Source organism: Magnolia sinica, chromosome 5, assembly GCF_029962835.1.
Source record: "Magnolia sinica isolate HGM2019 chromosome 5, MsV1, whole genome shotgun sequence".
Classification (NCBI taxonomy): Eukaryota; Viridiplantae; Streptophyta; class Magnoliopsida; order Magnoliales; family Magnoliaceae; genus Magnolia; species Magnolia sinica.
This window is the reverse complement of record NC_080577.1, coordinates 73,425,628-73,497,716: the sequence shown is the minus strand read 5'-3', so window position 1 is coordinate 73,497,716 and position 72,089 is coordinate 73,425,628. Positions and strand designations below refer to the sequence as shown.

At 39.6% G+C, this 72,089-nt stretch overlaps 1 protein-coding gene and 1 long non-coding RNA gene across 2 annotated transcripts; one reads left to right on the top strand and one right to left on the bottom strand.

The window, feature by feature from the left end:
- The first annotated feature begins 15,318 nt into the window (after positions 1 to 15,318).
- On the top strand, positions 15,319 to 34,797 carry LOC131247348 (uncharacterized). Its single transcript, XR_009171658.1, has 3 exons — positions 15,319 to 15,457; positions 33,976 to 34,476; positions 34,667 to 34,797. It is a non-coding gene; the product is annotated as an uncharacterized LOC131247348 (long non-coding RNA).
- A 2,953-nt stretch (positions 34,798 to 37,750) lies between these two features.
- On the bottom strand, positions 37,751 to 47,205 carry LOC131246152 (cytochrome P450 724B1). Its single transcript, XM_058246055.1, has 9 exons — positions 46,806 to 47,205; positions 46,276 to 46,600; positions 46,035 to 46,187; positions 45,636 to 45,875; positions 45,097 to 45,183; positions 44,924 to 45,002; positions 44,024 to 44,130; positions 39,120 to 39,238; positions 37,751 to 38,068 (listed from the first exon to the last, which is right to left on the bottom strand). Exons 1-9 carry the CDS (start codon positions 47,006 to 47,008, stop codon positions 37,975 to 37,977), a joined length of 1,407 nt encoding a protein of 468 aa, XP_058102038.1. The 5' UTR covers positions 47,009 to 47,205; the 3' UTR covers positions 37,751 to 37,974.
- Positions 47,206 to 72,089: the final 24,884 nt, after the last annotated feature.

The window sequence follows — 72,089 nt, the reverse complement described above, 5'->3', positions numbered from 1 at the left end:
CCCTGCTCTGGCACCACAGGAGGAGAGCGATCACTCGAATCCTGTGCCCCACTCTCTTCCTCGTCTTGCTCTGCTTCTTCCTCAGACTCCGCACCACCTTCAGCATAACTCTCATCATCACTCTCAGACCCGGCCTCACCCTCAGAGGCAAGCCGCCCATCACCAACCTCCATCCGCTTAAGGGTCCTCAAGTTGAGATGACGAACAGGGACCGGTTTCTCAGCTCCAAGCCTATAGCCAAACTCATGTGCAATCTTGCAAATGAGGCGGCCAAAGGGAAGAGACTCGGTCCGTCTACTCGAACGAGCGATGAGAATAATCTGACGCAAGACGTACGTCGGCACACACAACTTCACATCCTGCCCCACCTGATATAGAAAATCTACCATCAGGAGCGTACACTCGCTGCGGTTGCTCCACCTCGGATACACATTGAACGTAAAGATGTGGTGAAGCAAACGGAAGTCGTTCGTCATGAAAGAAGCCAGAAGACTCCTATTCGGCGGCCATTCAACCAGACGACGACCACACAAGAATCGGGTGCGACGATCCTTCTCGCGCACACTGTCTACATTCTTCTCGCTGGCATGCACTTCCCCAAGTGGCACCTTCAAGAGTCGGGATATCAAAGCAACATTGACAATTCCAACTCGACCGCTACCACAGGAAATCTTGAACTGAGAGGATCCAGTGAAGGCTCCAGAATGTTGGCATAGAAGGCCCGAACAGTGCTAGCATTCGCGCGATACTCGCCTTCGAACAAGGGACCCCAACCAGCCCCTTCTAGGCGCTCCAACAAAAGGAACTCTCCAAAGAGCCGCGGATCAACATGAGCCTCAAAAAGGACTCTACACCCCTCATAGACTCCATGCGACAATTCCGCCAACAAGGTCCTACTGACAGGAGCTCGAGGATCGAGGTCCCGCTTCGTCTGGAACTCGCGCGTGGCGGACGTGCTAGCGGCGGCACCTCTCGGCCTCCGTGCACGGGTTGGGCGGCTCGGCCCGCTTCATCCACGGGCGCTCTCTTCTTCCCCATCAAGGAAAGAAGGGAAGAAATGGAAAAGATGGCCCCACAATCTCAAAGAGGGCCATGAGAAATGAGAGAAAGAGAGAAATAGGAAGATGGTGAAGCTTCCACACAACTATGAGCCAAAAAGGGAATGAAAGGGCTCAAATGAGAGGAAAGATGGAGAAATCAGCAATGGAATGGAAGATTTGAGAATGGGGTGATGGGTTTGCACGAAAATGGAAGGAAGATGAAGATTTGGGAGAGATTTGAGAGAGTTTGGAGAGGTTGTTGAAGAAAAGGAGAGCTTGGAAGAGGGTTTTGTGAAGGAAATAGATGAAAGGAAGGGTTTTAAAATGGAAACCGTGGAGGGGTGGGCCACACAAGCCTCATGGACGATCGGCCCGCGTCGGCCCGGCCCGCCGGCGACCGGCGATCCCTCGCCGAACCGGCGATGGCATCGCCGGTCTCTGGACATATCGGCGATGCCTCGCCGATTTGGCGAGGTCCTCCTGGTCCTCCTTGGTCCAAATGATGTGGTTCCCCCCCTGGGTCCCACAGAAAATGCCCCGATTGGCCCCTTGTGTAATTTGAAGCTTATCGGGTCATTTTGACAGAAATCTGATACAAACAGCGATTTCTGGAAGGTTTAAAACTGAATAATGGGAGGGTAGACCATCTACACTCATTAATAGAGGGTCTAGAACAGGTTTCGGGTCGCTGTGTGTGATCAGGTAAGGGTACAGACTCGATCTCGGAAGCGATGATAGACCCGCACCCAATTACACTATAGTGGTGACAACGTGCGGTGTGTGACCATAACCCAGGTCCGGTTTAATCCAGATCATGCTTTGATACCAACTTGTAACGCCCTGAAATTCGGGGGTCGAGCATAACTCAGCTCCCGAGTTCCAAAACATCACTTATGCAACATAATTAATGAATGATGTATGTTGACTGTATTAGCACATAAACACGGGATAGATTAAGCCAAAACGCAGATATGATTCAGGGGTAAGTGAATAAAGCAAGCGGAAGACTTATAGTAAAATATGTGTACAAGTGTAAGTCCCTGAATTACATATACAACCAGATCGTGTAAAAGTGTTATTTATCAAAATTTATAAGTACAAGTTACATCATTTCAGTTCCCAAAAATAGTAATCCCATAGATCCCGCGCAATACACCGAGGCTCGCTAGAACCCGTCTCGAAAACCGCATATAGGAGAAGGCGCCTCGTCGTCATCCAGCCTCCGCTCTGCCTCGGACGTCACATCCACATCTCGCAACATCGGGGCCTAAGACAGAGTCCGGTGGGTGTGTAACACCCCCATAAACGTGGGAGTGAGTGATCAACTCGTGGAACAATAAGGCACCGGTTAACATGTTATAGTTCAATCAAACAATAATGATAAAGCAAGACAATTAAATAAATCCTAAGTACTCTTGTTAATGCAAGTATGAATGCAATATGATGCGTGCCCTCACGCGTACACCCTCGCGTCTTCATCTTACGTTACGCATGACATCGCCTCAAAGTGCGCCACATCTACAAAGCACATGCAAATGCGGTGCATGGATATGATTACCAAGTTGTTATTAGTCCAATTCATACACCAGGATTGGGAAGCTAAGATACCTTCCTCATATCATCATCCAAAAAGTGATCCATACTAGGGTCGTCAATCCTAGACATCTCATACGATCATATAGTTGAGGTCGTAGCAAAGGGCTCGTCCACCAATCAATGCACGCCTTTCATGCCCTTACTACCACAGATCGGCTCGTCACCTCCTTGTGGTATCCGGTATGCTCGAGGTCACTACAAAGGGCTCGTCACCAATCAATGTAGGCCGACAAAGACGAATATAGTGTCCCATACCACCATAATCGGCTCACGAGTTTAGTTGCTCATCGGTCACTACGGGAGGCTCGTCACCCCAGCGTAGGCCGACGGCTCGACCACGGTGTCCCATACCACCATGTCCGGCTCATGAGTCTTAGCGGATCGGTACCATGGTTATTAGGATTTCACTGGTAAGTTCGGTACCCTAGATTCAAGCAGTAGCGTCCATACATGGTTAACATACATCGGACAATCGGGTTAGTTGACGAACTCGACTAGCACGAGCGCACGTTGAATTGAACGACATAGAGTGCGCAAACACTCCGCGTGGCCAAACCACGCCGCCAACTCTAATACGACTCGGGTTCGTCTAATGCGTCTCACGTGGCGAAAGCAATCTCAACCACGACAAAAGGGTCAATTACCGATTTCTGGACTAAGGCATAGTCCCAAACATCCTACACTACGACATATATTCATATGGAATGTAAAACAATAATGGAACAATAACTCAAATCATGTTACATACACATCTGGAATAATATCAACTTAACATAAATGTAAGCATAGGAATGCTTGAATTTAAATAACTTGGAATGTAAATGCATAAGGAAATCATGCGCATCCATAGGAGTATTGAGAATCACTTCTCAACGCCTGCATTTAGTGTAATCAGTTACACTTAGGTCATTCATGCATTTCTACAAACACTTAGCATACAAGGAATAACATACATGACGTATGTTGGAATACATGCACTTAGACAATTCCCTTACCCAGGAGTTGTCATACATGCATCTAGCATACATACATGACCAATAATCATGGCAAGCACAAGTGCGTATTTTATACGTATACGGTACTTTATAAATACACATAGAATACACAAATCTCAATAAAGCACATGCATATCGAAAGCAATGCAAACATAACATTTGACATGTGAAATCTCATCCATAACAAGAATAAATCACTAATCGGGATTGAAAGCCTTGAAAACCATAACCTATACACTTAAAGTCCGCACCTTAAGCAAAGAAAGAACCGCCGAACTGATTTAGACGAGTTGTCTTCGTCAACGGCGCAAGAATACCCTAAAATAAGGATAGAAATGAGATACAACAACACCAAGTCTAATCTAAGCTCTAACACAGGTTAGGGTTAGGTTAACTTACCCCAAAAGAACTCAGAATCTTCAGAGGAAAGAGTCAAAGCAAAGGTTCAAAGGTGAAGAAGAACAAGGAAGAATCAAGATGATTCACCAACCAATCTCTCTCACTAACTCTCTCTTTTCCACTCTCTCTCCAAGCTAGGGTTAGAGAAAATTCGTATGGAAATGAGAGCTAGGGTTTAAGGACTATATATAGGCCTTAAAATGATGGAAATAACCCGGGTCAAGGTATACTTAGGTTATAACCAAAGTACGCCTTTCTCGATCCAACGAAGCACTTCGGTGGGCCTATAACCACGAAAGGTCGGACTTAAGCTCACCGACCATGGATCTAGGTCAGCTGAGTTTTCGTACCGACCGGCTCTTCGATCGGCCGTGGCGGACCACACTCAATTCAACGGTCACGGAAACTCGATCAGGTCCACAAGCACTAGGATATGCCTGGGCCAACCATCCTGATCAGAGGGTGAAATTGGGTCAGAATCCAACGGTCAGAATGCTTAAAATCGTCGCGCAAGCGACACGACTCAGATTTCATAAAAAGCTTATTAAATTCCAACCGTTCTCACACTCTTCACTCCGAACTCAATCAAATCGACCCAGAACATCAGATCGACTTGATTTTTGAGGTGAAGACCAAGCCCAACTCAGTGACCGCAACAGCCTAAGATCATCGCCATCGGACTTTCGACGCGCGGTCTAGGTCCGATCCAGATCTTCCAAAAATTCCCCAGAACAACTGGATTTAGCGATGGATCCCAGATTTCAGAGTAACGTAGCGCTCACTAATCTGCACGTTTAGAGCCATGCAGATACAATTTAAAGTGATTGATGCGAATTTCACAAGCAATCAAGTAGAGCGCTAATTACCCCAAAAACAACTACTTAAGGAAAGATTAGCACAAAAATTCCAAGGTCGTTACATCCCACCAAGTCCATATGAAGTAGTTCAAGAGGTTTGGCTATGGTTAAGGAGTTCAACTTTTTTATGACTAGTCCTAATTTGCTTACCAATGTGACATGCGCCACAAATTTTTTCTACCTTTTTTAATTTGGGTAAGCCATGAATGTGATCTCTCTTGCTCAATCTATAAAGGTCTCTAAAGTTAACATGTCGAAGACATTTATGCCATAATTCTATTTCGTCTGTTTAGACTATGTAACATGAATAGTTAGTAGAGCATGAGTCATCAATAATGTAGCAATTTTCAGAGGTCCTACGATCATTTAATATCACACTTCCCTTCTCATTTCTAATCTTACATCCGTGATTTGAAAATTTTATATTATGTTTGTTATCACAAATTTGAGATATACTTAAGAGGTTATGTTTTAGACCTTCAACATACAGTACATTCTAAAAGAGAGGAAGATTAGAGAGTTGAACAGTACCTTGGCCTATAATTCCACAGTTGCTACCATCTCCGAAAGTAACTGAACCATCGTTTACTTCTTTCAAGTTGGTGAATATCACTTTATTACCTGTCATATGTCTTGAACATCCACTATCCAGGTACTATTTTGAATAATTACTGGCTTTAAAGGCTGTGTGGGCAACAAGACATGTAACCCTTGAAGCCCATTTTATTATGGTTTCGGTTTAGGAGTTCCATTGGATTTTCTTTGTTTTTGGGAGTTAGAATTTCTCCACTTTCTATTGACTCCGATTCCATTTGAGTTGGATTTTGGAAGCTCTTTGAGTAAGTCCATGATTTTTTCAGCTAAAGGAGATTTATTATATCTTTAATTTCTATAGTTGATGACATTTAAGTTATTTTTAGGAACTTGAAGAGGTTTTGAATTTTTGAAATCATTTCGACCAAAATTTCTCAAATTCTTACCTTTAGAGTTTGAGGATTCTCCTTTTACAAATATAGGAGGTGAATTCTTGATTTTCTGAGAATCATTTTTGATATAGCCCAGACCTGATCTGTCACCATATTTTTTTGGATAAGGTTAATAATTTTTCCAGTTTTAGGTCTCCATGTGCATATCTCAAAGTATCCTTAAAACTCAAAAGGGAAGAAACTTCAAGTTTTATTTTCTCATCTTTATTTCTGAGTTTTTGTAATTCTAAGGTTTTGAAATTTAAGTCTAGGTTTATTTTTTTCAAAACAATCTGAAAGATGAGATTTTTCTAAAACATTGTTTTCAAGTTCTTCTTTTAATTTAACATATTTCTCTTTTTGAATTTTCAGTTTGACAGCAAATTTGTAAATTTCCCTATATAGGGCATTGTAGGCGTCTTGAAGATCATCTTCATTTTCATTTTCAGGGTCACCCTTGAGATTTTCACAATCAGATATGTTACAACTATCTGAGGCGGTGACCCTGGCTATAGTCATAAGGGCTTTTACATCATTTGTATTTTCATATTCTAATTCATTAGACTCAGAAGAACTTTCAAAGCCAGCTGATTCATCTCAAGTAACTATCATGCCCTTTCTTTTTGACTTATCCCTTTTAGGACATTTATTCGCCAAGTGCATGTATTCATAATAGTTGAAACATTGACTATCATTTGTTTTAGATTTCCAAGACTTATATTTTCCTTTTCTTTTGTCAAATGGTTCTTAAAAATCTGATCTTGTCTTATTTTTTAAAATTCTATAAAATTTCTTAGCTAGCAATGCCATATCATCTTCTATATCTTCAAAATCAAAATTAGAACAATTTTCTTTTGAAAAAGATTTAGAAGATTTAAGAGTAATAAACTTGCCTTTAGGAGCCTTAAAATTTAACTCATATGTTTGGAGAAAGCCAACTAACTCTTCAACCTTCATATTATCAGTATTTCTTAATTCCTGAATGACAGTGACCTTAGAGTTGAATCTATTAGGAAGAGATCGTAGTATTTTTGCACAAACCTTGCTTTCTGGGATACCATCTCGTAGACCCCATATGGAATTTACTACATCATTTAGTTTTGTATAGAAGTCCATGAAAGTTTCATTTTCTTCCAAACGAATCTCCTCAAATCTAGTAGTGAGGAGTTGAAATTTTGATTTCTTAACTATAGTAGTTCCTTCATGTGTCATTTCAACAATATCCCCGACTTGTTTAACTATATCGCATGAAATAATTCTTTTGAATTCATCAGGTGATAGAGCACAAGTTATGGCATTTAAGGCCTAAACATTAGCACTGCTTTCACTTTCTAAGATTTAGTCCATATGTAGAATGCAATTTCTCTCATGGACTTGGTTCCATCTTCGGCTACTACCTTAGTCAGAGGAGGTTTTCATTTGGCTACAGTGACTTGCCACACGCTTTCATATAAGGATTTTAGAAAAATTCTCATTCTGGCTTTCCAGTATGCATAGTTAGAGCTATCAAAAGGTGGTGGCTTGGTAATAGATAAGCTATCAAAAATTGACATTATAAAAGCTCTAGATCTTTTAACTCAAGGAATTTAATAATAATAATAAATGAGCAACTTAGATCTGATACCACTAGAAAAAGGTGAGCTTAAGGAATCCTAGAGGGGGGGAGTAAGGAGGGGGGATAGGACTATGCCAAATAAAAAAATTAAAGTGCTGAAATAGTAAATAAATCAAAAAACTCAATCACACTAGTATTGAAAAATTAATTCAAACTAGTTCGTAAGACAACCTACACCTAAACCAATTTTAGGTATGACAACCTTATTTTAAGAACGTTTGTAAGAATCAAGATCTCAAACCAAGCAAAAGAAAATTAAGCTATCTATTACAAACATTCACCACTTTTGCATAAATAAAATTACAAACATTCTCCACAAATGTAAAAAATAAACATTTACCACAACACCAAGAGTTATAGTGGTTCGGTGTGTATAACAACTATTCTTAAACAGCCACACCTACTCCAATCCCAATAATCACTATCTATGTGATATTGGCTTTCACTAAAAATAAGGTTTTCTCAGGGTCACCTTAAAACCTGATACAGTTGTGATTTTAAAGGGCTATCACAAACAAAAAACCCCTCACTGGGATTTTCTGGATATCTTAAGAAAACCAACAAATGAAATTTTCTAGCTATCTCAATAAAACCAATATAAAAGTAAAAATATTTATCTTCTCCTTTGAAGATGTATCAGTCAATGTAGGCATAGAACCGCTTATCTTGTAGTAGATTGTTTAATTTTCAGTCATATAGACAAGGGTTCAAGGTTCTAGATTGATTTTAAATAAATTTAAACCTAAGGCTACTTATTTGAATTCCTTAAGATCTCAAAGAAGAGTATTTACTTTCTTTATAAAATAAAATTCAAAGCATAAGAGATCAAGGAATTAAAACAAATAAGCTATTAAAAATTTATAATATCATGCAATAGCTTGAGTATAATAGGGGCTTCTATTTCTCTTGATGATGGTTTGATGTACTTAAATTATTTTTTCGGATTGAGAAAAAACCTCTATTTATAAGCAAAAAAGTTGTTGTTTCGACTCGTCTAAGAACCGGATTCCATTCCAACAAATTTTTAAATCTGAGCTCGATAAGATAAAATAGAACTTCGGCTGGTCGAAGGCCCTGCTCAACTAGCCGAGAGTGCTAAAAACCTAAACTGATTCAGTTGCTAGACTTCAAGTCGAGCAACCCTTGACTAGTCAAAGGCCTATCTTCAACTAGTCGAGCAGTCTGCTCAACTGGTCAAAGAAGTAACGGAAAAATCCATTTTCTTGCAATTTAAACTAGGACTGGTTGAAAAATCCTTACACTAGTAGAGCCACAGCTTCGACTAATCGAACCTTAGCTTGGACTAGTTTACCTTTAGCTTAAAATAAGCATAGAAATCCATTTAAGTTATGTTTTGAAAGTACCTAGGCCTAAGGTCTTTCTAGGGTTTGTTATACTTGATATGACTGAACTTTTAAAGTAGCTTGAACTTCATGAAACTTGATTTTTTACTTGAATCTTCAATAGAGCTTGTAGTTGAAGATGTAGCTTGATCTTCTATAAGAACATTAGTAGAATTTGAACTCAATCTTCTTGAACTTAGTAGAACTTGAACTTTCCATCTTGATCCACTACTTAACTTAAAGTAGAGTCTTGAACTTTCCATCTTGATCCAAATTAGATGAGCCACTTCATAAGCTGTTTTGTCTAAACGAAATTTGACAAACAAATGTGTGCTTTATATAATATAGCACTTACATATTCCCTCTCTTTTTAAAATCAAAATGATAGAACTAGAGATTAAGGAATTAAATAAAAAAATCTATAGAATAAATTATAAATACTGCTTAATAACTTGATAATAAGTGAGGCTTCTTTCTCTATTAGATAAGGAATTTGATAGGCTTGAATTCTTTTTTTTAATTAAGAAAGAACCTCAATTTATAGGCAAAGAAGTTGTTGCTTCGACTTGTCTAAGCACCGGATTCAATTCCAATAAATTTTTAATTTTGAGCGGGATAAGATCTAACTGATCTTCGACTGGTTGAAGGCTCTGTTCGACTAGTCAAAGGAACCAAAATCTAAATTGAATTAGTTACTGGACTTCGAGTCGAGGAATGCTCGACTAGTCAAAGAGGGTCCTTCCAACTAGTCGAGGAATCCACTCGACTAGTCGAAGATCCAATAGAATTTTTTTTCACTTCGGCTTAAACTAAGACCGGTCGAGAAATTCTTAGACTGGTCGAGCCACAACTTAGGCTGGTCGAAACTCAACCAATTATAAGTATAAAAACTAAATTTAAAATATATTTTGAAGGCACCTATACTTAAAGTCTTTCTAGGGTTTATAATACCTGCATGGACTGAACTTCATTGTCTTGAAGTAGATTAGAGTCTTGAACTTCTTTGAGGAGCTTGATCTTCTACTAAAACATTAGCAGATCTTTTATTTCATGTTGTGTACTTCAACTTGAGCTTGAGCTTAAGCTTGAGCGTGATCTTGATCTTCAACTTAAGTTAGGCTTGAACCTTGATCTTGAACCAATCTTGAAGATCATTTGTTAAGATGTTTTGACGAGACGAAATTTAATGAATAAGGTATAAAATGTGCTTTTAACATTATGACACTTACAGAAGCTATAAACGATGAGATGGATTATATATTGCAAAATAAAACATGGAAAGTTGTGAATCTTCCCATAGGATCAAAACCAATAAGCTGTAAATGGACTTTTAAAAGAAAACTAAGACCAAATGAAACCACTGAAAGGTTTAAGGCAAGATTATGGGCTAAAGGATTTACACAAAAAGAAAGTATTGATTTTTTTTGATACCTATGCTTTAGTAGCAAGGATATCAACTATCTGAGTTTTAATTGCTCTAGCATCCATCTATAAGTTAGAAATCCATTAGATAGATATGAAGACAGCTTTTCTAAATGGTGACCTTGATGAAGAGGTTTATATGGAGCAACCAGAAGGTCTTATAGTTCAAGGATAGGAAAATAAAGTTTGTAAATTGATCAAGTCACTATATGGACTTAAACATGCACCTAAGCAATGGCATGAAAAGTTCGATAAAGTAGTCACCTCATATGGCTTTAAGATTAATGAATATGATAAATGTGTATATTCAAAAATTTTTGATAATAAAGGAGTAATTATTTGTCTATACGTAGATATATGTTAATCTTTGGTACATGTTTAGAAATTATAAATAACACAAAAAAATTCTTATCATCTAGTTTTGATATGAAGGATATGGGTGAAGCTAATGTAATTTTAGGTATCAAGCTATTGAGACATGATGATGGTATAACTCTATCTCAATCACATTATATGAAAAAGATACTTAAAAAGTTTGATCACTATGATAGGAATCTAGTTTCTACTCCTTTTAATTCTAATATCAAGTTAATTAAAAATGAAGGCCATAGTGTATCTTAGTTAAAGTATTCTAAGGTGATTAATAGTCTTATTTATGTTATGATCTCTATTCAACCTGATATTACTTTTACAGTAGGTAAATTTAGTAGGTTTACAAGTAATCTAAGTTTAGATAATATGAATGTTGTTTCTAAAATACTCAGATACTTGAAAAAATTAATTAATTATGGTCTATATTTTTCTGGTTACCCTAGTGTGCTTGAAGGGTATAGTGATGTAAGTTGAATCATTGATTCTGATGAATCTAAGTCTACCAGTGGATGTATTTTTACACTTAGAGGAGCTACCATTTCTTGGAGATCCAAGAAGCAAACTTGCATATCTCATTCTACCATGGAATATGAATTTATAGCTTTGGCGGCTATCAGTAAAGAGGCATAATGGCTAACAAACCTGTTATTAGATATACCATTATTGGTAAGGCCTTTGCCTCTGGTCTCTATCTACTGTGATACGAAGTGATACTCTCAAAAGCATATAACAAGACTTATAATGGAAATCCAGACATATTAGTCTAAGACATAGTTTTATGGGACAATTACTTGGTAATGGTGTTATAACAATACAATATATACGATCTATCCAGAATCTAGTGGACCCGTTTACCAAGGGATTGGCAAGGGATGTTGTCAGTAGAACATCAAAAGGAATGTGACTTAAGCCAATTTCACAGACACCAGATGAGGAAAACCTAACCTGAGTTAATAGGTTCAATGGGCAAAGTACCTTGCAGGAAGTGTCTGAAGTAGCACTGTACGTTTTCTACCTATCTCATTCCTGCATATATGTATAGTACTGGGTAACTGTAATGATTAAAATGAGTATGAGCCTCTACTCTTAATGAGCTCTTTCAAGGGTGATGTTGTTATGGGGGCATTCATAAGGACTCACCTATATGAGCATTGGAAGTAGGGCTGCTTCCTAATGTTCAAAAGTTTTGGCTACTCTCATGAACTCATGAATCCAAGAAAGAGTACAAGGCTGTCAATGTGTTATAATTTTAGAACACATGTCAATTGAAATATGTATGTGACATGTTCAGTTGTGTCATATAAAATACTTAGTTCAAAACTATAGTTATTAATGATTCTGATACAACTTTGATTTGTTTACATTGAGTAAATGTTCAAGTTTATAAGACACCTTCTCCTATGCTCATATTTTCCTTACATACCCTGACCTTTTTATTTTAAAAAATAGTGGGGGATTGTTGGGTTTTTTAAAAATAATTAAAAAAAACTTATAAAAGAGAATTTAGAAAAAGGGTTGTGGCTTTTGGTAATTGTTGGTGACCATTCATTTATGAATGATGGTGCCTCTTAGTAAATAGAGCATCATTTGAATTCAAAATGATGATGAAAAGATGCCATTAATGGTGAAGGGATGTCATTGTTGAAAAGATACCACCATTGTTGAAAAGATACCACCATTGTTGAAAAGACATCATGAAAGAAGACGTCTTTCCATGAAAAGGATCTTAAAGCATCTCTTGTGACTCTATATAAACCCATCTTTGGGTAATTTGAATACAACAATTCCAACAATCTCCTCTTCATCTTCTTCTTCTTTTTCTACTTCTTCTTCTTCTCCATTTTCAGTTTTGAATGGTTTTTAAAAAGTTGTAGTTTTTAGGTGCTAAACCACCAACAAATTTTCAAGCAGTAAATTGCAAACAGTTTTCAGGGGTTAAACTGTAACAACACAGAAGTTAGGGGTGTATGCTGTAAAAGTATGTCGGGATGCGGTTTTTTAGTTTTGCAAGTCGAAGCCCACATTTCTCTGGTTTTGGAGAATATTTTTATTATATCCTAGAGGCGGATTTGTTGTAACCCTCTTGCAAGTTGGTTTAATCACTAGTAGGGTGTGAATATCGCCTTAAAGATAGCGACATCGAACGTGCCTTAAGCCTATCTTTAAGTGATTAGTTTTTTTTATCTTTCCACCTCATCCCTAACAGGATTTACACATTCTCAATGGTATAAAGATAGCGTATTATTCAAATTGGTTTAGGAGAACAACAAATGAATGAGAGCACCAACATCTTAGGCATTCACATCAGCGGATCATTTAGAATCTTCGCCAAAACTTCTGAAAATAAGATTAAACTTATATGTGCTAGTTGTCAAATGGGTAAAGCATGTAGGCTCCCATTTCTTCTTGCATATGGTTTGTGTAAGGAACATTTTACGAAAACTCATTCAGATTTGTGGGGACTAGCCCCCATTTGCTCTGTAGATAATTTTAAATATTCTGTTGTTTTCATAGACGATTGCACATGGTTTACATGGCTATATTCAATGCAAAAGGAATACGATTTCTTAGCATGCTTTCTTCTTTTTTAGAAGTATGTGGAGTGTCAATTTGAAAAGAAAATTCAAATATTTCAATCAGATGGAAGCAGTGAGTACTCATCTTCCATATTTTGTAAAAGCATGGTGATCTTGGCATAAAACATCAAATTTCATACCCACATATACCCCGAGCAAAACGGGTTGATGAACGGAAGCATTGAAATGTTTGAGAACTCGAGTTAACCATGATGATTCATGCAAAAATTCCTAAGGGCCCGTTTGATTTACTAAATTCAGTGTAAATGTCCTATAAATAACCAATTATTATAATTTCACCCTATTTGGAAACTGGCAGGTATTTTTGCTATGAAAAATGGTCCAAAAGGACTAGCTTTTTGTGGGCCCCACCATGATGCATATGACATATCTGTGTTGTCCAGCCATTTTACCAGAACATTTTCAGGCATGAGTCGAAAAATGAGCCAGATCTAACATTCAAGTGGCCCACACCAAAGTAAACAGTGGCTCCAAGAAGTTTTTAATGGTGGGTGTTTGATTCCTTTTTTCTGTGGTGTGGTCCACTTGAACTTTGGATCTGCCTTATTTTTTAGTTTATGCCCAAAATTCAGTTAACATAACGGATGAGTGGTGTGGATAAGCCACATACATCATGGTGGGTGCCACAAAAATTTGGCAACATCCTCGATTTTAGCGTTGAAAAAAGTAGGAGTGAAATCAACCCTCGGAACAATGCGGTAATTACTAAAGGAAATAATTATTACCCACTTGCAATGCATATACGAAGAATTTAGAAAATCAAACCGGCCCTAAGTGTTTTTGGATAAATTGTTTCATTGTTGCAGAGGTTTTTTTTTTTGTTTTTTTTAAATTAATAGGTTACCATCACAAGTGTTGGACATGGACTCTTTTTATTCTTGATTATTTGGAAACAACCTGACTATTCAATGCTTCGCATTCTAGGATGTAGATGTTTTCCTTACCTCCAAAACTATTCAAAGGACAAACTTGACCCAAAATCCTTGTTGTGTGTTTTTTTTGGGCTATAACAAAAAGTACAATGGGGATTGTTGTTTATACCCCCAACTGGCCAAATCTTCACCTCTAGGCATGTTATTTTTAATTAGTTAACACTGCCCTCATCACGTCTCTTTATAAAATGGATGAAGTTCAAAAGGAACTTACCCTCTTTAAAGATATGACCAACTAATCTCCACATGATTTTTTTCCCCAAATCATCTAATATTGTGCCATCTCTTTATATAGGTTCTCCCATTGCACATGAACCCGTGGATCCATATGCGCCGTCATTGTTTGATCCATCATCTCATCATCCAACCCATCCTACTTCTGAGCCTACAATGAATATCTCACCAACCCCTATAAGAGCTCTTGTTGTCCCACAACACTCATAACCAAGCAGTGCGAATTCAGCCCCCCAGGAACCATCCTCACGTGTTATCCTCCCTGCCCACACAACATCACTACCTCACTACCAAAAAAATGAGGAAAGGCTATGGACTATAGGAACATTTTACTATGAATATAAATCGTGGTAAAATTGCTACAGATTTAATCCGTAGCTAAAAGGTTTCACTCCACCTAGAGTTGGATGGTCTCCTACGGCCCTCCATGGGAACCCACCGAAATGTATATATTTATTTAAGCCGTATATCCATTTTTACGGCTAATGTTAGTGCATGAGCCCAGAAAATGAGGCATATCGAATGCTCAAGTCAACCACACCATAGGAAACAGTGGATATCAAGTCCCTAGCATTTACATTTGGTGTGGTCCACTTGGGCCTTTGATCTTCCTCATTTTTTAAATGATGACTTATTATTGTAATTTAGAATGAATGGACATATTAGATAAACTACATACATCACGGTGGGCCCCATGAGCCCAAAATAGGACCGTCCAAGCATTGATGGTCCCAAAATATTTGTGGGGTCAAAGGACCCCGAAAATCCCTCATGCCTACCCATAATTTCATTCTCCCTCTCTCGCTCACCCTTGCCCTCTCTCTCCCTTGCCCTCCCTCGCCCTCTCTCCCTCTCTCAATCTTGCTACCATTCTCACGAGCTGCAACAAGTTCACAACCCTAAAATCTCTCTCTCTCTCTCTCTCTCTCTCTCTCTCTCTCTCTCTCTCTCTCTCCCTCTTCTCCCATCAATCTCTCTTCCTCTCGATCAGACTGCTAGCTACGCTCAATTGTAGCAACCCGGTAACCCATCTTCGCTAACAAGGGGTTTGAATCCATTGAGTGCATTGACGAACGGGGTTAAGATAAGGGTTAGGGTTTTGATTTGAGCACATGATTCTTGAAATAGATGTTAATAAAGTGGAAATCTATTCTATTTTTGGATTAAAATGCCAGCCTTATAGAAAAAATGCATGCTCAAGGTTTTTATTCAAGCCAACATTTATACAGGTATGGTCTTCATAGATCTGGTTAATTCATCTTGAAGGCCACAACATGGATTGGGAATGAACTGAAGGGCTACTCCATTGAACAATCTGAACCATCTAATAAGTATGCTTGCCTCCTATTGCATATTATGTGTTGAGCCTGTTGATCATATTTCCAATTTAAATGTACATTTACAAGAAAGTCGTTGGCTAGCTAGGATTTTTTGATTGAGGATATTTTCAGTCCATTGTAAAGCCCCTTTTATTTATGTTTTCTTTTTTCATGAAGACTGGTTGATTTTCAGGAAGATTTTTCTTTCCTTTGATTTTTTATTACATCGAATGTTTTTTTTTCTATTGGATTTGATTTTTCGGAAGGCATTAATTTTTGTTTGTGGCCTTATGTAGTATGGTTTGTGTCACCAAGAATGAAGGATTTAGATTAAGTTGTTGTTTTAAGAAAGGCATGTATGATTTTATTTTTTTAAATGGAGACTAGTTGATTTTCAGGAAGATTTTTCTTTCCTTTGATTTTTTATTACATCGAATGTTTTTTTTTCTATTGGATTTGATTTTTCGGAAGGCATTAATTTTTTATTTTTTTTGTGGCCTTATGTAGTATGGTTGGTGTCACCAAGAATGAAGGATTTAGATTAAGTTGTTGTTTTAAGAAAGGCATGTACGATTACATGATGCTTGTCAGATATTTGATGAAATGGGCTTGTCAAGTTTTGTTGTTTGGATGATGCTTGTTAGATATTCGATGAAATGCCCAAGAGAAATCTTGTTTGGGTAGAAGCAATTCCATTGTTTGTGTATGAAATAAGTATTCTTTTATTCAGTTGTTCTATATAATTTGTGTAGAAGCAATTCCAAAAAAAAAATAAAAAAATAAAAATAAAACACACAGTGTGATTCCACCTCATTGCAAGTCTCCAAATGCAACCTTAGTGCTTTGTTCAAAGTTTATGAATTTAAATGAATTAGAGATAGGGCTCTAGTGCTTTGACATCTCTACTTTTTAATTTCAGAGATGGTTGTTCTGGAAGTTGATAAGATTGGCGAACTTGAATCAATGGGATTTCCAATGGCTTGCACAACAAGGGTACTCCATTATCCTGGTGGGGCAATTGATAAGAAGAGTCTCTTTTCATCTCTACTTTGCATTTTGTAATAGTAAAGTTGCTTTCATATAAGAATGGACAAAGATATGATGCTTGTGATGAAATTTTCTTTTGTATCTCACTAAGAGGTTCCATTTCTTCTACCCAAATCATTGTTGTTGCTGTTATGAGTTTCTGTTTGATGATTCTCTTGGATGTCTATGAACTTATGCACTGGTAAGGTTTTTAAAAGTTGACCAGGTTTAATTCTAGTACTTATCATCTAATATTTTTATCTCCCTTTGTTAGACATTTTGGTTGTGGGCTGGCTTAGTTTGGTGTTAGTCTTAGGAGTTGCGCTTCACTAATTTAAATATATAATTAAATTCTTGTTATGGCAGCCTATCCATTGTATGCAATGTGTTTGATGCGATCATGCATGCATCTGGAAACTGAATTGTGAAGGAGAAAATGAGATTCTTATTATTTAATTTCAGCTTTCCTATTTCTCTCTAACCATAGACACTTTTCTTAGTATCATGCATATTCATGGTTTTCCATTTCCATTGCTTACAAGATTATGTTGCAACAAGATGGTATAAAGCTCTTGAATTGTGTGGATCCTTTTTTCCTGTAAGGTGCATGAATTTTTGTTGGCCAGATATGTGGAATTAGTTTGATAATGCACTAAACTTTACTCTATCCTTCGGTAGTGCTTGTTTCCTTTGCTTCTATTATAAATTTTGTTTATTCTTTCTATCATTACAGTAATTGTTTCAACGATCTTATTTGGAATGGAGCTTCGATATTAGGAACATTGTGTGATCTAGGTTGTATGAATGAAACTATAATAGTTATCAATTGCATCTGGTTTATCTACTTATTGTCAACCATCATTTTTAGTTGCAAAGTTATAATCAAGATCTATTCCTATTTCTCTACTTTCTAGTTTCAGACATAACTTCTTTCAAAATTCACCATGATAAGTGGCCATTCTCTGGCAAATCCATACTTTGACCCTTTTTCTGGTGGTAGAGGGAGATGGAGAGAGAGAGAGAGATCTTAGAACTTTCAAGTGAGTTTCAATCTTCTTCCTACTTTCAATCTTCTTATTCACTCTCTATATAAATGTTAGCTTTGCCATTTCTGTTTTGTTCTCAAATAAATCTCTAGAATTCTTCAAATCCGTTAAGAAACCCTTATGTGAGGAATTCAAAAAATCTAATTTCTCCTCCAAACAATGGAAAAATGATTTCCATTATTTTCATTTTACATCAATTGATTTCTTAGTTTCAAATTCTCGATCATCTGCAAAAGGAGAATTGGGAATTGGCGGGGAATATAAGGAGTTAGGAGTGCCAGGTCTACCTCACTCAACTTGAAAGGAGGTGATAGCAATAAATGATATTCCAAGATGATTTAGATAAAAATTTACCACTAAGGTCATATTTCCATATCATTAATGTCACGCCCCAAACTCAGAAACCGGGCTTACGAAATTTCCGATCGCCGAATCCGGTGCCGATAGCCTCCATAGTACCCCATTCTCTGCTCCCGGCACCCATATACCAATTTCCGATTATGGGATCCTATAAGGAGGATTTTCAACATGAAATTTTTTTTTTTTTGTAAGATGAAGCATAACCATAAGCATAACCCACAAACAACAACTAACAACATCACCACATATCCGCTATAATAAAAAACTTTGAGTACAATGCATAAAGGGAAATACAATATCGATATCAGAAACTCCAGAAGCTCAGCCGCATGCTCCTGCCTTAGCTCGACTGCGTCCTAGTGTCACCTGCACGCATCTATCATGCATAAGCTTATAGAAAGCTTAGAGGGTGGTGTAAGTGTGTGCGCAAGGTAAGTGTCAACTATGCAATATCATAAATGTGGAAACATGCTGGTAAGTACATGAATGCTATGCGGAAATACAGGCAAGTCCATGAATGCTATCAGCCGTACCAAGGTTATGCGATGTAAGGCCTATATGGCTAATATCATATGCAAGATGCAACTCAAGCATACCAAATCCTCATCTAAATCCATGTAACAATACAACTCATCTATGGAATATCACCTGGGTCTAGTACACTCTACACCAGATTGCCGCCCCAACTAGACATGTAACCATGTAAGTGGAAGAGACCTCATTATCTGCCTGGCCGGTAGTCAGTCAACATCTACTCGGCATATCGATAGCAGACCCATTTATGAGCTGGTCAGACTTAGCCTAGCATTGCCCACTACTCTGGGGCGGGTAAGGCCATACCCCCTTCCAACCAGCCACGACACAGTGGGAGATGGGACCTAATGGTATTCAGTACTCGTGCGGTCATACATCTACTTGGTCTCGACATTGGACCATTCTCTTAGTACCATAAGGATTTAGGGTCTTTCACTCAGGGACATCTATGGCGCCCCAATGCTGGAATCAAGAATTTTTGGTATCTAATCCTGTCATCCATGATATGCATGTGGAGGTCACAACCCTGATATCACTAGGGCATACAGTGATCGTATGACACAAATGCAAGGTGCATGAGTCACACTATCCAATCATGCATTGATCCTGTGCGTGTCGTGCGCTCATGTGGGGCAACTCCGTCTCTCAGGAAGTCTCATAATCAATCTTCCCAATGACATATGATATGATCAATCACTCCTCATACCAAGCACATATATGATGCTCATGGGCATGAATCATAAAGTTATACTAAGTATGATCTATGGTAATGATGTACTCTCCTCATAACAAGCATGGGCCTAGATGGCCTACTCATATCAAGTATGGACCTAAGAATAAGGGATGGGCTTCCTCACCTGCTCCATCCCGTAGTAAACTGGGCTTCCCTAAGGGGCCCGATAAGCACAAGGTGGGCCCTACAATGGACGGTGGAAGCATAATCTAAAATGGGGGCCCAACAGTTTGGGTTAACCTAATAAAGTGAGATGGGTTATACTAATAACAGGGGGGCAACAATTTGGTTTAGCCCACTAAGAGGAGATGAGAATGGACCTAAAATGGGCCATAGGGAGGATTACAATGTGGACATTTAACCATCATTGCTCTTACAATGTGGACATTTAACCACTATTGCTCTCAAGGTGTGACCCATTTGGAACCTACATTATAATGGGGTCCATAGTCTTTATACTAACTAGGAAAATGGATGGGCATCATAAACATCATCACATACATCATGGTGGAATCACACATCACAATTGGGCCTCAATGCATAGGCCCCATATGCATCATGATGAGCCTCATCATAAGGGCCTCATACACACCACAATGGGCCTCACACAAGGGCCTCATGTACATCGCCATGGGCCTTATACAAGGGCCTCACATACATCACATTGGTCTTCATTACATGGGCCTCACATATATCACATTAGGCCTCATCACATGGGCCTCACATTCATCACATTGGGCCTCATCACACGGGCCTCACATACATCATATTGGACCTCATAAAACAGCCCATGATCTTAGGCACAATGGGAGGATGGTATGTGTAACACATACATCATAGTGGGCCTTATGGAGCAGCCTATGATTCAGTAAAATAGATGGTCAACATGTGTAACATATACATAAAGGTGGGCCTCACAGGTCAGCCTTATGGTCTAGAAAAAAATAGATGGACAGTGTACTTACAACAAACACATCAAGGTGGGCCTTATACATCACAAAATGGGCCTTATCACAATGGGCCTGCTGGGTGTTCCAAGGGATGAACCACTGATGGACGACCTGTATAAACTATACATCACAGTGGGTTCCACTGGATGTGGGCCATCCAAAAAAAGGGGCTTGCTGCCAGGTCCCCCGAAAACATCATAATGGGGCCAGAAGATTTTAATGGTGGGTGTTTAATCACTGTTGTCCAGCAGTGATCAGCTTGCTGCTAGATGGTATAGATGAAACACATACTTCACGTGGGCCCCACAGCCGTTGGATGGCGTGGGTGCATCACATACTTCACGGTGGTCCCACGTCCAAGCAATGGACGACGTGGGTTAAAACATACATCAGGGTGCGTCCAACACCGTCCCATGCTGGACAGTGTGGACAGCACATACATCACATTAGGTCCCACCGTCCAAGGTCTGGATGGTGTTGATAAAACACTTACATCATGGCAGGCCCCACCACCTCACGTACAGCACGTGCAGGGTGGGTACCACCGTCCTATGTGTGGACGGTGTGGATATACTACACATCATCTCGGTGGCCCCATGTCTAGGCCCTGGATGGACGACGTGGATATGAAACACATACATTGTGGTAAACTCCACCGTCCCTTGCTAGATGGTGGATAGCATAGATGGAACTCATGCATCAGGTGGGGTCCATGTACACGTGGCCCACTTGATTTGAATCAGGGTGATATTTGTATTTTCTCTTCATCTGGGCTTATCTAGACGGACAGGCAATGGGCCCACCGCTGGATGCTGGGCCAGTGAACGGCCTGGATGAAACACATAATACATGCTGGGGGTCCATGGTTGCTGGATGTGGCAGCAATGGACAACAATGTACACATCACGGTGATGTCCATATGGTGGGCCACACGGCCGTAGGCCGAGCTGATATTTGGGTTTTTGCCATCCAAACAGGCCCGTGAGGCTGCTGGACATCGAGCAACATGGATAGCAAGGACGTCCAGCAAATCTGGATGGCTGGACATCGCACACACATCAGGTGGGCCACACACCATCACAAAGAGAGAGGGAAAGAGAGAGAGAGAGAGAGAGAGAGAGAGAGAGAGAGAGACGTGTGGTGGAGAGGCTTCGCCATTATGAGCCCCTCAATACACACATACATCATACATTCATTAAGATGGGTCTCATGATTGGGTGGGCCCTCCAATCAGAAAATTAAGGTGGGGATGCCATCCCCACCACAAATCAAGGGTCTAGATGACCCATCTAAGGTATGGATTTAGATAAACATCATGATGGGGTCCATGGAGAATGGCCCCATCATGGCCATGCATGCATCAACGGTGGGCCCTTGGCCACACCCAAAGGGTCAAGTAGGATCTCCACCATTGATTGGTGGGTCCTACATGCCCCTAATCAAGAGAATAAAAAATCTATGAAAGAAAATGCAAGAACTACTCCTAAACATGGCACCCACTGCAAATTTCTTCCTCCTTCCACCTTAAGGTTCTAAAGCTCTAAGAGAATGGTTTTAATGGTTGAGATAGGATCTTAAGGGCTGGATTAGGGGGAACTAGAGCTTGAAGTGGCTGGCCATGGAGATGGGTTGGGATGTCCAAGCTTTCTCTAGTAAGGGAAAGATGAGAAATGAGGAAGAAAGGGAGGGAAAGAGAGAGATGTAGGGAGATAATCATTGCTTTGTAAGCTAATTATGGTGGGTGTAAGAAGGCATGGATAGCTTGCCATCATAACATGCAAGAGATGGGCTAGTAATCATAACTTGAAATGATTACAAAGCATGCTTGTAAGAGGCATGGATGATGATGTCATCATCATGATTATTCTAGGGAAATGTACTAACTGGAATGGTCCCACAACGTGCTATCCACGGTCATGATGATGTGCGGGCTACATCTCACACTCTAAGTGTTGGATTAGCTCACGAGACGTGGCATCGGAACCGCTGAGATGGCATGGTCACAATGGCATAGGTCTTAGGTCAAGCCGACTCGGGTTGATAAGATGCAACTCAGAGTCGCTCGCAAATGCAATATACAAGTCGCGGGTCACTGAAATTCAACGGAGAGGATCGCAGGATCCTAAGGAATGGAATAATCACTAGGACACAGGTTTGACAGCTCTCCCCTTCTAATAAAAATTTCATCCTCAAAATTTACTATTACGCAGAACAAGACAAGAAGGAAGAGAAAATATAACATCATCTATAGATATATTAATCGATATAATACAAAGCATGATACCAGCACAATCAATCTACAAAAAGATGGGGATAACGCTCTCTGATCTTAACCTCGGGCTCCCAAGATGCCTAATCAGCTCTATGGTGACCCCATTGCACTTTCACCAAAGGAATGACCTTGGTTCGGAAGACCTGCTCCATCCGATCATGGATGCGAACTGGGTGCTCAATGTAGGAAGCATCCTCATGGACCTCAAGTGGCTGCCAATCAATCACGGGAATTGTGTCTGACCTACACTTCCATAGTATAGAAACATGGAATACATTGTAGATGTCAAACAACTCTGGTGGCAAGGCGAGCCTATAGGCCATGGCGCCAACACGCCCAGTGATCTCAAAAGGTCCAATAGATCTCAAGGCAAGCTTGCCCTTCGCTTTAAATTGAACCATGCCCTTCATGGGTGAGACCATGAGATACACTATCCCTAACTACAATCTCCAAGTGACAACGTAGACGATCAGCAAAACTCTTCTACAACTCTAAGCTATGTGCATCCTTTGCCTGATGATATTGATAACCTCTAATGTCTGCTACATAAGCTCGGGGCCTAAGAGACAGTGCTTTCTAATCTCGGCCCAACAACTGGGAGATATATATAGTCTACCATACAAGGCCTCAAAGGGAGACATACCAATAGTCGCCTGATAGTTGTTATTATATACGAACTCAGTCAAGTGTAAATGCCCATCCTAGCTACCCAAGAAGTCGATCACGCAAACCCGAAGCATATCCTCAAGAATCTAGTTGACCCTTTCGGTTTCCCCATCAGTCTGTGGTTGATACGCAGTGTTGAACTGCGAGGCAGACCCCATCGCCTTTTAAAAGCTCCTCCAAAACTGAGATGTGAACCTCTGGTCTCGATCGAAAACGATCAAGACTGGAACACCATGCAGTCTCACAATCTAATCAATAAACAATATGAGAAGTTGGTCCAAATGCCAGGTCACACGAATCACCAAGAAATATGCCGACTTCATCAGACGATCCACAACAACCCAGATGGCATCATGACCGCACTGAGTCCTCGGCAAGCCCATAATGAAATCTGTGGATATGTGCTCCCACTTCAACATCGGGACTCTCAACGGAAGCAATGGACCTGAGGGTCTTTGATGGTCGGCCTTGACACGGTGGTAGGTGTCACACTCGGCCATAAAACTGGCGATCAGGCGCTTCATCCCCGCCCAAAAATATTGTCGCCTGATATCGCGATACATCTTCATCGAGCCAGGGTGGATTGAAAATCTTGATCAATGTGCCTCAGTCATAAGATCTCTACGCAACTCTAGAATATTCGGGACATATAATCGGCCTCTGAAGCGAAGTCCACCATCAAAACCAATCTACCAGTCTAACTGACTCTTAGATGCCGCCTTTGCTCGATAACTCTGAAGTGACTCATCTGACTGCTGAGCCTCGATCACCCTTGCGACAAGAGAGGGTTGAATCAACATAATCGATAACTGAACAATAGAAGACTACAAGTCAAACTCGAAGTCATACGTTGCAATATTCTCAAGCATCTTCCACTCCTGAATCATCATATGTGCCATCAGGCCTCGTGGCTGATGACTAAGGGCATTTACCACCACGTTCGCCTTGCCCAGGCGGTATTGAAGATCAAAATCATAGTTCTTTAGGAGCTCCATCCAACATCTCTGCTGCATGTTCAACTCGGATTGTGAGAAGAGTTACTTCAAGCTCTTGTGGTCGGAGAAGAGTTCGAACCTGACCCCCATAAAGATAATGTCTCCACACCTTCAGTGCGAAGATGACTACTGTCGGCTTTAAATTATGCGTGGGGTAGTTCAGCTCATGGACCTTGAGCTAGAAAGACGCATAAGCCACTGGATTCCCGTGTTGCATCAAGACAACACTCAAACTGATATGCGAGGCATTGGTAAACAACATAAATCCATCATTCCCAGAGGAAAGAGTGAGGACAGGAGTAGACGTGAGGTGGTCCTTCAACTCCAAAAATACTTGCTCACAAGTGTCACTCCACACAAACTCTACACCCTTTTGGGTCAATCTCGTCAGTGGTGTTATGATACGGGAGAATCCTTTAATAAAGCGTCGATAATATCCCACCAAACTAAGAAAATTGTGGATCTCGAATGCGTTCGTAGGATGGCCCCACTGACGCATTACATCTATCTTCGAGGGGTTCGCTGCGACACCCTCTCTCATCATCACGTGACCGAGGAACTTTATCGTCTCTTGTCAAAACTTCTCTAGCTTCCCATACAGTTGGTGGGCATGGAGGGTCTATAGTGCAATCTCTAGATGCTGCTCATGGTCCTCGCGGGTCCTTGAATATATTAGAATGTCGTCGATGAAGACCACAACAAACTGATTGAGATAACGACGAAAGACCTCATTCATCAATTGCATGAAAACAGTGGGCGCATTGTTCAGTCCGAAGGACATGACCTGTAAGACCCGTATCCTAGTCTGTACTATTCCTTCGACTTACGCGATCCTTCCCGTCGAATTTCGGCAACCTCCAACGTACAATCGATGTTTGCGCGCGACCCTAAGTTGTAACCCATAGAACTAAGTCAGTTTAATCCAAGACTTGTATCATTCTAACCACACCGTGCCGCGGTTCCAACGCTGCGTCTTGTATACCGATCCGATACCCTGGCAAGGGAGATGTGGGCAGGCGTTTATTTCGAAAAAATCACCGCATGTTTACAATCCCAAGAGAATCTCTACAACATGTCCCATCAATCAATTAATCAAAGCTTTCTTTCTACTTAAAGTCAACTCTTTCTCACCTTCTCTCTTACACACCCATACATGTCAAGTACACCATCACCTCACATCCATCACTCCATCACCCATCACTTCTCTTACAACCACCCTCTCTCTCTCTCTCTTCACATTTTCCAAGCACCCAAATGAGCTCATGTCCAACATTTTCAAGGAGAGAAAGTGCATGTGTGTGGCCCACTTTCTCATCCTAGCCATTCAAACCTCATCATCTTTCGTCAAAGTGAAGCACAAGGAGATCGGCGTTCCATCGAATCAAGAAGATCAAACGGTGGGTGTTTATTAGGCTAGATTTTTCATGTTTTGATGATGGGCCAAGTGAGGCCTACCAATTGATGGTATGGATCTCACTTTGAACCCTAGGTGTGGGCGATGGCCCACCTTGATCCTCATAATCATTTTATGATGGGGCCATTCTCCATGGACCCCATCATGATGCTTATTTTCCTTGCATGGATAGGGTCATCTAGACCTTACATTTCGGTGGAGAATGTATCTCCACCGTTGATTTTGATCGGTGGGCCCTTATGTAATGGGACCCACTTAATGTATGTTGTAAATCATAGAAGGGAGGGCCCATAGTGTCGAGGTCCTTCCATCACTCGATCTTTCTCTTCCTCTCTCTCTCTCTTTCCCTTGTCCATGGCCTCATGATGTGTGTATTTTATTCAAGTGTTCCACCTTCGTGGGATCCACTTGATGGACGTGTTGGATCCATCCGCCCAAACCATGTGGGCCCTTGGGTGATGAGAAGACACAAATATCATATTGATTTTTAAGTGAGGCCACGTCCATGTGGGACCCACCTTGAAGAGCATTTAAACCGTCCAGCGTCCAGAGACGCTGGATGTGTTTAGTGTAGTGTGAGTAGGCGGTGGGTGTACTAGCAACATCAGTAAGACAATATATATATATATATATATATATAATAGCTTGGTTAAACTTTTTGGGTGGGCCACTCATATAGGCCCCACCTTTACGTATCAATCCAATCCACACCGTCCATTCCATTCTCCAGCTCATTTTAGGCGTTGAGTCGAAAAATGTAGCTGATTCGATTTTCTAGTGGACCATAACATAGCAAACAGTAGTTTTTACCATTGAAATCCACCTTGATGTTTCTACCCACCAAAACATATTGCATATTGGGCTTGTTTGGTCTGTCTTGAATCCTGGAATCTAATGGTTAGGTTGGATTCACCTGATGCGGGCCCCACCTAGGAAAAACCCCAGGATAACCCATAATAAAAGAAAAAAAGAAAAGGGGAGAGAGGGCAGCAGCAGGTGCTGCTGCCTCTGACCGTCCTCTGGACGCGCAGCACGTCCAACGATGTGCACGGGCAGGGACGTGGTCCCATGTGTGGATCCCACCATGATGTGTGCTGCACATCAACACCGTGCATTTGTCGGGTCCCCTTTGGGACAATGGACCCTCCAAAGATTAGTCGTATACACAACTTAGATGGCCCACACGGCAGGGAACAGTGTGATTGAACGTCTGCCTTTGAAACCCTTTTAGGTATCCTAGAAGTTTTGGATAAGCGTGAAATTTATTTTCCCTCTTCATCTGGGTCCACGTGACCTTATCAATGGATTGGATGGTATATAAACGTTATGGTCGGCCCCACATGGGACCCACAATAATGTATGTGTTTTATTCACACCATCCAGGCGAACGGTGGAACCCACCACGGTGTATGTGTTTTATACACGCCGTCCACCCATTCTATAGGGACGGTGGGTCTCATTGCTATTGACATCAGCAAGGTCTTTGGGACCCATGTGTGATGTATGCATACCACACCGTCCACACCACTGGACGGTGGGACCCCCCTGTGATGTATGTGTTCTCTCCACACCGTCCATTCTTATGGGACCACCATGATGCATGTGTTGCATCCAAGCCGTCCAACCATTTGGCAAGCTCGTTTTAAGGCTTGGGGTTAAAAATAAGACAGATCTAGAATCTCGTGGACCACACTATAGAAACAGTGTTGGATTGAATGTCCACCATTAAAACCTTTGGATTATAAGGTTGGACTAATATGATATTTGCTTTTCCTCTAAATCCATGTCCTTGTGACCTTATGAATGATTGGACGAGAAATAAATGCTATGGTGGGCTTGGGAATTTTAATAGTGGAAGTCATCATCACCATTTATATTTGGGTGTGGTCCATTTAATGTACATATGGGGCCCATTGGTGTGGCCCATTTAATGTACATATGGCCCAGGTGATGTGGCCCATTTTCCATATGAGGGCCCATGGGTTGAGGCCCATTGTGCTGTATTTGGAGCCCATGGGTTAAGGCCCATTGTGATGTATTAGGGTCTGTGGGTTAAGGCCCATTTAATATATTTAAGGCCCGTGGGTCGAGGCCCAATGGGATGTATACAAGGTCTATTGCATTGTGTGATTCCACCATGGGTTATGTAATGACATTTATAGCGAGTCATGCCTTGGGAACAATGTTGGTTTGACGTCCACATTGTAAGAATAATGTTAGTTAAATGTCTATATTATAACTCTCCCTAGGGCCCATTAATAAGCCCATACTTGTTGTGTGCAGGCCATCAAGGCCCATCTTCGTTGTGAGGATAGGTCATCACCATATAAAATGTTTAGTGTAACTCCATGATTCATGCCCATACGCATCATATGTATGCCTGATATGAGGAATGTTTGATCATAACATACGCCATTGGGCAGACTATTTACTGGACTACTTATGAGATGGAGTGGCCACATTATTACGTTGTACACGCATGATTACTGCATGACTGGATAGTATGACTCATGCATCTCGCATATATGTGACTTGATCATTATATGCCTTAGCAACATCAGGGTCGTGGCCTCCACAAGCACATCATAGATGGCTAAATGGGACACTAGAAATACTTGGTTCTAGCACTATGGGCACTTAGGATGTCCTTGGGTGAAAGTCCCAGAATCCTCCGAGGCCAAGAGATGCTCCAATGTCTAGACCGAGTGTAATATGAGCGCCGGTGCCTATACCATGAGGCTGTGTCTCCCACTGTGTCATGGTCGGTTGGAAGGGGGTGTGACCTTATCCGCCTGAGTGAAGGGGCTATAAGCTAGGCTGAGTATGCTCGTAAATGGGTCCACTATCGATGAGCCGAGTAGGTATTAGCAGACTGTTGGCTAGGCAGATAGTGAGGTCTCTTCCACTCGTAGGGTTATGCAGGTAGGGAGGAGGCAGTTAGTGTGGAGTGTAATAGACGCCGATGATTTCCCCAGAGTGCAACCGTACTGATATATGGACTTATTGAGCAGGGATTGCATATCCATTCATTCATTTATTCACTATCCACTTGGGCTGGTGGTGCATAACTATTTGTTATGTGTACCTTCGCATTGCCAGGATTTCGGTTGGGCGCGCGACTAACCTAAGATCAGGAGTTTACCACATTGAGTCTGACTATCCAAATTTAGGTATGGGACTGGTTTGGATAGAAGTCCCTTGTGATGGACCTCATAGCCTGCGAAACTACGTACTATCATCTCGACTTCACATGGTCATTTCATTTGCACCGCATATTATATTGCATCCGCAGTACTTAGCATTTTGGGTTATTATGTTTTTGCACTTATATGGCCTAAATGAGGTTGATGATATTCGTGGCTCATCAGGATTTGCATATTGCATTGCATCCTCAGCATCTGTTATTGTCTTATTATGTTTTGCATCGCATAGCCTTGGTACGGCTGATAGCACTCATGGACTTACTGCATATTTTCGCTTACTCTGATATCGTATAATTCATGATCTTGTCAGTATTTCTGCTTACTCCGAGGATGTATGATTTATGGACTTTATGGTATACTTGGCACTTATCTTGTGCACACACTTTCACCACCCTCTAAGGTTTTGTAAGCTTATGCATGATAGATGTGTACAGGTAATGTTAGGTTGCAGCAGGGTGGAGCTTGGAGCATGTAACTGACTTATGGAGCTTGGATTTGACATATGTATTTTTCTTTCAGCACTGTATTCAAATGATTATATTAGTGGATATGTGATAATGATGTTGCCTTTGTGATTTGGGTAAACTTATGGTTATGCTCCATTACAAAAAAAAAAATCATTCTGAAAATCCTCCTTGTAGGATCCCAGGATCGGAATCTGGCATATGATTGCCGGGAGCCGAGAATGGGGCACTATGGAGGCTATCGGCACTGGATTCGGTGATTGAGAATTTTGTGAGCACGTTTTCCGAGTTTGGAGCGTGACATGACCTGAAACTCAAAATGACCATAGCATGTCCTGAAAGCTGTCTTCGGGATGTCTTCCTCACGGACCCAAATCTAATGGTAACCAGACCGCAGGTCAATCTTCGAAAAGAATTGTGCAAGATCAAATAAATCATCGATCCTCGGGAGCGAATACTTGCTCTTGATCGTGACCCGGTTGAGCTCGCAATAATCCACGCAGAGCCTTAATGAGCTACCCTTCTTCCTGACGAATAGTACCGGCTCTCCCCACGACAAACTGCTTGGACGAATGAAGTTTAGCTCACGCAACTCATCCAACTACTATTGCAGCTCCCGTAACTCCATCGGTGCCATACGATACGGGGCCTTCGAGATAGGTACGGTACTAGGCACAAGATCAATCTGAAACTCAATATGCCAATGAGGCGGCAACCCCAGGATCTCCTGGAATACATTAGGGACATCACAGACAATCGACAACTGATCAATGCTCACTGCTACGGGCTCCTCTACAGCACATGACATCAAACAAGATAGCAGCTCTCCTCCGGACTCAGCTACAAACTGGAACTGTGGCAAGCCGAGTATACAGAATGTGACTATCCTCGCAGAGCAGTACAGAATGGCATGGTACTTGGCGAGCCAATTCATACCCAGGATGACGTCAAACTCTAACATTTGGCAGCACAAAATGGCCAGCGAGCAAGAAGATCTCTCCAACCAACACGGGGCAAGACGAACAGAAGTGGCCTAACACTGCGGTCTTCCCCAAGGGAGTCGACATTGACAATCCCTCGTGGGCAGACTCTATAGCCAATCCAATCGAACGACAGAAGTCCTCGGATATGAAAGAGTGTGAAGCACCAGAATTGAATAGAACTCGAGCTATGGATATAAAGACAGGAAGAATACCCTCAACGACCCCTCTGAAAGACTGTAGGTCCTGCTAAACTGCATAGAATCTAGCCTGAGTTAGCTGGGGAGGTGTCTGTCCCTTCTTAGGTCTATGCTGCTGCTTCTGCTGCCACTACCGCTGTAGGTTGGGGCCTCTGCGGTGGAAGTGGCTGCGGTCGTTGCTGATGCGGTGGAAGCTATTGTGGTGCTCTCGACTGCTGCTACTGCTGAGGGCGAGGACACTTCTTGTCTACGGTGTCCAACCCCACTGCATCCATAACAAGTGCCCATAAATGACTTCTAAGGTGGTGCTGAAGGTGATGCTGGTACTGCTGGTGCTCTGGCGGCTGGGCGGGCTGTACGCCTCTGCTGTGATCGGGACTGCTGCTGTTGGGAGCCACCGGAGGGGGCCCTCCTCTTCCAGTCTCTCATTTGACCCCAATCCCTTTGCGAACTGTCCCACTGAGCCTCATAAACCTGGGCCCTCTGGACTACCTCCTCAAAAGTCTAAAGCATATGGCCAACAACACGACCCCTAAGATCATAACATAAGCCGTTCTCAAAACGGCGGGCCTTCCGCCCCTTATCATCAACCAAATACAGCGTGAACCTCAACACCGCGACAAAATGGGCCTCGTACTTAGCTACGGTCATATCTGCCTGCACCAGAGTCTCGAACTCTAGTGCACGTTGCTGACAAATGTGGTTGGAGAAATACTGTTGGTCAAATCAGAACACGAAATCGTCCCAAGTCCAAACGAAATCGACTCCTACAGCATGGGCGACGGAGGCCCACTAATGCTCGGCCTCACCCTCAAGTATATACACTGCCAATGGGACCCACTACTGGGTCGTACAACTCATGGTCTCGAACATCTTCTCCACTTGGGAGCGCCACCTCTCTGTTGCAAACGGATCGGGCTCTCCCTGGAATCGTGGGGGATCGAGCCGAAGAAAATCTCACAATAGGGGGCTTATGTGCTCCTGATCTGCCTACTCCGGGGTTTCAGCAGGGCACCTGCCCTGCCCATGGAGGGCGGTTGTCACATCCTAGAGCATCTGCTGCAACTAATCAGCACTAACTGACATGGTAGGGGTAGTGCTGGTCTCGGACGGAGGCTTAGGATCTGCAGGAGTCTTGGGCATGGGAACAGGAGGCTCAAGTGGGGGAACGGGAACTGCGAGTGGTGGAATAAGAATCTTAGGCGGAGAATGGAAACCTCAAGCGGTGGAGTGGGGGCCGCTCGGGTCGCTCGGATGCCTCAAGAGCCTCGGGTGCCTCGCCTAGGCGGCATGACCTATAGAAAGGAGCAAGGGGGCCTATCAGCCTTGAGAACTCTTGAGGGCACAGAGAACTAAATCGAATGGTTACGAAATCAGGACCTACTCATCCTAAGTTCATAGCAGATATGTGATGTTGTTCATAGTTATTCCCAAGTTATGCTCTGATATCAACTCCTGTCACGTCCCAGGATCGAAACTTGGTATATGGGTGTAAGGAACTGAGAATGGGGTGCTAGGGAGGCTGTCGGCACCAGATTCGGCAATCGGAAATTTTGTGAGTCCGGTTTCTGAGTCTAGGGCGTGCCAAGTAACCTCTATTTAATCACTCCACTCCTGGGATAGTGACACATTAAACCATTATTTGTAGGAATATCAATTAAATTACAATATCATTAATTTATTGACTTTTTAGATGAAAATTCTAGCTAACTTCTCAGGTCTTCCTCTTCTTCAGAGATGGTGAGAATGCTAACCCCATTATACTTTATAACTATTCATTGTAGGGTGTATGATCTCGATCATCTCCTCCACCACAACATCACTTAGGTCTTCTTGTATATGGTTGGAGATTCAGTTTAGTTTTTTGTTCATTTGAATATCAAAATGTTCGAATTTTGCAAGTGGGTCTTGCTTGGATTGTAATTCTTTCTTCAGAATCTCAAAGAATTTGAATTTTACTAGTTGGCTTGCTTGAATATGGTTGGAAGTTTAGTTGCTTTTTTGTTTATTTGAATCTCAAAAAGTTTGATTTTGCAAGTGGGTTTTCGTATTTTTTTGGATTGCGTTTCTGTTTTTGGAGTTCAAGAAAATTTGGATTTCGCAAGTTGGTCTGCTTGAATGTGGTTGGAGATTTAGTCGTTTCTGTGTTTCTATTCATTTAGATTCATATAGAGTTTGGATTTTGTAGGTGGGTCTGCTTGAATCTGCTAGGAAATTTTAGTTGTTTTGACCCCCTTTTTTTTTGGGTTGTTTGAATTTCAAAATATTCAATTCTTAAAAAATTGAATTTTGCAAGTAGGTCTTTTTGTTCATTGGAGTCTAATTATTTGTTTTCTCATTCAAACCTATGGAAGAGCATAATCTTTCACTATATTTGATTCCTGCATTATTAGTTCATCAACAAGACCTCTTGAAAAGGTAACACTGTCTTTTTGTTATCGTCCAGTTTTTATTTTTCCTTTAATAGGGATTGCCCTGCTTTCTAATTTTATCATAGACTATTAGTTTTTGTGTTGTGCTAGTCCATGAATACTAAAATGAAGAAAATGAGGGCTAAAAATTAGCGAAAATGTACTACACAAACCAAAAGCCCTCATCCTGAAGAGGTGGTTTGATTTTGTTCACTGATAATCCAAGCAAGACTAAGAATGGTTATAATTTCACTACTGATTAGTTTTTGGTTTTTGTAGTTCTTAAAAGACTAGAAATTTGTAGTTTTCTCAGTCTTCCATCACTCTTAGAAATTTGTAGAAAGTTAGCTTTATGATAAATACTGAAAAGTCAGTAATTAATGTTGTTTAGAAGATTATTTCCCCTTGCCTTGCTGATGTGGTTTTTAAACCACAACCCACCCTTGCCTTGCTGATGTGGTTTTTAAACCACAACCCACTCTACCAAATGATGTGTTTGCTTTTCCTCCATTCGTTGCCAAATAAAATATCTTTGGAGGCTTCCTACCTCTTCACGGCACCCAACAATGGAATAATGACATTGTCATTAAGTAAACATGGCACTTAGAAAACACTGGTTTGATGAGAGTAATTCAGCCTCCAGACAAATTAAATATATATATATATATTTTTTATATAGACAAATTCATTACCAAAATGTTCCTAGATCTTTATTTTTATTGAACAATCGCTGCCCCTTTCTTGATATATTTCGATTATTATGAATAAACGTGCCATTAAAAGAAGGAAAAGTTTTCCAAAGAATTGGACCGAAAGTTGGTGGTGAGATATTGCTAAATGATTTCAAATATGTCCCAAATTTTCCTAGAACTATAAAAATTATTCATTTTACTTTCAAATGACCCTAAGTTTTTTATTGACATCAGCCGTCAATAAGATGAATTTGAAAATTGTTGAGTTAATCAGTAATTCTCTAATGTTATTGCTTCTTATATCGTGACATGACTTCTAATGGTGTTTGTTTTTACTTAAAAGGATGTTTCAAAGTGGGAAGAAGATGCAGATGAGTACATCAGGAAAAATCTTCTATCTGATCTTGTATGCGAGTTTGCTTTTTATTGAATGTGCCCTTTTAAATCACCTTTGTTTTGCATTTAACTTCCTTTTATTTCACTACTTTTGATCTTATTAGAGGTCATTTCTCCTTACAGGAAGAAGCTTCCGGATGGAACGAAGATCCCTTTACTGCAAGGAAAGGTGTGATAAGTTTACTTGGCGTTATTTCAATGTCAAAGGTCAGTCTTCCTTAGAAATCATAGTTAACAAAATAATCTTCACTATATAATGAATTTTTAGTTTCATTTCTGGTTTGCAGGGGCCTCCAATTTCTATAGGTTCGGTGAAACGCAAAAAAGGTGATAAAAATAATGGAAAAGAACAACGCATCTTTGTGATGGAGTTGTTAGTGATATCATTTTTATCCAAGTTTCCCATTCCCTTGGATGTTGTTCTGAACCCATCTAGGACTTCAAATGAGTAACTTTGCAAGGAGTTGGTCTCTTAAAAAGGAAATTATCATCTTCATGTACAATCAAACTATTAAGTTTAAAAGTTAAAATATAACCATGGGTTTTGTTATTGGTGGTGTGTGATTATTTGTTCCTCAATGCATAGGCAACAAAACTATCCAAATTTCCTAACATTTTGTATTTGCCTTTTCTTGCAGATTTGCTTGTGTCGGTGATGTTGTTTTGGCTCCTCATGATATGATGAGCGATGTCTTTCTAGAAATGGGGAAGATGTCAAAGTATGGTGGCTGTGAAGGTTTTGCTAGCTTTTCATTTATACTTTGGGAGGGACTTTAAGTCTTGTGAGGTTACTGGGGTCTAAAGCTGGGGTCTTTTCGTCCACTAATTCTCCAAAAAGTGATCCGAACAAATTTCAAGGCATTTTGTAATATCACGAGATTTGTATGGTTAAAATCTCTATTACATATTGTAATGCCGGCATTTTTTTAAATAAAATTTTAATTTTAATTTTGAGTGGGAAAGACATCCACTGATTTCATTATCATTCCTCTTATATCTCTTTATTCAAAACTTTCCTCGTACCTCGTAGTCCTCCAACAAACCCTCTCTCTTAAAAAGAGAGTGTGTAGAGCGAGAATCCTATCAAAACTTAAATAGCCAAATAAAAGAAAAAACCTGTATAAATTTATTTATTATTATTATTTTTTTAAAGGAAAGTGGTAAGGTGGTTTTTAGAATTCGTTTATTTAGGTTACTGTAACTTTTTTTTTTGTTTTCTTTATGCAATAATTAATTTGGCATTGATCTATACATTGGACGAATTGAATCAATCAAACATCCATTATGTTGGTATAATTCATCTATGTGGAATGGTACATTGGTGCACATGCTTTGGGGCTAATGTGCAGAAGGTGAGATTTTTTCATGATGGACAGTGATCGGTATGATCTGTACAGTTTATGGGTATTCTAATGCCCAATTATGTAATATTTTTAAGAATCAGACCAATCTGATACCTTAACTGTATCGATCATAAATCTACTAATATTCCTTAATCTAACGAAATTGAATTAATACTGGAAGAGTAATTCTCTACACAAGTTATAACTTGGCACAAAGATTAATATATTAGTATAATCAATTATCTGAGTTACTGTATTAATGCAATATATATGTTGAATTATTAACTGGACATGAATTGAATGATATACTTATATTACTAGATAGTATGAGGCTATGTCGATTCCAATGTAATAATTGAAATGATCTATATAATATATGATTCACGATTACTTGATATACTTGTGCATCTATCAATTGCATGTACAACACGTGCTTAATTTTTGGGGAAGCTCCTTAGATGTTATACCTAATAGAATTGTTGCCAGAAGCCCACTATACTAGTGGAAGCCTACTCAAGAGTAGATGCGAGCTTTGCCTATGCCTACTAAATGGTAGAACTTGTCAATGCGCATATGTGGGTTGATGGATTTCCAATTCAAGCAAGTGGATGAATTCTCACTTGATGCATTCACGCATTACATAATATTTACATTTTTCTAAAATTATATTGTGTATGATTATTGACATTTTATTATAATTTGATGTGAAGAACCATGTCGGGAATTCTCACTAGGCTTGACCAGCTTACCTTGTATTGATATAAAACTATACAGATGTGATTGAGGGTGAGCCAGTGGCTCAAGAGCAGGAATACATGATCGAGCCAGAAAAGGACTAGCCCTACTTGACAGAGGAATAATTTGCTGCCTTAAATTGATCATGATTATCACTTTAATTATATTTGATGTTCTTAGATTATTAATTATTTCTTTCAAGTTATTGAATAAAATTTATTTCATTTCATAAAACCCCAAATGGAATGGTCCTTAACTATGTTCATAACTGATTATTAGAATGGATGATCGATTTCTTATTTATGAGATGTTACTGAGTATAAATAGAATTTATATTTATGGTAGAACTACTAGCTAAGTGAAATTTTGTAAGCATATCTAATAGTTTAAGCACACTTAGTGTATAAGTCATGATGTGGATCTCGGGTTCGAAGTATACGCCAAGTACCCAAAATCTGGATTGTGACACATATACCCTAAGTGGGTAAGCTAATCGCCATCATCCACACGTCTTATGACCATTCCCATGGCAGCCTAATTTAATTTTATTTTATGGTGGTTTGGTGCATGGGAGAAACCTCAACCCTATATAAGTATGATTAGGCTGAGGTTAGCACTAGCTGGCCTCTACTAGAAATGCCCTAACCAAACACAGGATCTTCAGGTCAGCCTATACCGAAAGAGTTGAATTATCAAAGGTTTGAAATGGTCCGGTGTAAGATTTGTTAAATAGGCTTCATTCATGAAAAGTTTCATCATATAAATGCTTTGGATCATTCTAACATGATTAATCCAACAAATCTCTTTAAACATGAGAGCCAATTACAAGTGTCTCCAAATCATCCATTTCTTCCGTATAATGCTGCCCCACATGATGACTGGATCAGGTGGGCTGGGCTACTAGTATTCGGCCAGACCCAACCCAGTCCTAACAGCTGGCCTAGATTTCGAGCGTGGCCTAGCCTTCGGGCCAAGTTTATGGGCCCGGGCCCTGGCCATACAGGGTCGTTGGGCCCATTGCCAGTCATTCCCTCGATCAGAATCGTTAAATAACCAATTTAAAAAGTATGATTTACTTACTTAAAAGTGATCTACTAGTTGATGGATAAAATGAAAGGATTGCCAATGTTTACAATCACTTCCATTTTTTGAGTGGTCAGGATTTATTATTATTATTATTATTATTTAACTTACATAGGAAGAAGCATTATGAAGACAGAAGGCCCAATTGGCAGACTAATTTCTCTTCACTAGTCTAGATCATCTGCCTTTTACCCAAAACGATAAAGAAAACAAGCATCAAATACCCAGTTGGGAGTTGGGATGGGAATCCCAATCCATTATCAACATAAGCCCTGGGATTGGCATGGGCCTGGTTTTGAAGCGTGATTTAAAAATAGATCAATCATGGGCCTCGTTTTCCTCATCTTCCAGTAAGACCCAGACCCAAGTTCAAGAACCGTCTGTTTATGCTGTTGATGGGCAGGCATGGACCTACAACCAATGGCTGGATTACCAAATGGCCTCGGGTTAGGGCTGACATGGATCTAGCCCATTGCCACCCCTGAGGAGGCTAAAAATTCCAAGACCATATGCTTTAACAAAGAGAAGGATAAAACTAATCACCACAAAGGGAAGCTGGTATGCGAAATATAAGTACTTAATTAGAAACTGAAAGGGGTATGGAACGCATTATTGATACCTCAAATGCATATATATAGGTATCATATTTGCATGACATTTCCTTCTTATTATCGTCTACTCTTCATATTCTACAACTATATATAATAAACTACTTGCATTGAACTCTCTCTCTCTCTCTCTCTCTCTGTAAAACCCACTTGGGTTTTGAACTTTTTCTTCAAATCTCATCTCTCTATAGGCTCTATCACAAGAGGCAAGCCCCTTTTGAATTCCAAGTACGGGTATGCCATTGGTTGGTCTTCTTCCTCTGTTCTCCATCTGTGGCCCAAAAAGAATCCCACGTTAGCATAGAATTAGATAGCCTACCGTTTTAATTTCTACGGGAAGTTATTTAATACACTCTTAATATACTCTGGCTATGTAGGATGCTTGATACACAGGAACCTATAAATGATACATGTGGCATATATTAACTTGAAGCTTAGTCCAAAAAACATATTAGTGGAATAACCCTAACCATTAATTATTGGATATTTGTTTTCGGAAAAAAAAAAAGAAAAGAAAAAGTATTAGATATTTTAACCACCCAATAAATGTCCACCAATCTAATAGTCAGATAATCAGATAGTGTAATTTTTGGTTCATTATTACATCTAAACTTCTACTCCATATTTGGATGGCTTAATTTGAATTCCTTTTATGCCACGTGGAATTTCCAAGTGCCTGCGTATTATCCATTACACTCCGACAGAGTATCAAAGATTTCCTTTCTTTTCATTGCGGGGTTGGGAAGCATTACCACCCATTGAAATGGTACACATCCTCCATGATGCACGTAGGTCCACGGCATAGCACATCCCATGATGTTATGGGTGGGGCAAAAAGGTAAAAGGGCCCCACGAACATCCTTTATCATGGCTAGGCTACCGTGATAGTTCACCAACATTTAAAAGATGGTGTTGACTCCACAATTTTACATTTGGAATGCATATAAAGAAATGAGGACCGTCCAAGTGGTTGGCCTCACCGTGGAAGGAGCAGATCCTGAAATCATATTGATCTGATGATCTTAACCGTCCGATTTTTCAACTGGTCGGAATGGTAACGAACATGTTCGTTTCAGATCTACCATTTGGATGGTTACAACTGTTCGATCACTAAGATATTCTTGGCCATGTTCCATCCACGGTGATCCCCACAATTTAAACGGCCTTGATCATGTGTAAATTTGTGTAACAACTACAAGGTAGATGAAAAAAAAAAACAAAAAACTACAAGGTAGATGATTCACCACCATTTGGAAATGGTTTTCAGTGATCTCTGCAAATCTCTTTCTAACTTATAATGGTGAGTGATGATGAAAAGTTACCTGAAATTAAGTACAAGATGATGCAGGAAGAAAGCAGTCTCTACTTTAGCAAGTTCGGCCCCAGGACATAGGCGTGGTCCACCACCAAAAGGAGCTATTTTTTTGGATGTTGCACGACCCTGACATAGCATCATGGCATTACAAGCACGCACGCAACTTGTGTGTGTATGCGTGTGTTGTATTTACGCATGCCTAAATGAAATTGTACGTGTGAGAAAGCATGCATGGATTTTTTTTTATTTTTTATTTTTTTAAAGACTTTTGAGCCATGTAATACAGTCTGCCTATCTCCAAAATGTATCGAGATGTATCTGTGAATTATGCAATATGCATGTATACTTAATATGTGCACATGTATATCTAAATATTTGTACATACATGCAAACAATACTACGTGATGCTGTCTGTATCTGAAAAGTGATGTAACCAAAAATAAATAAAAAATGAATTCATCTCATTTTAGTTAAGATAAATGCTCTAAGAGAATATATTAACCATTTGATCAATGGTCACTAATATGGACAGTCAAGATTGTTTACACCATAAATATCTATAACAATTGATTAGAGCTCAACATGCATTACTTATGATTCTAAAGAATCACCTCTTGTTAGGCAATTGTAATAATCCCATTCATGGTTGGGAAAAAGGTTGTTATAGAAAATAAGGTCAAATCAATGGTGGATGGATCATAGCACTAAAGTGATTCATGCATGGTGGCCTATAACACGTGGTCAGGACTCGATTGTATTATTGATTGCATGGTAACCATAAAGGATGTTACTTATACAGTTTCATATTAATTGTTTCATTGGGCTGTCTAAGGTTCCAATGTAACTCAACAGTACTCTTCCTAAAGCAAAGGAGCATTTCTCTTTAATTAATTGTAATCATGTAATAGAGAAAGGAAAAAATACAGTCCAACAGCTATATTTACCATATAATAATTATTGGTATCAACCTATTAATTATTAATTACAGTTGCACTTTTAAAATTTTTATAATGCTTAGTTCATACACTTGGTTAAAGATTCAACAATTTACCCCTTCCATTAAAACCTAGTTCTAAGGAGTAAAAGGCTTGGAGGATATGAGAGACAGACAAGGATGAACAATTTCATGCATCAGATGCATTGGCCCATTTCAAGTCTTGATCCCAAACATCAACTTGATCCAAAACTAAAATAATTTAAATAAAGAGACAATGTCTGAAACCTTTAAATTCACATGCTTTAGCCAACCTGAGTCTTAGAACAGCATAATTTTTGGAGAGTAACTTCATCTTGGTGTGAAGACTCATTTGAACGAATTGGATGGTAATATAAACCATGGTCAAGCACGTTCTATCCCATCTCTTCCTTAAGATGTGGCATACCTGAGAACATGTATAGTTCAAATCAATCTAAGGATGGAATCCAGTGGAGGAAATCAACCACTGCAATGCATCCTATCAAAATCAATTGCTTTCCATTCCTGTGGAGGAGAATCTTCTGCCAAAACTGTTTTCCATAAAAGTACAAACACTCGAGCTCGGTGGGCCCACTATGTTGTCTGTCGGAAATCCATGTCCTGTCCATAAGGCGTGCCCCTCAAAGCTGGGCCATGTGGACAAAAGCCAACAGGATTCATAACTCAGGTGTCCCACACCATAGGGAATAATGGATATGGGAGGCCAACCATTGATCGGATTTGACTCATCGGGATGAAAGGAAAATACAAACGAACAGCTAAATCTAAAACTCAGACAATAAGCTTAGTGCCAAGTGTGGGGTTGGGAGATAAAATGATTGCAGCATAAACAAAACAAATTAGGTTTTATTAAAAAGGGCATTATCATCATTTAAATGACTTATTTTCGTTGAATCTTTATCCAAGTGCATAAATTTTTTTATTAAGATATATTTATAATTAGATAAGTAATAGGTGGATAATCATATCATAAATATAAGTCTTTGATTGTAAATTTGCCACTAGAGATCATATTTCTTTTTGGTATGGATTACCATCATGATAGCCAACACTCATACAAAATTACGATCAACTAGAATGTTATGAACTGGTGATTTTTGGTGTCTACCAAAAAGGCCACTAGAAAATGAATAAAGAATTTGGAAAATACCACTGAATTCTCATGGGCTGGCTCCTCTGCAGGTCCTTGTAGAAAAAGCTTACTCTACAAGGGCTGACATGGGTCCACTGTGACGTTTGTCTGCCACAAAAAAGAGTTACCCTAGCAAGAAATTGGATGCTCCAAAAATAAAACCAATTCAGCCCACGTGAATTTGGAGGTCCCACTGGATTTTCATTGTTTGTCATGGGCCTGAGTTTTGGAAAATCCAATTAACATGACAACATGTAGATCATCTGACCCAGAAAATCTGGTTGGTCCGCTTTTCTGATGAGCATCAATGCTAGAAGTAGGTAGAGGGCTTAGAAAACCTTTTTAATGTTTGTTTATCTGTCCCTTCTTTTGTAATGCCAACCTTTTGAGCTGACTATCCTTATTTTTGTGCCATAGTATTGAAAAAAGCCCAAATGACATACAACTTGTATGTTACACCTATGTGCCACAGTGGTACGTGATGTGGTGTAGATGAGGTGCATTATACATAGTGCCATCAATGGACATCCCAACTAGACCTTGCCCTTTAGACCTGGTCTATGTTCAGGTCGAGTTGGGATTGGATTGTGTGCATGCGAACCGGGTTAAAGAAAGTGGGGTCTAGGTAAGGTTTAGTTAGTTTTACTGGTAAAATGTATTTATTTAATATGTATTGATTATTCTAGCAAAGAAATAAAGTTTCTAAAACTGCACACATGTAGGAGAGCAACTTAACACATCATGAACATATTAAAGTGATACATGTGTGTGCCATTTAATGCTTTCAAAAGGTGAGCCCAAGCATAAAAAGGCTTTAATTTGTACTGAACCCAACTCAAGACCTAGATACAAAGACCTCATGGGTACCCCAAACCAACTAGATCCAGGTTTGGGCTTTAAACAATTAGACCTGGACCTGGGAAGACCCGAACCTCACCCATTGACAACCCTAATTGTGTACATGCTAGCGGGGCTTAGAAAAGCTCTATCCAAATATTAAAAAATAATAATAATAATCATAATAAAGTAACAGGGAAAAATATATTCAAAACACTTCACATGCAAGCTATCCCTCTCTCCATTCGTTCATTTCTAATTTCGACAACATTCTTGGAAAATGAAAATTTCAACTTGGAAACAATCACCAGAAATTTCTTTAGGAAAAACTTTGAAGAAAAAGATTGCTAATATGACACAGTATGTATGAGTTTTGCTACAGGCATGCTTAGCCGTAAACAGACCACATAGTAGGTAGACTTGGACTCGGTTGAGTCCGAAATCAGCATTGTAAATAAACATGGGTTGACTCGGCCATGCTGGTCCGACTCAACCAAGCCTCAAACCCTTGACACATGCACATGCAGGCACACGTACAAATGTAAAACACGTGTGTCCTATCCATCAGGTTGAAAATGATTAAGTTTTCAACCTTAAATATAAGACGGTAAAAAGTGAGAGATATTCTTACTTTTCATGTGGATGATAATGTATGAAGCAAATTGAGGGTTATTTATTTATTTATTTATTTTTCTGTGGCCATTTATTTGTTTTGACATGATATGACCCACCTAAGGTGTGAAATGGCCTAAATTTCACGACATAATATGTAACGAATATACCTCACTTGATTGAAAGCTAAGATTTCACACGTGTTGTAGTACGTGATGACACATGCTCCCTACATGTATGGCTCCACACGCGCGTGGAATAACCTTGTAAGAGTGTGTTCATTGTTGCATGTTGTTTTTTTTTTTTTTTTTTTTTGAAGGGTCCATCTCGATGCGATCTGATCCTTCCAGCTGGGTAGTAGAACATTCCCATCCCAGACATTCTTTAGTGGTACGATGAAAATGAGAATAGTCTGCGGGCCAGTTCACAATGTGATCACTAGATCAGGAGACTTTGTTGACAATAACTCACGCCACTTGTATAAGCTATTAAGACAGCATGGTCCACTGCGCCACCCGAGTTCAACTTGCATCCCAGATGACAAACTGTACAATCTTCTCATTAATCTTGTGTGTGTGTATAATCTGCTTGCATCACATCATATAGTGATTCATGCCAGCATATATGCATGTGTGCTTATCTACATAAGTTGTATTTAGGCATATATTAATGCAAACGTAGATGTATTTCATGAATGTCTGGATGTATGCCTCCACACAGAAATAGGCCTACCTATACATTTACTGGTACATAAATGGACATATATTAAGGAGCTGTTCGTTTGCTGGATTTTAGTATTTCGAACTAAGAATTACTAGGTTTTTCGGAGAAAGAAGTTTGGTTCATATTTTTTGTTGGTTTCCACCTGCTTAACGAATTTCACCATCCCATTTTCTTTTTCTTAAAAAAAAAAAAAAACAGCAGCTAAAACCTAGGGAATGAAAATCCTGAAAAATCATAATAGAAATTTCAACTTAATTTACCTTAGTTACCCGCCACCATGCTATTTGTCTAGTGCATTAGTACCATGAATATTAGACAGGGCTGCTCATCAGGTGGTCCATGCTGTTGAAAGTACTTGACAACTAACGGTCTATCTCAACATACAAGTGTAGCCCATCTACTAAGCGAATCAGCCTAATTCTGGAAAAAAAAAAAAAAAAGGTAATCTTCATGGTGGGGCATACCATTTTCATGGTACTGATTTACGCTCATCACTGGGAAAACTTCTAAGTTACCGCCTATTAAGGTAGGGTATTCCGTAGGTGATCCATTTTCATTACAATATATACATATAAACTAGTTATGTGTAACTGCATGTGCATGCATGAAATGAGAAGGAAAGATGAAATACCGCCCATCTCCGAGGACAGAATTCAGAGGCTTCTTCATGAAGAGATGGATCAAGATGGGCTGCGCTGAAGACCGGAAGAACCTTCCATCCAGAGGGGATTAAATACCCTGCATTACCCACAGCTCTCGTTTAATAGCTACATTACATGTACGTCTACATGGATGCCTGATATTGCAATGCAGTAGGCCATCTAATAACAATTCTTTAAAATGAAAAAAATAATTAGATATTATTAAATATTGATTTTCTCCTCTTTTATTTGTTTTTTAAATAAAATAAATAAATAAATAAATAAAGAAAAAAGAGAACATTTGCATACCTTGAAAAAGAGTGCAGATGCAAGACGACACGGTTTTGAGGATGTCATCCCCTCTAGACACCCATTCATTACGGGGTGCGAACCGCACACCAAAGTCTCCTTAAAAGAAGGTTTCTCTTTATAATATTTGTGAGAAAATTGCATTCTTTTATGGTCATTCTTGTCAAGTAGCATGTCATGTTAAGATGAGCCAGAAAAAGCTTTAGGAAGCTTTATCCCATTTATTCCAAACATGAAGAACAACACCCCATGCAAAAATCAAACTAATCATCTCATCATATATCTGGGCCACATGTAGAAAACAATGGTCAGCATCCAATTGGATCCAAAGTAAAAGTGTGGCCCACCTGATGACTGAAGCAGCTTGATTCTCTCAATAAGTGATGTCAGGGTGACCAACCTTCTTGATGGCTTGGATGTTACACACGGATGGCATGTTAGCAAAAATAATAATAATAATAATAATAATAAAAATAAAATAAAAATGAAATAAAAATAAAAATTATTTGCTAGTGTTGTGTTACCAACCTTGAAAAAATTTCTAATACCATAGGTTGCTAAAAAATGAGATGTAGAAATACCTTTGAACTGGACATCTTTGAGAGCCTTTCTGTGAACAAACTTGACAATGTTTCCACATCTTAGAGCTTCATTTATCACCTGCATGGTTTTAAAATCAAATATTATTATTCTTATTTTAATTTTTCTGAGTTGGTATATATAGAAAGGCAGTTGATAACCATTTAGAACCTACATTTTGTGTGTATTCCATTTGCTTGTAATCTTCCCAGTTTAGGTGTTCTCCTTTCTCCTTTCTCTTCCTTATTGCTTGATGCTCTTCCTGTCATTGTTAAAACTGCCATTGCTACTTTTTCCTTTATATTCGGAGCCCTTCTAAGGCTAATCGTCTGTCTACTCTCCTCACATGTGCCAACGTAGCATGAAAGTGTGCAAGAACCAGTCGTTCATCGGGTGGGACCCAACTGACTTGTTTAGTGGACAAAGAATCATGCTGTTTAAATCATCAAGGATCCTCATTTATGTCGTATGTGAACTGCTGGTCCAATTAATTTTCTAACTGACCATTTTATACCTTCAGATATAGAGTAGCTGGTAAATTGATTAGGCTGATTTTTCTGCTTACAACAGTCACATGTTTGGGCCCACAAGATGAATGGTTCAAATCTCATGTGCACATTGGCATGTGTGAAATTCTACTCTTGTGAGTAGCTTTTGCATCTCTCAGTTACCCTCTCTCCAAGAAGTTGAATAGATTTGTGGAAATGGTTGTACCTTTAATTGTCCAAGAGCAGTTGGTGAGCTTCCAAGAAAATAGACAGCTAGAGACATGAGCAAGGAGGTAGTTTCATAACCTCCAAGTAGAAGATCCAACACAAGACTCACATTCTCTTCATCACTCAAACTGCCATTTGACAGAAGTACATCTAGAAAGTCTCCCTTTTCACTTCCCACAACCCCTTTTCTCCTTTCATCTACTATTGCTCTCACAGTGGAAGAAATCCTAGATCTTGCCTGCATAAGGCCAATCAAAACATGAAGTGAGAAATAAAAAGCAACAACTCAACAACAGCTTTGTAAATGAAATAAAACAAGTGAAGAAAATTGTTAAGAAAAGAAACAAAAAGATAGTATTTCCTTCTTTTTTTTTTTTTAAACTACTATGGTCAGTACCTTTACAGCCTTTGCATATGGAGCTCCAGGAATGTATAATGGAAAAGACACCAATCCTTTCATGAAGGTTAGGAAGTCTTCTAATATCATTGCTGTTTGTGGCTCTTCTGGCTTCAAACTTAGTATCTGCTTCACTATAACATTGAATGTGTACTGTAGGGAATGAAGACATACAACTTAGAAGAAGAAGAAGAAGAGCTTGAACTGACATGACATCAGATAATTGAAATATTAATCTCACCTTTCTCGCTTCTTCGCAGAAGATGACTTGCTCCCTGTCTCTCCAAGATTCCATTATTGATATCGCATGCTCTTCGATATCATGGAGATATTCAAACTTCGACTTCCATGTGTTTGTAAGGCTGAGAGCGATGCTCCTGAGCTTTTTATGTGCATCGCCAACCACGACGAGCATTGATAGCTTCCCAAGAACTCCATGAATGGGCTTGGGGTAGCTGCACTGGAACAGCCTCTCTTCGTTTTGAAGGATGAAAGAGTTGAGCTCATGGTCGCAGGAAATGATGGTGGGAGAACCAAAGACATGAGATTTGAAGACCTTTCCATACCTTCCCACAATGAATCGTTTCAATGCAACGGAAAAAGAAAAACGAAAAAGCACATGGAATTTAGTTTAACTATAAAGGAAAATTACTATAGCAAATGCTAGCTGTAACTACATGAAATTCATCACAATTTCAAGCACTGAATATGGATAAGGAAATCATTAGAAGAAGAAGGAAGAATTTTAAAGGATGATTTTTTTATTTTCACCTGGAACAATGGTCTTGTAGGAAACTCCCAAGTGTGTTGGATTTGTGTGGCTTCAGAAAGCCAAGTGTTTCACCCAAGAGAGGCCATCCCATACTCCCGTTGGGAATGTTTCTCCGCTCTTTTTTGGCAAACAAGAAATGTAGAAGAACAGCAGCAAGTGCTGGCCCTAACAAGAGAACCAATAGAAAGGCATCAACACCCATATTAATTTTTATGCTGTTGCTTGTGGCCTTGTACCTTCTCTCAGCTTGTTAAGCCTTTCACTTAATTAACTAGGAGAAGATCATACACTGGCTTTGATGTGTATATACAGCTTTTAACTGACTTGATATTAGGATCCAAGATGAACCAGATGGTTTAAATAGGCTAAAGGTCTTTATGGGTAGGTTGCAAAAAGTCCAAGCAAATGGTCTTTCTACACCTTCATTTGGTTTCCCCTTCTTGTGACCAATTTACTGCATCTTGCCTAGCAATGTCCTTTGAGAAAAAGGGAGGTTGGAAGCTACCCTAGATGGTGGTCCATGATACTCTCTGACATACATGGGACCCATCTCAATGATCTGGACAGTTCATCCAGTGGGCCTCACCTTGTATGGTCACAGATGCAACAATCCCGAAGGTTCCACTTTGTCATGCAAGCAAATGGTTAAAACTTACAAGGCAAGCAGTTCAAATGCTATTCGCAAATGTCCATTAGATGAACAGCTGGATTTCTCTTATCGGTGTGAAGTTTTTGCACGGAAGGCCATCCCAAGATAGGCCCACAGATGAGAGGTCACGATTACGAAAGGTTATAGTGGGCCCAACGTACCCTATACGGTTAGCGGACAGCATTTTGAGTTAACATCGCGGACTACTAAACGGGACTTCATGTCCCTTTCAGCATGAAACATTCCTGTTTTTCCTTTTAGTAAAGTAGGAGCATGTTCCGACTCCGCTTGCGTCGAAAACACAGCACGGACGTTGTTACCGTGTATACGTGGTAAAACTATGTGGGCCCTCTATGATGTATGTGCTTTATCTACGCTTTTCAAAACAGTTTAGGGCATAAGCCAAAAAAACTAAGCAGATCCAAAGCTTAAGTAGACCACACCACAGGAAATAGAGGGGATTGAATGCCCACACCATGAAAACAGCCTGAGTACTACGGAAGTTTTAGATCAAGCTGATATTTGTGTTTTCCCATCATCTTTGCGTGTGTGATCTCATGAATAGGTTGAATGAGGATAAACATAACAGTGACATTGGAATATTTCAACAGTAGGTGTAATTATATATCTCCACTCCTTCCTATGGTGTGGTCCACTTATACTTCGAATCTACCTATTTTTTTGGATTCATTCTCTAAAACGATCTCCAAGATGGATGGATTGCATGGATAAAATACATACATTATGGTGGAGCTTATAATGTTCTTGCCGCGTATAAACAGTATAACCGTTGGTGCTATTTGGGCCCCACCATGATGTATGTGTTTTACCGCTCTCCATCTATTTTTCCAGTTCATTTTATAGTACAAGCCTAAAAATGGGTTTTGGGCCCGACTGTGATGTATGCGTTGAAAACTTATGGGGCACAAAAGTTTTGGATGAAGATGGTATTTTCGTCTTCTCTTCACGGAGGTTTCAACAGGTTGGATGGAAGATAAACATTACAGTAAGCCCCATGAAGTTTTTAATTCAATTACCATTGTTTTCTTGTGGTGTGGTCCACTCAAGGTTTGGATCTGTCTCATTTCTGAGTTCAAACACTAAAATGATATGAAAAACTAGATGAACAGTGCAGATAAAACACATATCGTGGTGGGGCCACAGACCACTGTCCAGTAGCCACCTGGCTACTGACAGCGTCGGTGGGCAATCCTCGTTCTCTTAAAGGTTGGGAGTATACATGGGACGCGGATCAGGTGGTGTTCAGCAGCGGTGTGTCGATGTACTGGGTGCTGTGGGGCCCAACGTGATGTATGTGTTTTATATCTATGCTGTCCATCCATTTTGCCCGTTTCTGTCATTTCAGGACATGAACCTAAAAATGAAGCGCATCTGGAGCTCAAGTGAGCTACCCCACAAAAACGGTACCGATTGAATGCATACCGTTAAAAATATGCTGAGGGCAGAAAAGTTTTGGAAGGGTCTGATATTTGTGTTTTCCCTTCATCCAGGTTAGGTTGACATTATCAACAATTGTTTGATGACAAATAAACATTATGTGGGTCCTGAAAAGGTTTCGACTGTGGGTGTCATTATCCCCCCTCTTTCCTATGGTGTGGTTCACTTGAGCTTTGGGTTCTTTTTTTATGGTAATTAAAGTCCTAAAATAAGCTGGAAAAACAGATGAACGGCATGGATATAAACCAGTTACACTACATTGGGCCCCACAGCACATAGCACATGAACAGACCACTACTAGGGGTGGTGTCGGCACCACCTAATCCGCAGCCGGCAGTATGATAGACCACTATGGTTATAGGTCTAATGAGTTGGCTAAACCCTATGCTCAGATAACCATATCTGTAGTTTTATATAATGCTTTTCAAGGGAGGATTTTTCCAAAAATGAAGTAAACCATGATGGATGATCGATATTCGTTTTAAATATCGATATTACTCATGAAAGATGGTACCAAAATATCTCCTTATTTCTTTATAACGCACCCCATTCCATCTTTCGTGTAAAGTCAAATCCACTATTTCAGAAAGCCATACTATCCGAGAAAGCCAGTGAGAGGGAATTGTCTGCGTCACAAATGGCCGGTGAATGGAGTGTGACGGATTCCTTACAGAAGAAAAACTTGATTTGTAGTATGAAACGAAAAAGTGATACCCTAGAAGGTTAATTTTACTGTCCACACTCATATACTGCATACGAGTCATAGATGTACGGGAGCGGATTAGGTGTTACTCGGGTAACACCTTAGTGGATGTTAACCCTTCCGTGTGGGGTCTACATTGATGAATTTGTTTATATCCACGCCGCCTATCCTTTTTTAAAGCTCATTTTAGGACGTCATCTCAAAAATATATCAGATCCATATCTCCAGTGGAGCACACCACTGGAACAAGTTGCGAGTGACCATTAATTTTTATTTTATTTTTATTTTTTTGCCGGCCACAAAATTTTTGGATCAAGCTGATATTTGTAATTCCCATTCATCGACGTCTGTCTGACTTTATCAAGGGGTTAGATGGAAAATCAACATTAGGCATATCGTGGGTCTTGGAATGTTTTTAATGGTGGGCATTCAATCACCTGTCTATATTTGGCCAGATGTTCAAAATCAGACTAATCGGATGATCCTTTTTCTTTTTCTTTTATTATTATTATTATTATTATTATTATTATTATTATTATTTTGAGTTAGCTTGTTAGTACACCCCATTGTCACACACACTTCACTGTTAGCCACCCCCACTAGGGAATTGATATCACGACCTCAGTGTTGAAACGAGGTATCTTCACTCAGTTTACCACTTGAGCTATGGATCAGGGTGTAACTGATTGGATGATCCTAAGTTCTTATTGGCAGACTTATTTTCATCCCTTTTACAAGTTTTGATCATTGACTATTTCTCGATCTGACCCATCTAAATTGGGGCCTCATTTGGGTCCTACGATTTGAAGGGTCCAGATCGAGACACATCGATGCCGTGTGTTCATCGGCTGCCTACACGATTGTATCTAATAGCTCCTCTGTCTTATATTACCGGTCCATCTATACTTTTAGCAAAAGCAAACACCTACTCTCTTATCTTCCAACAAGGCCTTTTGACCTGGCCCCCATGTCTTATGCTTCCAGATCACTTTTACCAAACGCATGAAGCAAGAAAAGACTAGAGTTCCTCTTAAAAAATGGCCATGGTCGAATAAAGAACAACAGCATGAAAACATCACTTCTAAAATTTGTATGACTTTTCATCACCCCTTAGATAAAGGGGAGAAGGAGATAGGTGAAATTCAAACACACTTCTTATTTATTTATTTGGGTTTGATGGAGATTGCTTTGTAATGGAATTCCAAACAAGCTTGCATTACTCCTACTTGCATTGCATCAGATAGTGACACCATCTTCCCTTATTGCATCATCCACTGAAAGTGAATATGGGATGGTTGTCCCTCCATGTCCTTCCGTAGAACATGTGTGATTGACCCAGGTCGTCCATCTGGTCAACCATGGATAATCGTATATTATCCTAATATCTCTTGGCCCAGAACACAAAAGGGCCAGCAGATCGTGAGCGTTGGAAGTCCACTATAAAAAAGTTTTTTTTTTTTAAATAAAATTTATTTAATAACTTTAGGCATTGCATTGTGGACAGCTTGAGTTACCAATTTATTGAGAAATGATGTACTTATACAAGTATATAAATCTATATGAATGCCATATACAACTTCATGTATAGCTGTGTACATATCTAAATGACCTACCAAGATATTTCCTTACCTACAAAGGACATATACCAAGATTATCAATGCTCTCTCTCTCTCTCTCTCTCTCTCTCTCTCTCTCTCTCTGTGTGTGTGTGTGTGTGTATTCCCCAAAGTAGGCCATCACCAGGATGCTAAATAATCCAAATGCTCCCAAAGCAAAGGGCTCCTATGTACTAAATCTCCGGGGACGGTTCCTCGGCAAATAAAGATTATTCTATAGCAATTATTCACCAGAGTGATAAAGTTATTCACCTCTTTGGAAATTTATTCACCTTAGTGGAAAAATGATACACCAGCCTATGTAGGCCCAATGTGTTGCGTATATACCATCCAATCAACACATAAAACGAGGTTCATCATGATTGTTCGATGACAAAAAATTGAAGCTTATCCAATAATCAGGTGGGTCACACCATTGAAAACAACCTACAACCATCCAAAAACCTCCAAATTCACAAGCTGACTTAGCTGATGGCATGGATCGGCCTAAAGTTTGGGCCGTCCAACTTTCACCTTGCAGTGACACTTATGTATGTGTGAGATATCATATACACACCTTAGGTGAGCCCCACATGAAAAGTGGCGTAGCATACGCTTATTCTTCATCTTTGCAGTTGCAGAGGAACAGGCCTCAAATCTTTATGATAATTAATGTTTTGAATGGATACCAGCTTCATCTGGTCCATTAGAATCATAAGAATCGTATGATCTTCGACAGAACGAACGATATGCAAAGTAGACTTGCATTTTCAGCTTGTACAATATTCCAGGCCATGGTTCAGTGATCCAAACAGTTCATCTCTAGGGCCCACCAAAGATGGACCCTATTCCAAAATTCTCCTTGATAAGACAATTTCCACACCTTTCAATTTGTCACACGAAGATATGTGATTAATAAGAAAAATACAACCACCATCCACATCCAAGCTGTGGCCATTATGAATAGTTAAGGATATTTTTGGGGGCATGGTCCATTATCAATGTGGCCCCCAAAAGGAATGGTTTGGATGACTGAACCAAGGGTCCCCTTTCTACAAACGAAACCCGTATTGTATAAATTGTGTGGCTAAGGATCCCATGATTCCTCTTAGAATCATTATTATCATCAGATCATGCCCGTCCACTCACACGTGAGCAGATACACTGCACGCGACATCCACGCCAATGCATGGACCCATGCATATGAGTGGTTGCATGCAAAAGTACTGCAATCTTTTTTCACAGTAATAATAATGATACCAGCGACAACAACAACACCGGACGCGGTTCCGTGTAGTTAATCCATGTTACACGGAGCCCATGTCACCCAAAGCTTTGTGGGGCCCACGGAAAATGTATTTTCATATTCACTCCGTCCATCGGTTTCCGCTCATCAATTTAGGATATGAACTTAAAAATAAGGTAGGTACAAAAATTAACTGAGCCACGCCATAAGATACAGTGGGCATTGAACGTCCATTGTCCAACTCTTGTAGGGACCAACGAAAGTTTTTAATCAAGATGATATTTGTTTTTTGCCTGCATCATGGTGGGAATAGCCTATGAACGGGTTGGATGGCAGGAAAAGATCACAGTGGGACTCAGGAAGGTTCTGATTGTAGGCGTTTGGTTCACTTGAGTTTTGGATCTAACTCATTTCTTGTGAGGACACCCAGATCCATAGCTCAACTGGCAGACTCAGTGGAGATACCTCGTTTCAACACTTGAGGGCTTGGTATGGATCCCTAGCCGGGGTGGCTAACATGAGCGTGTGTACTGACACGGGCGTGTACAGACATGGGCGTCTACTAACAAGCTAAACCCCATTTCTGGTAAGGGTGGCTCATCCAAGTCTCGAATCTACCTCATTTTTTGGATCACATGCGTAATCACCGGGCAAAATGGATGTACAGAGTCCATGTCACATGGACGTCAAGGTAAGCCCCATTGAGTTTTTGGGTTACACAGGCTCGGTCTAACAAGGTTGCACTTGCTTCCTGCATACACAACAACGATAATAATATGATAACTTTTTAAAATATTGTAAAACTCGAGTATTCGTTAGCAAACTTCACAATCTTCTTTGGCACCATTATTTTGGATATGCCCCACCCCATTGTTGTGCTTCTTTAAAAAAAAAAAGAAGTTACTTTTAAGAAGCATGGTTTAAAGTGGTAGAGGTTTTTACTCTATTATTGATAAGTAATTAGTAAGCTTATATATATATATATATATATATATATATAAAATTTTTATTTACCTGCCTATACCTAAGTCTGATGGAGTCCCTATAATGGACTCCCTTTTTAAATTCATTTTTATTATAATTTCTTATTTTTTTTAAAAAAAAATATTTGCTAGATAAAAATGCTCCTTGACATTCTTCTCCATACTTTCTTTTTTCTAGTACTATTCTTTGACTAACTCTTTTTTCTTTTTTTTTTTACCACCACATTTTGATAATCTCTTGTGCTTTTTAACTACTCTACGGTGATCTTGTGTGCTTTTCAACTACTATTTTTGGCCAAAAATCCCTTCTTCTTTTAGCCTATTATGCTTCGATGGGCTTATTTGGAAAAAAAATGAGAAAAAATTAAATGAAAACAAATATTACAAAAATTCTACTTTAAAAAAATGGGTTATTATTATTATTATTATTTTTTCCAAAAGATTCTATGCAGATATTGTCAATAAATAGATAGAAGGAAACATAAGAAATAGAAAAAACTTCACTTCAAGAAGGTGTTTTTCTTATGTCTACAAAAAAAAAAATTTAAAATTTTATTTTATTTTAAAAAAAAATGGTTTAAATGGGTTTGATTAAGAAGAAACTGATAGAAGGAGATGAGATATATTAAAAACTTCACTTTTAAAATATTGTTTTTTTTTTTTCTCTCTTCGAAAAATTAGGCTTAGATGGGTCTTTTATCAAGAGTTGGACTTGTGTCCCATTTTGAAAGGCCAAATAGTATCCAAATGAGATAATTCTAAACATATTTGAAAGATCTTTGAATTATCTTTTCAATGAGCCTAAGATCGCCTCGATCTAATCAGTAATGAGGGAGTTATGACCATTTTCGTGAGATCGCCCGATGTTGGGAAAACTGTGATCGCGATCACTTACACATAAGCGATGGTGGTTTGTACATGTAAGCGATAGCAGTTTGTAGACGTAAGTGATCGCAATTTGTACACAAATGATAGCCATTTGTACAGGATCACGATTGTGGTTTGTAAACGTAAGCAATAACAATTTGTACATGATCACGATTGCGATTTATACACGTAAGGGATTGCAGTTTGTACACATAAGTGATTGTGGTAACTACTATCGCGTGATGAGGGAGACGATGCTTGAAACCAACAAAAGCAAAGGTAGGGATATCTTGCCAGTAGTCGATTTGGTGAAGGAAGTGGATGAGATAATAAGAATGGTACTCGCAGAAGTTGATTATCTAGTGGGGAAGATAACCCGAGCTGTATATCACAAGCGCCTCTCTCAGTCAAGTCTCCCCCCACCGAAACTCCTAATCATGCAGGCAAGAGAACATCCGTAGGTACAATGGCCCATTGCACTCAACAATAGGAGAGAGAGAATCCAATATAAAAGATGGTAAGTCCACCCTATGTGAATCGGACAAAAAGAGGGGAGTAGTCATTGAGAGCCATTCATAGAACCAAACTTGCCAGGCAATAATGACATCAGGACACATGCTGAAAAAGAGGGATGCAATGAAAGGAAGAGCTAGAAAGAAGAGGGTGAAGAGGTACATGGAGGAAGGAACAATAGTCGAGGAGGATGCGGTTGCATCCCAAGGTGCAGTTTTTAAGGCCAAGGCAACGCTCAATCAAAATTACTATGATGATGCACTTCCAATAGAAATGTAACGCCCTGAATTTCGAGGGTTGAGCAAAGCTCTACTCCCGAGATCCAGCACATCACTTATGCAACATGAATAATGATGTTCAAATTTCGTCCATATTAATGAGTTAAACATGAGTTGTATTATACTAAAAACAACATATCATACTCCAAAGATAATTTAATTAAGTAAACAGAAGTCTGAAACATGTATATGTAAGTATGTAAGTGTTTCACAACCTCCAGAGTATGATGATGTAACCGGGCTGAATATATACCTTTTTTGTTATAAAATATACAAAATGTGGAACTGTAAGATGTCCATGTAAACCAAAGTCCTAGTATTCCTCGCGTATCAGCACGAAGTCTACATAGACCCGCCTGAAAGCTGACAGTAGGAGAACTCTTCCTCCTCGTCTATGAAGTCATACTCCATTGCATAGACTTCATCATCACCTGCATCTAAACGAGAGTCTGGTTGGTGTTTTAAAACACCGTCCCAGAGTGGGAGTGAGTGATCAACTCAGTAGTACTATAAGGCAAAGGTTAACATGTTATCAAGTCAATCAAGTAGTAATAATAAAGCAACATAATAATCACTTCCTAATTATTCTTGTTAATGTAGGAATATTAGAATGCAAGTAATGATGTATGCCCTCGCATCAAAGCTCCCTCAACAAGTGACGCCGACACCAATATCGCATATGACAACATTGCCTCCTGTGCGACTTCCACGCCTTTAAAACACGTCCTAACTAATGTAGTGCAATGCATGATCATGTTAACCCAGTAGTTAATTAAGCTTATTCATACAACAGATTGGGGAAGTCAGGGTACCTCCCTTTATATCATTAGCCCGAACTAAAGGATTCATCTAGGTTTGTTACTCCTAGTCGAGCACATATGATAGGCAAGTTGTAAGGTCATCACTCCTAATGAAAAGCAGTTGATAGGCAAATTCAAAAGTTTATACTCGCGGTCACTGCGGGGTGGTTAATCACCTCGGCGTAGGCCGACAGCTCGAACATGATGTCCCATACCACTATGTCCGGCTCACGAGTCTGAGTTTGCTCACTGGTCACTACGGGGAGGCTCATCACCCCAGCATAGGCCGACAGCTTGAACAGGGTGTCTCATACCACCATGTCCGACTCATGAGTCTTAGCGGATCGTGGTACCGTGGTTAAAGTGGGCCTTTACATTAGTAAGGGGTACCTTAGATTCAAGCAGTAGTGTCCATATATGGTAAACACATAATAGGCCGATCGGTTTGCTAGGCAAGTTTGATTGGTACGGGCACACGTTGACTTAATTGACATGGAGCGCATAAGCACCCGTCGTGGCCTAACCACTGTCGACAATCGTCGTGCGACCCGGATTCATCAAATATACCTAATGTGGCGAGACTAATTCAGCCACTCGAACAGGAACTATTACCGATTGCTTAGGCCATGTTGTAGCGCCAATCCTACTTAAATGCAGTAAGTAAACACATATGAAAATTATTTCAGTATTTAACAAACAATCCAAGTAAACTCTTGTTTTGAGCATTTCATCAAACACATTGCACATGTTGCCAAACACTTGCATTTTTCAATAAATTGCGTAGCGGCAAATAAGATTACATGAAAGGAACTATACATATGAATAAGGTAACTAAGAATTCTATCTTAATACTCTTAATAAATAAAAATCATTAACAATTTCTCATTCAGACAATTCATTAAACACTTAGACTACACTTCATCAAATATATAGACTAGGTTAGTTACAACGTATATTTTAGCAAATCCTTATACAGAGAGGTAAATATGTATATTTCAACGATAAATCCTAGATTAGTGGTCATGGCAAGCATAAATCATGTTTACATGTTCATTCAAACATTTCAACAAACGCATGAAATAAATATTTAGTTCAACATAGTTCATATATGTAAAATATATCGAGATTGGCGTGTGTAAGACAATATCATAGTAATCAAGTCAAACATAAACCATTAGCTGATATTGAAAGCATTGAAAACCATAACCTAAGCGTTTATAGTCTGCACCTTTTGTCAGAATACTCGATTCGGACTCGATTCGAATTCTACGTTCCCGAAAATGGAACGTCGGGGACTTATACAATGAAATAGGTTAACTAGTTTGTTGATTACTCAATTGGGATATCCATGACAAGATTAGGGTTAGAGTTTCTTACCCAAATCTTAGCCGAATCAGAGTGTGTAGCGTAATGGGAAAGTGATTCGGTGTGTGGAGTCGTGGGAGAGAATCACTCCAATGATCTCCCAAAAGCCTTCCACTTTCTTTCCTCTTTTCTCTTCTTTTCTCACTCTCTCCCTTAGGGTTTTAGGAAAATTCGTATATGAGAGGGGTGGGGTGATATAAGGGCTTTATATAGGCCCAGAAGTGATGCAAATGGCCCCAGGGCCACTATATACATGGGTTATACCCTTTGGGTAGCTATTTTTGACAAACAGGGCTCACAGGGAGATCCACTACTCACCTACATCATAGGGTAAGTTCCCTAACAATGGATCTATGCTAGGATGTGTTTTCAGTGCGATCGGATAGGCCGATCGACCGTGGAGGACCCGTGTCAGATCAACGGTCATACTTACTCAATCGGGGCCACAAGTATACAGATATGTGTAGGAAAATTTTCTTTTCCCATGGGTGAAGTTTGGTCAGAAACTGACGGTCCGAAATCTCCAATTTCGTGCGTGAGTGAATGGCCTAATTCACTTAAGTTTCAATACATTTCTAAAGATATTCGCGTTTCTCACACACTTCACTCAGGGCTCAAGTTGTGCGTTTTGGATACTATCTGGGCTCGATTTTCGCGATGGTTGTTAAGCCCAGTAGGACGGACATAACCCTATAGTTTCACGATCATTGGACTCTTGACGTGCGGTCTAGGTCCGATACGAGGTTTCAATGTACTCCCAAGAGCGACAGACTCTTGGGATTTCTCTTAGGTTTTTAAGGGATGTTGAGTCAATGGTATTAATGGTTTTAGGTCTTGCCATTTGTAGAAATGATGGTTCGAGCTAAATCCACCAATTATTTAGTTTAGCACTTAACCAATTTTTGCCTAAATTACGACAAGGTACGGTCCTTAGGTATTTCTGCCTGAGGTGGTACTCGGGTCTTTATACGGATTTTTTCGAGATGTTACAAGAAAACTCAGTGGATGGCCTCAAAGAGCATCACAATAGAAGAGAGTGACAACCTAAAAACAACAGGTCCTCTTGGGTATAGAAGATCAATGATTCTGCCAGTATGTAGACCGGACAGACCCCATACATTCACACACAGTGGAAAACTCATCGTCGAGAGCATCTAAATAAAATGCCATAGCTTCTCCAACTACATTGGGAGACAAGCAAGTACAAAGTCCCAAACCATAAATGCAAATCCGACTCCCATGCCACATGCTAGCCCAAGATTAAAGGGTCAAAATCAAGCCGCAAACCCATCAAGCACGCCACCTCCTTCGAGGAAGGTCCTACCTCTAGATCATTAAAAGAAAAGAGGTTTGATGAGGGGACTCAGTCTAATAAAGAAACTCCCAGTATCCTCCAGTCAATTTGAACCCATGATAGGTGTAGGACCTCACGAAAACAAAAATATTGTAGCTCGTCCAGCTTGAAATTGCGTTGATTTTCTACCACGACACACGAAAGCTTAAAGGAACTTCAAATTGCAGCTAAGTCTTAAAAGGGGGTGAATAGAACCACTTAAAAATATTCATCAATTAAAAATAATTAACTCTTAGGCTTCCAAGCCAAGTAGGTCCAATTGTATAGACTACAAAAGATGCAATATTATAAGCAACTAGTTTATATGGTGAGATGTGAAAATATCAATTGTATGTCCTCTAAGTTAGATGCCTAACATATAATCTATTTCATGTATTCATATACTTAAATCATCAATAAGCATAAATAGAATTGTAACCACATAAACAATCACAAACACAATTATGTAAAGTGGTTCGTTTACTTGCCTACTCCACTCCCGAAAGATGTACTCTCCTCAAGTGTACTGGATTTCACTATTTTCAAGAGTTTTTAATAGGTTCACCCTAACATTTACAATCGTAAACTCCCATTAGAGGCTCCCATGGAGACTTACACATACATACTCCCGTCGGAGGCCTACGCAAGGACTTAATAAACGTACACTCCCGTCGGAGGCCTATACAATGACTTAACACACGTACACTCCCGTCGGAGTCCTATACACAAGAACTTGATCGATTTTAGGTCTCAAACTCTATACTTAATCCTACACAAGGAAATAGTATATGGACTATAGATTGACAACCTTGTCGAATTGAGCCATATTAATGCATCTTTCTTGAGATGCATCTTCATTTCTTAAATCTGCTTCTCTTGTACTCCCCCGATCTTTGAAGTCAGTCTTCTTGTGCTTCTTTAAATTGACTATCTTTCACTTGATGCTCCAATGTGGCTACTAAGGTAATAGGAGAGATGTTGAATATTCTATAACTATGAGATGGTTCCAATTGGGGATTCACCTAGATAGGCATTTTATATGATGTTTATGTTAATGCACTAATTTATGCACCTTATTTGTCAATCACATGCGTATGTGTGTCAGGGAGTTGGTTGAGCCCTTAGAAGCTGAAGACTAAAGACATATGAAGACTGGGGGATCAAGGAAGTGAATAGCAGGTATATGAGGTGTCTTGGCGATCCAAACCCTGATCTAAAGCAACCCTTGAACCTCTAAATGATCCTAACCTCAATAGATAAACCTTGTTGATCATCCTTTAGCCTTAGAAGCTTAATTGGAATATGATAAGGTTAAAAGACGTTTGAAGTTGTTATGAAATCATATGCCCAAAACATCAGTTTTTAAGTGGTCTTAGATCTCATCAACAGGATGTTAATGAGACTTGGTGGAATCAAAGGACCACTCGATTTGATCAAAGAAACAATCTAGCAACCTCACAGATACACTTCTGAATTTTCTCAATGGGATTGATAATGTGTTCAATCCTAATGAAGGACATTCGATCTCATTGAAGGGCCTTTCGATCAAATCGATAAAGCTGCTAACTAATTGTTGCAATGCAAACTCTATAAAATGGGCATTCAATTTTTGGGTATTTTAAGAGTGTTTTGGCATAGTAGAAGGCTATGTGATTCCATATTAATATCTCACATTCTAGACCTTTAATCCAATGAGTTTCAAGCCATCTTCATAAGCTTTAACACTCTAACAAGGATTTTAACCTCCAATGAGAAGACGAACTTGAACTCCACCATTTTGTAGTGTTTACACCCAATCTTATTAGCATATTCATTGTTTAAATTTTCTAGAAGACCCTTCTAGGTGAATTCCTTATGATTTCAATTATTTTATTAGTTGTAGGAGATTTTACCACCCTCCCATCACCTTAGTCACCTCAGATGGAGGATCGCATGCAAGGTTTTTGATCTTGGAACTGAAGTATTGGCAAGTATCGATATCAATGATCAGAGGAGAAATTGAGGAGCAAGTTCAAGCATGGGATAGCTTTGAAGAAGCGACTCAACCATGACGCGTCAAAGAGACTCAATTTGACAAGTGTCATTTAGTGAGTCCATACTCTCTTTCCTTGTGTAGGATTAAGGGTAAGAGTTTATAACCCAAACTCGATAAGTTATTGTGTAGGATCTAAGCTCTTGTGTAGGGCCGAATTCACTAGACATGAGTGCATACGTGTTAGTCTCTGTGAGAGCATCTAGCAGGAGTAAATGTAGGTCCTTGGACTAGGACTAATGTTGTTAGTTAGCTGATAGAAAACTAACTAAAATTTCTTGCAAGAGCCTCTAGTGGGAGTGTATGCTAGATTAATTCTAGTGTAGGACCTCAATCCTTATTTAGGGCTATAAAGGTTAGAGGTGAACCTGATTTAAAACTTCTAATAGTGAATACCGGTATACTCATGGAGAGTGCGTCCACCGGGAGTGGAGTAGGGAAACAAAACCACTATACTTGTATTTGTGATTGTGAATTACGTACATTTCTATTCATACATGTGTGTTAATTTGTTATATCATATGAATGCTTAAATTAGGTTATATGCTTGGCACTTAACTTGTAGTGCACACACAAATTCATTATCAATTATAGACTAGTTGCTTCATTAGCATATCTTTTACAGTCTGGCTTGGAAGTCTTAGTTTTAATTACTTAGTTTAAATTAGTATATTGGTTTAAGTAACCAATTATGTATTAATTGGTGTAATTTTTAATTGGTCCTAATCACTCCCTCTAGGATATAGCCAATCATTCTATAGCTTCTCCAAGCTTCCACATGTCATGGTAAACTATTCCATACAATTTTAGTTTAGACAAGGATTTACCTATAGATGAGGAGTCTAAACTCTATCGAATGTAATATACCATATTCTTAATCAAATGGAGTTTGGAATATTCATTAGAGTGATTAATTATGATAAAGAAGGCATGGATCTCTTTGGGTGATAGCCGAAAATTGTTGGAAAGTATTGGGACAGACTACGGCTTCTAATTCACTCAAAATCATCATTTGCTTAAAGATCCGATTACTAAATTTATATAAAAGAAAGGCTCCAACGAATCTATAACGACTAACATCAATTGATTGAGTGACCCTTTGATGGACCAAACTTAATTTGATTATAAGGCAGAGAGCTCGCTGGACACTTTTACACATTTTCAATCGATCAAACTTGATATTTTGATCGATTTAGGTTTCTACAAAAATAGGGCAACAAGCTTGCTGGACATTTTAGCACACCTTCAATTGATCGAGTGAAGGGCCTTTAATCGATCAAGATCGATTGAAGGTTCACTCAATTGATTAAAGATCAATCGAACTTGTGCATGTTAATTTTCTTTCTTTTGTACAAAAGCTAGTCGGCACACACCTGATGACTAGGAATTTTTCTATATGGATCAAGTTATCTAAGGAAGGTTGTTTTAGACCTAAAAGCGGTCTAGGACTAGGATTACCAAGGCATCTCATGATTTACTGGTTGTCTTCGACCTTGATGCTTCAATTCTTCAAGTTTTCAGTCTTTAAAGTTTTCTAATATAGGCTTAACTGACTCAAGACACCCTTGCTTGCTTCATTGATAAAATTGAAGTATTGACAATCTCTCCCTTTATCAATTAACGTGAGAAAAACTAACCTATACATTGTCAAAGTCCATACCAATGATAAACCAAAAAGTTCAAAATATTACATGTCAAATATAAAGATTTACAACTCGAATACAATAAGACATATAACCACTTGCATTGCTCCCCCTCAAATGCTCCCTCTATTTTCATCAATTCCCGGCAACAAATAAAACATGGAAAATGACATTCAATTTGTTTTGGTGGGATTTAATGTAACATCCCGAATTTTCATCACCCGAGTACATACTTATGCCCAAGAATTCTAGGTGTTAGTGAAATGAATGAATCTATACTTCATAATTCCATCTTATTTTCTTTTTCTTTTTCAAGTCATGTTAATGAAGGTACCAATTTATGAGAATAAAAATAACCATATTATAAATTTTATTCCATTTAAATATAAAAGTTCAACTAATCATTTAATGCTCACTTAGGTGGGAGCTTATTACAAATATCCCAATTTGAAGAATTAAACGTAAATAAATCTAAATTAAAATGAAAGCATCAATAACATAATCCCACGTCATTCATAATCTTTCATAGGAAGATCATGCATCACCTATATCTTCAACCTGTGCATCATCACATCATCCGTATGGTTGGAGAGGGTCAACACCTTATTTATAGTGATGGTTGTCCTTTAAAATTAATAATAATTCAAGTGATTCATCATTATAACAATGTAAGGATTTTGATACACCTCATACTCCACCATTATGAGTGGTATCGATATGCGTAACTCAATATACATGAGTGTATGCCTAGCATAGTGTGTGTGACTCATCATACATAGTGACTACCATATTGTGGAATATAATTCATAAAAATTCGTCTCACTCCACATCCCATAACTATAAATATTCATTGGTGTGTCACTACCGTGGATTTATGTAACACTTCAAGATGGTACAATACATGGATTGTATAAATTACGTAACACGATTTGTTCTATGGTGACTAATTGCGACATCTAATCCTAGAAAGGTGATGTAACGAATTGCAGATTACTTACATCGAAGTGTGCACCACTGTCTAAATCTAAGGATTTACGCATCGACCAAGAGGGTCACTACCCAGAGTGCATTACGTCTATGATAAATACATACAAGTCACTATTCGTAAGTCATTCAACGCATCACTAGCATTAATAGAGAATTAAATCAAATCATGAGAGTTTTAAAACTCCAAGATAAATGCCTAAGGTATAACATAAGAAAACTAGCACAAGGCTAACCCAATAAAGGGACATAGAGTAGCAATAAGCCAACTCTATAAAATATTAGTAATATATTAACTCAACAAAATAAGATAGATGAGCAAAAGCAAACTCAATACAAAGTGGAAACACGTGTCGCTCTAAAAGTCGGCGAAGGATAAGGCTTGTATCTATTACTCCTCATGAATTCATAAAAAGTATAGTGGTATTTTCATAAACTAATTAATCTAAAATTACAATAAAATAAACCCCAATAGGGTAGAAAATAGTTTATACACTTCAAAGTGAATCTATACGGACAACATTGCATTTCAGGTCTGACGGGTCACCCGATAAGTCTAAATTACTTCAAAAGTGAGTCCCGCTGCCCTGAGGTTTAAAATATGAATTTTATGTCAGATTAATATTAGTAAAAATATATGGTTTGCTGACATAAATATCCGGTCCATTCGATGTGCAAACTATGCACCGTTCGGACCTGAACGCTTGTAATTTTACAATTTAAGGCATAGTTTTATGATCCAACCCATAAAATATATCCAACATGATTAAAATTATATAATAAACATAATTTGAATATGAATAAATAATTCAAAATTATCCAGCAAATTATCAACATTGAAATCACATTAAAAATCAAACTATACATAACTTTAACGTGAAAATAAGAGAACTGCGTATAAATTCAAATTAAATTTGTATAAGCTTAAAGGAATCCCTTAACTTAGCTTTAGATAAAAATCCTATATAAATCTCGATGTATGACGGCTTTTACACAAATCACGACGCCGCTTGAATAATAGGGAAACACCACACGTGTGCAGAATGAAGAGAAGGGCTGAGCATTTAAGCTTAGATGTCTCTCTCTTTCTCTCTCCCTCTCTCTCTCTCTATCACTATCTCTATCTCTCCTTCTCTCTCTCCCTTCCTTAGATGTGAGAAAGTGGTTGCGTATGGGTTTTTGAGTGGGGAAGGGGCGCATGCCCCCTTTTTTTAATGAAGTAAGCGTGAGAGAGGGTGTGTCACATCCCACTTGAATTAGGTTTCTCCAATTTATCTTTTATGGTGATCTTTCTTTAAATCTAATTCATTCACAGTATCAGGGTCGTCGAATAGGGCTAGGGTACATAATTTTTCTAGTGATTCGAAATTTATATTGGTCTATCTTGAAAATTCTCCTAACGGGTGCCAAAATGGACTTCATCTTAATGAACAGTCTATGCTTAATAATCATGGCCCAATTTTATTTTATTTTTTAAAAAAAGTGTAGTCAAGATAGGCAAATGATTGACCAAAATTTGATGGTTGATCGATGGTGAAAAATGCCTAAATATGAAATTTCACGTGTTGCGCCAAAAGGAAGGAATTGGCTTTAAGGTGGTCATTATTTAATGGTGTAGGATCATAAATCATAGTCTAAATTTTTTTATAATCTCGTAGTTTTATTAGGCCAAAGTTTTTTCCAAATTTAAGTTACGATTGACGGTGTAATGCGGGTCAATCGGAAGGTCCAGATTTAGAAAGATTTAATAAGCCTAAAACGGTTAACTTTGCGCCTAAGGAAAAGCCTACCAAGGTAGGTTTTTTATATTTCACACTCGCTTCATATGATGGGAAATACAAATCATTCATATGAAGAGAAATATTATACTACGACTACCCCCGAGCTTTCCTCACTCGATGAATACTTAAATCAACGGTTAAGGGGCTGATTTATCAAATGAGCTACTTTTATAATGATTTAAGAGTTGAAATTGGACGTGTATAATTAATTTATGATACATAGACATGGTATAAAATATCACATCAAACGGATCATAAGAACCATGTGAGCTAGAATTCAAGGGTCTAGGTTAATAGTATTTTCGTAATTATTGTTAATAAGAGAGTTTTGGGAAATCTAATCATTCTACATGGTTTTAGGCACATTTTTAAGTAATTCTTACAAAATTAATCATATCTAAATCATTATAGATGAAGATTTATTTACCAAATAAGTTAAAATTCTTATTAATTAAGGAAAAATACATATATCAAATAACATGATTAACATGAGCTAAAATGGTAACAACTTAGATGTTACAATTGGTCATATTCAGGTTAGAGAATAAATGTAAGGTTATGATATGCTAAATTGGAGACATAAACATGTATATATTAAATTAAAATTTATGGTAACACTCGAGAACTTTCAATACTGAGTATTAAAAAGTTTGGGATGTTACAATCTACCCCCCTTAAATAAAATTTCATCCTCGAAATTTAATTACTTATATCATATATATTAATTCATTATATTTAAGTTTTTACTATATTCCTTATGCGGTAAATATATATGTCTAGGTGTGTATAAGTGTGTATAATTAGCTACATGAAATTTGGGTGCTACACTTAATTTTTCTCTCCTTTTTTGTCAATACATGACAAAGAGACAGTTCCATAGATATACCTATAAACTTAGAAAATGAAAAGTTATATAAGTCATTATTTTTCCTATAAGCACTTACTAATTGGAGAATATAAGGTGTATATAAACATGAAAAATATGAAGCATGCACATTATGGTAATTTAAAAGATATACCTATCAAGTAACATAACTAGTGATAGTTTAGCTAAAAATATACGATACCAAAATGAAGAGGCTCTCGATCATTTAAGAGGGCAATATGTTTTAACAACTTCCTCATATAATTGGTCATTTTACAAGTGGTTGGAAACTTTTTCTTTTCTGGAAATCCTTTAAGGTGGATTCTCCATTGGTGTGTCGATTTCTCAATCATAATGTGTTTACCTATTCAAATTGAGGTGGATTGGGGATTTTTTTTAGATCAAGCATTCAAATTTCAAGGGCCCCACATCTCCATAAGCATGGCACACATGAGAGGTTGTCGATCTATTTTCAGAAGAAAATGAGTCCTTTTGAATTACCAGAGGGGTAGAAGCTGATACATAAGTGTAACTATTAAGATAAAAAATTCTCTTATCCCCTAAAGGCTTTATAATGCCCTGGTTTTCAAAACCCGAGTATATGACTCGTTTTTCAAAAACTCGAGTGTTAACCATTAAAGATAGCCAAATTTCATGTATATATATATTTTTTATTTTCTTTTTCATAGTTCGCAGTTTAACGGAAGAGGGACAAATCAAGCATAAGGGGAAGTCCAAATATAATATCCAAATACCCAAGTGGCTGCCCGAAGACTCATACAAACCAATGTCTTATAATCACAATTACAAAATAATAATAATAATAATAATTTAATACATCAAACAAGATAAATTGCAACTAGTCTTAAATTGCAAGATCACTTAGTAGCTCTTGGGGTAGACTTTGTACCCTGCTCCTCATCTACCTGAACATGAATATCATTTAAGCCACCTGTACTACCTGTACGGTTATGTATTCAAAGGATGAGTGACCAACTTAGTGTGAATTCTCCTTAAGATTACACACCGCTACATTAGTTAAGCATAGTTTAACAAGAATACATATAAGATAATCAATGATGCAATCTATTATGGGGAAATCTGGGCAGGGACGGCCCCGAGCCATTCGACCTAGTTACTAGAGCCTCGGAAGGAGAACATCATGATAGGCGCGAGTGAACTTTTGGACTACAACCCTGAGCCGAGGGCTCACCCTCGTCCTCATCCTCATCTTCATCCGAAGAAGGTTGGCCGGGCCGAGGGTTTGTCCCCATCCTCATCCTCATCTTCATCTAAAGAAGGTTAGCCAGGCCGAGGGCTCATCCTCATCTTCATCCGAAGAGGGTTGGCCAAGCCGAGGTCTTATCCTCGTCCTCATCCTCATCTTTGACCTAGAGGCCGAGGGCTAAGCTTTGAATAAGCACAGTTAATAGACTTCGACCCCGACTACACGACTATGGATTTCGATCACAAGTACTCAACCTCTGACTCAGATAGGACGAGGTCCGAGCTGGGAAACTAGTCCTAATGTGGGCGTGACCAAAGATCACGCCTAGAGATACGCACCATTAAGACACGATGCGTTGCACGATCCAAAGATTGTGGAGCATCTCCATGATTGGAATATTCGCTTGATTAAGTAGATCATGTCGAGATTGACGAACACGATCCACCCAACCCACAGGTATAAATACCAGGGGACCCCATTGCAATAGGTAATAAGATCTTGCACCCTCTCTCTACATTATGCAATTTAAACCCAGATTCCCTAGCCTAACTTAGGCATCGGAGGGTCCTCTGTTTAAACCAAGGTCTCCTTTGCTAACTCTTTCTGTACAGGATCAGGGCCTGTTTTGAGTATGCAGCATTGAGTGGAGGGTGGTCTAGATTTTGACCTCAACACTTTTTGGCGCCGTCTGTGGGAAGACTAAACAAAAAGTTAGAATGTTTTATCAGAAATGGTGAGAGGAAAGAAAAAGGTTATAGCAGTGGAGCCCGAACCTAGTGGATAACATCAGTCTTCTTCACTGTTACATACCGATTCGGCTCCGATGGGGCCATCCCAGCAGACTCGGAGCCAAGGAGGAAAGTACAAGGTGTTACAAAATGAAGTCCAGATGTTGAAGGATGAAATCAGCCAAATGAAAGCACAATAAAATCAGCAGCCACCTCTCAACATAGTGGAAACAACCCCGACACCCGAGGAAAGACCGTAGCAAGTTAGTTCTCGGGCTAAGGGGTCCCAGGCACAGTCTACATGAGCTCTCAACCCTATGAGAATGCAGTGTCCCAGAATCGGTCCGCCTGAGTTCCGGAACCTGCTCAGGATGTGGAACCATCCTATGTCTCCGCAAGTTCAGCGCTAGCCCCCATCAACCTCTGCCATCGGCTGGAGAGGAGAAGACAGGGTAGAGCACCCGAGGTGGCGGGGGCCTCCCAAGAGACAGTAGCTGAGAATCAGAATCCTTGGGAGGCTTAGCTTAAGGAACTCCGCAATCAGATCAAGACATTATAGAAGAACTAGCAGCCCGCGTCCATCTCGAGTGTAGTCCAAGAGATAATGGAAGAAACCGAGCCTCCCTTCACCTTAGAAATCATGGATGAGGTGATGCCGCAAAGGTTCAGAATGCCTCCATCCATCTAATACTCAGGGTCTGGAGACCCGTTAGAACATGTGGAGTCGTACCACTCATGGATGCAGATCCAGTCGGCCACGGACGTAATGATGTGCAGGGCTTTCTCGATAACCCTCTCCGGTTTGCTCGGAGTTGGTATCGGCAGCTTAATCCAAAGTTGATCGGCTCCTTTGGAGAGCTCAACAAATTATTCCTTACCCAGTTCATCACTGGTAAGAAGAGTCGAAAGCCGACTACTCATTTGTTCACCCTCAAGTAGTGGAATAAGGAGTCATTAAAGGACTTTATCACCTGCTTCAATGAACAGGCGCTGTTAGTGGACAACTGTGACGATAAGATGACACTTTCTGCCATGTTCAGCGAGGGGAAGTTCGTCTTCTCAATTAGGAAGAATTCGCCAACTACTTTAGCCGAGCTAAAAATACACCAATGCCGAGGAGTTCTCCAACTCTCGTAAGAATGTCCAAGTTGTTGAATAGTCGTCCAAGGAAAAGAGACTGAGGAATGAAGAGCCTCAATCATCTAGTAATAAGCCTAGTGATTGAGCTTCTTGCAATCGTCAACCGAGCAAGAGGCCTGAGGACAAGTTTCGCTCTAACACTCCCCTCAACACATCTCTAGAGTAGATCCTATTAGACATCAGGGATTAGAAACTCCTGCAGTGGCTAGTTTGCATGAAGGCTGACGTAGGATAGTGAGACAAGCACAAGTACTGCCATTTTCATCATAACCATGGTCACAATATGAATGACTACGTGGATCTCAAGAATGAGATTGAGACCCTCATTTGTAGGGGTCATTTGCAACGATACACCAAGTAAGAGAAGTCAGGTCAGAGAGAAGAGTAGCCACGCAAAACTGCGAAAGAGCCTATCGAGATCCGAACATCTATGACAATTCATCTGGTGGAGGTGATTCCAATAGGGCTCACAAAGCCTACTCTCAGAGCTCAGACTCTGAGAATTATGTCCACCTGACCGAAAGATCGAGGAAAGAACTCTGAGTGAACCCTTGTAGTTTGACCTTCATAGAAGACAATGCGCGTGGAATTCAACATCCACACGATGATACCCTGGTGTGGCTATGACTATAGCTAACCACAAGGTTTTTCGCATTCTGGTCAATATTGGAAGCTCCGCTGACTTTATCTATTCCGAGGTATTTGAGAGAATGGGGATCTATAGGTCACGCCTTCAACCTGTGATGACCCCCCCTGCATGGCTTTGCCGAAGATAGGGTGATCTCCAAAGGAGCCATCTCCCTCCCCGTGACAGTAGGGGAAGGGCAGCATCAAGTCACTCTTCTGGTCGACTTCCTCATTGTGAATGTGCCGTCAGTGCATAATGTTATAATGGGCTGACCTTCCCTTAATGTAATGAGGGCGATCGTGACCACTTATCACCTCATAATGAAGTTCCCTGCTGAGGGAGGGGTTGGATACCTCCGAGGAGATAAGTGTGAAGTGCAAAGATGTTACAATGTGGCGGTGAGAAAGGGTTCGGTAAAGCAGGCCCTCACCATTAACGTCCTCAACTCTAGAGCTCCTACAGAAGACTCCTCCATGGAGGACTTAGTGGTTGTCCCACTCGAAGAAGCCGATCTGACCAGAATCGTTTTGCTCGAATTGTCGTTAAATTTTGAGCAGCGGTCTCAAATGCTGGCTTTCTTACAGCAGCAAAAGGACTTCTTCGCTTGGTCATACGAAGACATGCTAGGCATTTACCCCGAGGTTATGGTTCACAGGCTGAATGTGGACCCAAATCATAGACCAGTGAAACAAAGGAGGAGGACGTTTGACCTTGAAAGATACTTGGCCATAGCAGATGAAGTGTCAAAACCCCTCAGCATCGGATTCATCGAGGAAGTGCATTATCCATATTATATTACGAACGTAGTCTTTATAAAGAAAGCCAGCAGGAAGTGGCGGGTTTGTGTAGACTACTCAGACCTGAACAGGGCCTGCTCTAGGGACAGTTTCCCCCTGCCTCGGATCGATCAGCTGGTGGACAACACAGTTGGACACGAACTATTATCCTTACTGGACACTTATTCTGGATACAATCAGATCACAAGGCATCCCCCCAGACAAGCAGAAGATGACCTTTGTCATAAATAAAGGTCTCTACTATTACCAGGTCATGCCCTTTGGCATGAAGAATGCTGGGGCAACATATCAAAGGCTCGTGAACAGATGTTGTAAGACCCGTGTCCTAATCCGTACCATTCTGTTAGCTTCCGCGGTCCTTCCGGTCAAATTTCGGCAACCTTCGCACCGAATTCGGTGTTTGCGCACGATCCTAAGCCAGGTCCCGCGCACCGACGTCGGCTCGATCTGAAACTTATGTCTTGGTGATCGCGTCGTCGCCGCGGTTCCAACGCCGTGACTTGCGCACCGAACCGATACTCAGGTAAGAAGATGCCGATCAGCGTTTATTCCGAAGAAACACCGCGCGTTGCGGATTTCGAGGGAATCTCTACACAATAAGTCCCATCAATCATCATTAAATGCAACCTTATCTCAAGTACAACAACCCATACCTCTTTCTTCACAAAGTCAATTCTCTCTCTCTTCACCCATCCCTCCTTTACTCACTTTTCAAACAAACCCATGCCCCATTAATTACACCCATCACTCCATCACCTCATATCACTCCCATCCTCTCATTTTCTCTCTCATTTTCTCATATCTCTCCAAGCAACCCCAAGCCCCAAACGTCCAAGCCTCCTCTCCCTCTCAAGTGTGGTCCACCTTCCATCATCCATCTACACCCTCCCATCTCTCATCCTCACCATCAAGAGTCCATCATCCTCCATCAAAGTTGAAGCTGGGGGGCATTGGAGTCTAAGAGACCAAGAAGAAGGAAGATAAGGTGGGTGTTTTGCCATTATTTTAAATTATAGGGCCCACTTGTTGGTGGGACCCATTTGGATGTATGTGATTTAATCAAGAGGGCCCATAGTGGCGGGGTTCCTCTATCTCACCGTATACCTCCCTCTATCTCTCTCCTTCTCTCTTTCTTTGTAATGGTGTGGATCCCACCAATATGTACTACATCTACCCGTCCATCTACAGCAGACAGAGTGGCCCACTCCATTGCAGGTGATGATCCACACCATCCATTGTTTGGATGGACCCAATGTACTTATATATATATATATATCATATATAAATATATGTATATATGTTATATTTTATAATATATATAATATAATATGTATTATATATAATATAATATGTATATACATTTTATGCATATATGTTGGTGGGCCACATCTACGTGGGACCCACCATATTATGTATTTAAGCATGCCGTCCAGCGTCGGCAAACAAGGATGGGTAAGCTGGCATGGGCTGTATTAACTAGCTAGCATAGAGGAGGGAGTGGTGCGCCACTCATGCAGGCCCCACCGTGATGTATATGCAAAATCCAAGCCGTCCATGTTGTTCCCCATTTCATTTTAGGCGTTGAGCCGAAAAATGAAGTTGATCCCCTTCCTTAGCGGGCCATACCATAGGAAACAAGCTTCCTACCTTTGATTTACTCCTCTATG

Excerpts from the sequence above, each read along its gene's own strand:
- LOC131246152 (XM_058246055.1), bottom strand. The coding sequence starts at position 47,008 with ATGGGTGTTGATGCCTTTCTATTGGTTCTCTTGTTAGGGCCAGCACTT. Across the intron at positions 46,188-46,275 it reads TCTGCGAAGAAGCGAGAAAG|TACACATTCAATGTTATAGT; the intron begins GTGAGATTAATA and ends CATTCCCTACAG. Across the intron at positions 45,184-45,635 it reads CTGCTCTTGGACAATTAAAG|GAAGAGCATCAAGCAATAAG; the intron begins GTACAACCATTT and ends TAACAATGACAG.